The 72,089-nt window shown below is 35.6% G+C and overlaps 1 long non-coding RNA gene across 1 annotated transcript; it reads left to right on the top strand.

Annotated features, from left to right (window-relative positions):
• Positions 1 to 25,201: 25,201 nt before the first annotated feature.
• LOC122223683 lies at positions 25,202 to 27,516 on the top strand. The gene is made up of 2 exons (XR_006204392.1): positions 25,202 to 25,420; positions 27,188 to 27,516. It is a non-coding gene; the product is annotated as an uncharacterized LOC122223683 (long non-coding RNA).
• The last annotated feature ends 44,573 nt before the right edge of the window (positions 27,517 to 72,089 follow it).

Below are 72,089 nucleotides of genomic sequence, written 5' to 3' on the forward strand. Positions count from 1 at the left end.
AATATATTATATTATTCCCAGGTATTATTCCAAGATACCATTTGAAGATATTATTCTAAGATATTTTTCCAAATATGAATTTATAAGTTCCTAAACAAAAATTTAAAGAAGAAATTTAAAGGAATGGACATCTCTGATGAACTTCGTTATTACTATTCCTTAAAAATGTTCTCAGTGGGGCTCCTACGTGACGCAGCTGGTTAAGCGTCTTACTCCTGATTTGGGCTCAGGTCATGATCTCATGGTTCATGAGTTTGAGCCCAGACTTGGGCTCCACACTAACAGAGTGGAGACTGCTAGAGATTCTCTCTCCCTCTCTTCCTGCCCTTCCCATACCATGCATATTCTCTCTCTCTCTCTCTCTCTCTCTTCCACACACACAAAGTAAATAAACTTAAAAAAAATGTCCTCAGTAATGTCATTTTCACCTCCTATTTATTGCCATACTATCTTCCCTCCCTTTCTTCTTTTCTTCTCTTTACAAATATTAATTTAGTGATTAGTATAAGCTAAGAAGGGGCACCTGGGTAGCTAGGTCAGTTGAGCATCCGACTTCGGCTCAGGTCATGAGCTCATGGTTTATGAGTTCAAGCCCCACATTGGGCTCACTGCTTTCAGCTCAGAGCCTGCTTGGGATCCTCTGTTTTCCTCTCTCTGCCCCTTCCCGCTTGTGCTCTCCCCGAAATAAATATAAGCTAAATAGTGAATGGGCACCAGGAAAAGAAAATGTATAACCTGCAACTCTACCTATTTACTCCTTTCCTTTATTAGTTCTCTTTTGTATTTGTAATATATTGACTGTATTTTATTATGTTCTTACCCACTCTTCTAAAAACTTTATATGTACTCTTTCTATATTTACCAGAAGTTTCTTTTGTACTTGTTCAAAAATATGCTAAAAAACTATATTTCTCTAGTAATAAAGAGAGAAAATAACTTCTAATATTGCTCTATTAAAAGCTTACAGTGTTATATATCTTTGCTTATTCACCTATGTGCTTCTCCAAAATTAAAAGTGTGTTTTAGATACAGATACTTATTTCACTGGTTTTTTAAAAATGTTTATTTAGTATTTATTTTGAGAGAGAGAGCGTGTGTGCAAGCAGGGGAGGGGCAGAGAGAGGGGAAAGAGAGAATCCCAAGCAGACTCTGCTGCAAGCACAAACTGTGAGATTATGACCTGAACTGAAATCAAAGTGGGATGCTTAACCCACTGAGCCACCCAGGTACCCGTTCACTGTTTTATATATGTCTTCTTTCAGTAATAATTTTTGAGAACTGCAGCATTTTATCATCAGGTTAAAATAATTATCTAAACTCTCTTTCATAGAATCAGGACTCTGGTTCATTATTTTATGTGATGACTTTTTTTTTTTGTAATGTTTATTTTTGAGAGAGAGACAGAGCACGAGTGGAGGAGGGGCAGAGAGAGAGGGAAACACAGAATCTGAAGCAGGCTCCAGACTCCAGCTGTCAGCACAGAGCCCAACGTGGGGCTCAAACTCACCAACTGTGAGATCATGACCTGAGCTAATGTCGGACTCTCAGCCCGCTGAGCCACCAAGGTGCCCCCACGACTTTCTTTTAAATAATGAATTTAATGCTTGTACAAATGACACTTGCTCATTACAAAATGCTGGAGAAAATCACAACAAAGAACAGAACATATTGTAATTCTGTGTATGATTCTCCTAAATATTTTTTCTTTTTTAAGTCTTCAAGTATGACAATTCCATCTTTTCATACTTTTTAAAAAAGCTCTGTTAGCACCTCAACATGAAATACTTAGGTAAATCTAACAAAATATGAACAAGATCTGAAAAAAACTATGGAACTCTGACAAAAGAAATCAAAGACCTTGCTCAAAAATTTCTATACTGTTATTTTGATCCCTTAATTCGGCTGTATGATCCATTAAATTTTTTAATGATATTTTTAAATTATGGAGGTGTACTTCTTGACCTGAATAATATTTCTTGCATAGTTGCTTCTCCTTTGTCTTCTGCAAACAACTACCCTAAACTCACCTGAAATTTATGCCCATGCAGAAAAAGTTTTTTAATTTAAGGGCTTCTTTATAAAGTTTTGTTTTGTTATGCTTGTCATTCAGAAACATTCCAAAATAGTTCCAAATATTTTTCTTTGATTTTTTTCTTGAATGAGATGCAGCACCAGTTTGAATACACAGATTCTATTTAATTTCAAAAAATGTTAAATCATGTTACCTAGATTATATTTTTTATTTGTTTTCATTTCTCCTTAGAATATTTTGTCTTCTCCCTTTTCTCTATTTAATATGATCTCTCATCTGGTTTATCTTTTTGTCTTTTTCCTTTGCAATCTTGGAGAACTTCTCAAGTTTGACCAGTGGTCAGTGATTTGATTTCCCTTAATGTAAATTTCACTTTGTATTAATTCCATGAGGATTTAATTTTGTCTTTGCATTTTGTTGGTATTCTTACAGTCTTTCATAATGATGTCAAGTTACTGTTTCATTCTGAAAGCATCTTTTCATCTGGTTGACTTTTTCAACTCATCTTAAAGAATTTCCATTTCAATGTCTTCTGTCCTAAGAATTATTTTCTCCTATTTTATAGAGACCAACCCATTCTTAATTCTGTGGGCAATACAAATAAAAATGTTTCCAATGTTTTCTTATAAATTTTGCAGTACATTATTTTTATAACTGTGTTCTTCTTCCTTTTATTTTTCTTGGTAATTAATAGTTTCTTCCCCATTCATCCACTCACCTCATGGTGTTTTCTCAAAGGCATTTATTTTCTCTTTCTTTTCTTTCTTTCTTTCCCTTCCTTCTTCCTTTTTCTTTTTCTTTTTCTTTTGTCTTTTTTCTTTTTTTTTTTTTTTCATTTGTCCGTTCTCAGTGTTACCAGTAGAAAACATTTGTCTTCATTTCAGGCTTTTATTCAATTTCAGTTTTCTTGTACTCAGGAACTCTGACCCAATCAAGTATACAAGGACATGCTAAGAATTACATTTCTTAGAAACATTACAATCTGAGATTTTTCATCTCTCTTTCCTGCCTATAGTGTTTGAGTTTTGTATAAATCACTTTCTAGAATGTCTTCAACCACATATCAGCCAGGTTATGATTATTTATTTCCTGAGAATTGTTGTCCTTTCCTACATATTGAAGTAGATGTTTGAAATGAAGGAAATTGACATTTTGGTTTTCTTTTACTGATCTCAAAATAAAAAGATATTTGTACAAATTATGTTTTTACTAATACTGGTTCTGTGAGTCAAATGATTGACAGTAGAATATTTATGAAATAATTTCCAGTATGTAGTTGGGTGGTATTGATTTTGTAATAAAAATCCTGGGTGTTCTTTGGTGAAATACTTAGTCAAGTATTTATTATGGTCAAGATTTTCTTCCCAATAAAGAATAAAAGTCCTTCCAGAGAGTTGCTTTTGATTAGCAGATAGTATTTCATATTATGAGTTCTGTTGTTTTAAGTCTATCCAGATATTTATTAAGATGTTGAGAGTGACAGATGGTAGCCAGACTTATCATGGGGATTATTTTGTAACATACAAAAAAATGAATCACTATGATGTATACCTGAAACTAATAAGATATTATATATTAATTATACTTAAATAATGAAAAGATTAGATCAACTGTGTAGTGTGCATAATAAGGGGAAAAAGGCAGAATTCTAAAACATGACATAGCAGGGTATGCAACTAATGGAAAGAACTCTAAAGAAAATGAAAAGGAAAAATCAAAAAAAGAGAAACATGGGAAAATAGCATCTCTAAAGCCAATGGAAGAGAGATTTTTTCCAAGTGAATCAGTGTCCAAGAGTGCAACTGACACAGAAACAAAATGAAATAAAGGTAAAGCATCTACTGAGTTTGTCAATTAATGTGTAAACAACATTGTCAAGTGATGGCTATGAGAAGATATCAAGAATCAGTGGTATGTAAAGGTAATGAAACCTAGACGTTTGGTCCTTTCTCCTTTTTCCCTTCTTTGCCTCCTAATCCCCCTCCTCCTCTTCTCTTCCACCTTCCTTCCTCCTCCTTCTCCTAGTTTTGAACTGGGGTTAACTTGAATATGCCTTTAGGCTTTACAGATGATGAAACCACAGAGAGAAAAAAAGAGAGACTACTAACAGGAAATAAGGTCTCAAAGTAATGATGGGACATCAGATCCACAACATAAGCAGGGGTATTACCTGTGAACAGAAAACAGGATACCTCTTTTTCAAGAAATATAAGGATATAGGAACGGCTTCAGATTCTTTCTTAGAGCAGAGCACTTGAGGGTTTCAGTCAGGATTATTTATCTTCACCATTTTGAATGCATATTGAAAACCAGCATAGCATTAAGAGTTGACACTAAATTTAGCTAAGGACTGAAGAATAATGCCGGAGTTACACTCTTAATAGTTTATTGTATAGAGACTTTTATAATAAGCTGCATATATTTATTTAGTGCAATCATCCCATAATTCTTTGCCATCTAAGAAAATCTCCAGTAATAACCCAACTATATATTAGAGAGAAAAAGAAATAGAAAGACAGATAAATGTAATAGTGGTGGAGGAGGAAACAGGACCAGGTAGGTCATAAAGGGCTTTTAGAGACATTTGTTTCCAAAACAGCCACATCAACATCAATGACATAATTCTTTCATTATGAAGTTTATTTATTTTATTTTATTTTATTTTATTTTATTTTATTTTGAGAGAGAGAACACACGCGCACATGGGTAGGGGAGAGGTGTAGAGGGAGAGACAGGAAGACTCTTAAGCAGGCTCACCCTCATCACGGAGCCTGATGCGGGGCTTATGTCAAGACCCTGGGATCAAGATCTGAGCTGAAATCAAGGGTCACTCAACAGACTGAGCCACCCAGGCACCCTTGAAATTTATTTCCATATGAATTTGGGTATTAGTAGAGCTAATTTTATCTCCTCTCATCTAAACTACAGAATTAAAGCCTATAGTCACTGAGGAATTTTAATTTCTAATTGTATAGGAAAATTCCTTAGAGAGAGAAAGACAGAAAGAGGGAGGGAGGGAGAGAGGTGTGTCTCTGGTAGTTCTTTTCTGTAATATTCATATAAAATAAGCACATAGAAATATCTTACATAGAGTTTTTGAACCTGCAAAGAATCTAAGGGAAAAAACAATAAAATAGTAACACAATCAGGGAAATTAAACATTCTTGACTGAAATTGGAATTGCAATCAGACTGAAGCTTAAAATCCTGGGTTCACTTGCACCGTCACCTTCTAGAAAAATGGGAGGGTCCCTATCAATGTATTCACATGACCAAGTATTTTTGTAAAACTTGCAATAGTAAGATATTTTAATTGCTATTGGTTAAGAGCACTGTCTCTCTCCACTCTTTCTCTTTCACATCCATTGGCATTGAAGTGGCCAAAGACATCTTTTAGGCTCCTGTTGAGAATTGATAATATTCATTTTAACTGCCATTTATAACAACTATTCAGAAAGTTACAATACAATAATGAGAAATTGCGAACTCCTTATTTGGACATTTGTAAAAGATTTTTCTTTTGTCATTTTAAAAATGATTGTTAAAAACTAAAAAGGACCTATAGAAATAATCAAGTACAAAATAAAAATGATGAATCTGAACATGTAAATTGATGAAAAGCATTCTGATATAAAGGAACAAGCTGCTATAAAACAGTTTTAATATAACAGAGATGCAAAGGGGGATAAATGAAATGAACAATTAATAGAAAACATCAAACTGAAAACCATAATTTGCACGAGAAATAAGAGAAAAATCGATTTAAATTTTTTTTACATTTATTTATTTTTGAGAGACAGAGCAAGAGAGAAAAATCTATTTAATTTTTTTTTTGTTTTTACATTTATTTATATCTGAGAGAGAGAGAGACAGAGCACAAGTGGGGGAGGGGCAGGAAGAGAGGGAGACAAAGTATCCAAAGCAGGCTCCAGGCTCTGGGCTATCAGCACAGTGCCCAATGAGGGGTTTGAACTCACAAACCATGAGATCATGACCTAAGCCGAAGTTGGACGCCCAACTGACTGAGCCACCCAGGTCCCCCTAGGGAAAAATCTATTTAAATATTAAATAGTGGTAAATATGTAATGATAAAGTATATCATTTAGGGAAAGTAAAATACATGTAAAGAATAGAGTCTAAGAATCTATTTAAGTATGTTAGATATAACTTATACAGAAAACTGAGCATTTAAAATGATTACATACAAAGGCACAAATTAAGAACACTGACCAGAAAACTAAAATATAAATGGACGTATTGACAGATTTCCATACAGCTAGTAAAAACATACTTATACCCTGACATGCCCTGACGGAACATTTAACATAGAAAAGAAGTAAAGTTAGCGTATAGTCTAGCATATGGGGTGGAACAAGAGCCTAGAAAGAAATAGAAATCATCTGGATGTCAGAAACATACTCTATGACCCTAGGTTCTACAAGACAGAGGAGAAAAGGCATGCAAAGTTCAGGGCAAGCTTTTAAGTATAAGACTTAGGATGGCTGGTGGTGCAAGGTGCAAAAAGATGTTTCTCAAAGATGAATGAATATGAAAATCATTGAAACACTGGTTCTTAGTCTTTCCTCCAGAGAATCTGAATTCAGAGCTATGGAGTGGAGGCCATGAATTTGCATTTCTCCCAAGCTCCCAAACCATGCTCATGTTGCTAATCTGGTCTGTGAACTATATATTGAGTGGCACTGATTTAGAAGCTTAGATTGGTACTTCCAGCATAGATTGAACCCATAATTAGATTTACTTAGTCAATAGAAAAATAAAAATTTATGATACAGTGTATTTGCTTCTCTAATTGGCAACCAAAAAAAAGCTTAAAAGTGTTTGGTTTTAACATGAGTGTAAGAAATTTGGCATCCTTACACGATACCAGTGTTATTTCCTGAATTCTTAGTAGCCATTTGTAGTATTAGCCTTATATGTAAACCCATGCTTGGATCTAACAGTTCTACTTTTGTGCAAGTAGTCTTGGTAAATAATCAAATATGTGTTCTACAATATACATATAAGATTATTAATCCCAGGATATTACCTAAGAACTAAATATACAAAATTCACTGATCTAGATTCTGGGTAGTTAGTTTCTTTTCTGTCAAAAAATATTCCTTTGTGATTTCTTCTTTCTAGATGGAAGTTTATATTACTGACTTCAAATCTTCCTTCTTTTCTAATACATGTGTGAAATGCTATAAATTTCCCTCTAAACACTTTTTTTTTTTGCTGCGTCTCAGAAATTTTGAGAAGTTGTATTCTTTTTTCATTTAGTTCAAAATATTTTTAAGTTTCTCTTAAGATTTCTTTGACCCATGTGTTATTTAGAAGTGTGTTGTTTAATCTCTGAGCATTAGGGGTTTTCTAGCTAGCTTTTGGTTACTGATTTCTAGTTTAAGTCCATGGAGAGTGTAATTTCTTTGGCTTCTTTTTAATTTCTATTTTTTAAATTTTTTTCTATTTATTTCTATTTTTTAAAAAATTATCTTTACTCTTGTAAAATGTGTAAAGTCTTATGGCCCAGAATACAGCCTATTCTTGGTGAATGTTCTGCATGAGCTCGAGAAGATTGTATTCTGCTTTTGTGAGATCAAGTATTTAATAAATGTCAATTAGATCCACGTGATTGGTGGTACTGTTCCATTAAAATATATTCTTACCTATTTTCTGCCTGCTGCATATGTCAATTATTAATAGAGATCTCTTGAAGTCTCCAACCATAATAGTGGATTGATCCCTCACAATTCTATTGGTTTTTGCCTCATGTACTTTGACAATCTACCGTTTGCCATGCACCCATTTAAGGACTGGTATGTCTTCTTGAGAAATGACCCCTTTTTCATTGTGTAATGCCTTTCTTGGTCCCTTATAATTTTCCCACCTCATATTTTCTGTTTTTCTCTCCTTTTTGTCATATCAGCTTCACATTTTTTTCTTTTTTACTTTTTTAATTATCGTCCTTTAGTTCACCAAATACGTTTATATTAAACAAAGTCAACTTTCAAAACCCATTTTACCAGTGCACAAGTAGTACAAATACTTTATACCACAGTATCCTAAATTCCTCTCTTTCTGCCATAATAGCATTACTGTAATTCATTTCACTTATCCATAGGCTGAATTCACTGAATACGCTATCGCTATTATTATTTTAAGCAAACCATTTCTTGTTAAATCAATTAAGATGAAAAAATACATGATCTGATCTTATTTTTCCTTTTCCAGCACTCTCCTTCTTTAAAGAAATGTTCAATTTCATTCTCATCCTTTTTTCTCTGTTCCCCTCTCCCCCAATTTCTTTCACAACTTTCTCTTTGTGATTTTTTCTCTGGTGTGAATATGTCTGCCCAAGTGAAGACCTTTTAGTATTTATCTTGCTTGGTGTTTTCTCAGGTTCTGAGATCTGTGTTTTGGTGTCTGTCCTTAGTTTCAGAAAATTCGTTGCCATTGTTACTTTGAACATTTCCTTTGTTATTTTCTCCCCTTTATCTTCTGTAATTCTCGTTTTACATATGGTTTACATTTTATAAGTGTCCCACACCTCTTGGATACTCTGTTCCATCTTTTTCACCTTTTTTTTCCCTGTTCACATTTCTATTTTAGACATTTCTGTTGACATTTCCTTAATAGCTAAATTTGTTTTTCTTTTTTTTTAATTTTTTGTAACGTTTATTTATTTTTGAGACAGAGAGAGACAGAGCATGAACGAGGGAGGGTCACAGAGAGGGAGACACCGAATCTGAAACAGGCTCCAGGCTCTGAGCTGTCAGCACGGAGACGGACGCGGGGCTCGAACTCACGGACCGCGAGATCATGACCTGAGCCAAAGTCGGACGCTTAAACGACTGAGCCACCCAGGCGCCCCAATTTGTTTTTCAACGGTGTCAATTTGTTGATGAGCCTATCAAAGACATTCTTCATTTCTTGTACAGTATTTTTTATTTCCAACCTTTCCTTTTACTTTTGTTTATTAATTTTTATTGATGAGAGGGAGTATGCACATGTATGAGCGAAAGAGGGGCAGAGAGGCAGGGAGAGAGAGAGAATCCCAAGCAGGCTCTTCACTGTCAGCACAGAGCCTGACAGGGAGCTCGATTTCACAAACCATGAGATCATGACTTGAGCTGAAATTGAGTCGGAGGCTTAACTGGGCCATCCAGGCACCCCTCAAGTATTTCCTTTTGATTCCATCTCTCTGCTTATATTACCCATCTGCTTTGACATATCCTCCACTTTTTCTATTTTAGCCCTTAGCATATTTAATCATAGTTGTTTTAGATTCCTGTTCTGATAATTAATTAGAGGGCTAGTTCTGCTAGAAATTTCTGCCATATCTGCTGTATCTAGATCTTGTTCTGATGCTTGATCGATCTCTTCGGACTGTGTTTTTTATTTGTTATTTATTTTTCATTTTTTAAAATCTTTTTAAATGTTTATTTATTTTTGAGAGAGAGAGAGAGAGAGAGAGAGAGAGAGACAGAGTGCAAACAGGGGAGGGGCAGAGAGAAAGGGAGACACAGAATCCGAAGCAGGCTCCAGGCTCTGAGTTGTCAACACAGAGACTGATGTGGGGCACGAACCCACGAACTGTGAGATCATGACCTGAGCTGAAGTCAGATGCTCAACCGACTGAGCCACCCAGGCGCCCCCAAACTGTGTTTTTTAAATGCGGCTATTTTGTCTCTTGGCATTAATTGTGAATTTTTTGAAAGCGGGACATGATGAACTGGGTAAAAAGAACTGAAGTAAATAGGCCTTTAGTATGAGGTTTTATGTTTATCTGGCAAGGGGTTAGGCTGTGCATACTGTTGTCTGTAACAGTAGTGTCTGAAGGTAAAGTTTCCTCTTGTTTTTGTCTCTTTGGATTTCTCTAGAGATTCTTAAATAAGGTCTGAGATATGCAGTTCTTTCAGTTGTAATCCTCTGTAATTATACAGGAGCCCTATTGATGTGATGATAAGCTGTATGGGAAAGAAAAGTGTTCCATAGTCCATCAAGTCTGTCTTTTAATGAGCCTGTGCTGGTTAAGGCCTTGCTAAAAATACAATACTATGGATGCATTTCAAAACAGTTACTTTCCTATTCTGGAAGCATGAGAGAAATTTTGTTTTTATTTTTCTAGTAAGATACCTAGAGATAAAACTCATGAAAATGTAGGGACCTCCCCCCCCCCCCCCCCCCCCGCCCCTGCCTCCCACCCATGACTGGATTCCTTTGGAGTTTTTAACTCTCAGGTTCTCCACGCTGAGCTTCCAGCAATTTGTCAATTACGATTTAAGTTTTACTACCCCAGTACCGGGTCTAGCAGACGTTCATGCTCCTGGGCTTCTTTTTAGGTATCCACCTCTGTGCCTACAATTTTTGGAGCACCTGTTTGTCCTATGACCTCAATTCTCTGCTCAGGCAGTTGATTACTCTTTCTCCTTTCCACCTTTAGTATATTTACAGTAAATCTTATCAGAGCTTTCACATTTGATGTTCCCTGGAACACTTGTTCCCAGTTACTCCCATGGCACTCACCTTTCCATCATTTAGATCTTTGTTCAAATAATGGACTGATCATCCTTTATCATCATAGATTGAATGCCATGAAGAAATCTCTTGATGGATTTCTTTCCTGACTTCCCAATCCAAAACAGCCTTACCAATGCTAACCCATGCTGTAGCCATAGAACCTAGAAGAGTAGTTTTTCAGTAGATATTAATGAGTAAAGGAATATTTTCTTCTAGAGAAAGATATATATCGAGAAGTCTATTTCTATAGCTTTCTGTTAGCATCATCTCTATGTGTACTCAGTAAACAATGTTTAAAATTTAAAATCACCTTTCTAAGTAAACTTTTCTGTAAGGAAGACAAATGCATAAAGATTATATATTTTCAAGGTTCACTAATATATTTTGTTACTTAATATTTACATATTTAAGGGTTAAATGTATTTTCATTATTTTCTACAAATTAAAAGTACTTTTATTTCAGAAAAATCTTTTTTCCTATTTATGTGCTCTATACATTCTGTTCCATGTGCTAAGGATCTAGTAGTGAATACAGCCAACAAAAGCCTCGACTTGCTGGAGATCAGTAAGGTAGGAATAAAAATCGAAGATTGCCGTGGTCTGGAAGCCAAGTGCAGAAAATGTATCCAAGGGGAGTGATCAACTGTGTGAAATTCCCCTGAAAGGTTAATTAATATGAGCTCTGAGAATGGAAGATTGGATTTTGTTAATTGGAGGAATGTTTTCAAGTGGCTAGAATCCAGACTTTGAAGTGATAGAGACCTAGATTTGAAAATTTCATGTACCTCTATTCAAATTGTTTGTGCTCTCTGAACCTAGAATCCTGAAGACTATAAAATAAAAATCATAATGCCTACCTCATTGGTTTCTTCAAGGAATTAAAGGGAATAATGAATATAAAGAGCCTAATAAAGTAGCACATGATAGACCCCGCATAAATGTTATCTATTATGAGTTATTAAATTAGAAATGAGATGAATTAAAAAAAAAGAAGTTGGATGAATTTTAGAGTTAAGGATTTTTTGTTGTTTCTTTGCTTTATTTAATTAATTTATTTATTTATTTGTCGTTTCTGTGCTTTAAATTGTAGTGATGAAAATTTCAAGGCAGATCACTGACAGTGAATTTTATTTTGTTATACCTGCTGCTCCAGTTAAACAACTGGAAGTCTACGCCTTTGACAAAGGATTATGTTTTGAAATTCCCAAGAGAAATTGGGTCTGAGTATTTTAATGTTTGCATATTGAATTTATTTTAAACTTTTTATCCTGTAATGACTCTGTTTGGTGTTGATGCTTTATGCACCATTGCCTACCCCTTTGCATCATGTTTTCCTTAATAGTTTCTCAGAAAAAAGATCAAAAGATCATTTCCTAAGTAAGCATATCAGACACAATTCTCAATTTCTCATTGTATATTTTGCTCCTTCAAACTAGATTTAGTTCTTTTACATTTTGCACATTCAGTAAATATAGGATTGATCCTCAAAGCTTTCAAGTTTTTCAGCATAATTGTTGCAGCCAACCTAATATTTAGAGGCCATTTTTAAAGTTCATCTTCAGAAGAACTTATTTAATGCATAAATATATAGAGAGAGGTGAAGAAATATCTGAAAATTGAAAAAGAGTTACATACAAATTGAGCACAATTTGTCCTATGACTTTACAATGAACATTTTATTTGTTATTCTAAAAACAAAACAACATTTAATTCCATGTAACTCTTTTATTTCCGAAAGAATTAAATTCTCTAGTATTGTAAGACACATTGAGTCAGGCACAGATTCATCCTCCATTGAAAAGGGACTGCTTTGTAGAATTTTTTGTTATGAAGGGAGGTAGTCATAATAAAGATATTATTGAAACACCTGTTTCCTAGAATGAATTTTGATCCCACGCCACAAAGTCCTGAAACCAGATGAAAATAGAAACAAAGATACAACTTTCTCTGTAACCATGCTTTCTCTTCTTGAAGGGCAATGGCTCCTCCCAATGGAAAGAGAAGCAATTGAAAAACAAGATCAGCTTCCTTTTTATACCTGTCATAAAATAAACCAGCTATTGCTAATTTCAGCATAATGTTGATGATTGGGAATATTCCACTGAGGTCATTTGATTGTGTTACATATTAATCACCTAAATGAAGCAATGAATCCTCCTGGTGAACAATCTGAACACGTGCATTAAATTAAACAGAAAACAAGATAGTATTTTTTGCCAAATTTGAATGTAGCATGATGGAACTTTAAAAAAAAAATCCAGGTTCATTACAATTATCCACTGGATTTTGTCAGGGACAAAAAAAAAAAAAAAACACAAATCATGGGAAAATTAAAGCAAAAGCACTTCCGTTTTCAATTTGGCAGCATCTTGAATGTTGAGCAGTCTGTGAAGGATCATTTTAGTTGAGAAATAGATGAGAAGATGAGGCATGTGTGATTAAGAATCTTTTTCACACAAATAAGCAATTATTATGGACTCAGAAACTTTGTGTTTTTTGTTGTTGTTTGTTTGAGAAGCTTGTTAAGTCATAGTCATTTTTACTAACATCTGCTAGTTCCATTTATACTCCCCAAGGACATAGTTATAAGTAGAAATTTAAAGAATTCAGCAAGATGCTTAAAAAACCATTTTGAATGTGATTCATTTTCCTTGAGAGAAAACTAAATTTTCTGAGTTTTTAGAATGGGAATCACACATATTAAATATTATCCTGACTTTTCACTAGTAACTAATGTCAGCTTTGTTGTTACTCTTTTTTGGTGTCTTGGTTCATTTTCTTTTTCTGTATTTGCAGGACAATATTTTACTTCCTTTAAATTCTATCACATGCTATACATAGACTAGAATAGAAATTATTTTGATTTTTGATTGATCGCTAGAAACAATTGTCATATGAGAAGGTGTCAAATTAATTCTTTAAAAATATTTCTCTTAAGAGGCGCCTGAGTGGCTCAATCCGTTAAGCGTCTGCCCGACTTCAGCTCAGGTCATGATCTCGTGTCCCTGAGTTTGAGCTCCGTGTTCGGCCCTGTGCTGACAGCTCAGAGCCTGGAGCCTGCTTCGGATTCTGTGTCTCCCTCTCCCCTTGCCCCTCTGCTGCTCACACTCTGTCTCTCTCTTTCTCAAAAATAAATAAGCCTTAAAATTTTTTTCTCTTAAATCACCCCTATTTTTATATTGCAGCTGCCCTATTCCAACTTCCCCACCTATCATTTCAAATCTAGATCATTCAGTAGCCTCTTTATTGGTATAGTTGCCTGTAGTCTCTGTCATGAGAGCTATTTCAGAATTATATTATCAAGACTGACATAATATTTCTCTGTCATTATATTTACCTCTAAAGTTATCACTTGATATAACTAGGCTTAGTCCTTTATATTTACATTTTAAGTTCTAAATAAATTATACTCAGAGACCTTTAAATCCATGTTTCGAGATAAGGCCAGAGATTACATATTTAAATTAATTTGAATAGTAATATTCACGCTTGTGATACAATTTTGTGTCAAAGTAAGATTTAATTTATTCTCCCATTCAGCAAATATTATTAAAGGTACTACAGTGGATTTCGTCAGTATTGGGGGAAGGATATATTTCTGAAAATAAGATAAAATAGTAGAAGCAACTAAGAAATAGGCAGTTTACCCTCATAATTTGTGAATTTCATTATTATGAGTTTACCTAGTCATTAAAATTTATTTGTAACCCCACAATCAACACTGATGAGCTTCGAGATCCATTCCATTCTTGGACATACACATGCACACTGTAGAAAAATAAAACTGAGCTTCCCAACGCACACATTCACAGCTGAGGTCAAATAAAGCTTTGCTCTGACATCTTGTTTCCTTTCATAATGTAAAAAGTGCCCTTTTCATGCTCTATTTAGTGCCACAGTTGTCACGTTTGTGTACTTTTTCTTGGTGATTTCGCTGTTTAAAACGGCTCTCAAGCTTAGTGTTCAAGTGGTGTCTAGTGTTCTGAAGTTTGCGAAGGCTGTGATGTGCCATATGAGAACATAGGTGTGTTAGATAACTTTTATTCAGTCATGAGGTATAATGCCATTGTCCACGAGTTCAATGTTAACGAATCAGCAATACATATTAAGTAATACTTTTTGAAACAGAAACCCACATAAAACAAGATTATCCATTGATCAGTTAAGGAAAATGTTATGACCAGAGGCTCGGAGAAACCTCACTCTTTATTTTACTTTTATTTTACCAAGAAACGATTCAGTGTTTGCAGTGACTCTATAGACCATAACTACTGCTAATAGTGACAATTGGCTATAAATTTCTTAAAGTGAAGTACACGCTATAAGACTACTGTGATATTCAAAATAAGAAACAATTTAATTTCTGGGATAGGTTCATAAAGTATGTTGTTGAAGAAAATAAGTTTTGAGCCTGATCTTGGAACTGTTGAATAGGCAGAGTGAAGGCTACTGGGGGAGCGAAGAGCAGAGGAAGAAAACAAAGAAGTGAGATTGGCCAAGAGGTGCTGGATATTGTTGGGTGGCCTGTGTCAGGATTCCAGGGAAGTGGGTGGATAGGTGGAAGCTGTATGATCTAATGATGAAAGGCATTGAGTACTGAGCTGAGAAACTTGTGTTTACTTTAATAGACAAATGTTGTTATGAGATCTAGGGTGAGAGAAGACTTGTTTAGGATTCAGATATATGTAGATGTTCCTCTATACTATATAAAATGCTATCAATGGAATAATATGTCTATGGCATCCATAACAAATAAATTAGTTTAATATTTATTGCCATTATAGTTTTAGATCTAGATATAAATAGGTTTAATACCTACAACCTAAACTCTGAATTAACTTCCTTTTCTAATTGGTTAATATTTATTAATGAAGACTCTTGATAAACAATATATATTGCTTTCCCCACAGTACTCATCCAACAATATAAATAATTGAGTGAATATGAACTCTCCTCCTTTTTTTCTTTATTTATTAACAATGGTTCTAAAATGTCTTTCAAGTCTACACAAAATTGATATTTTAGAGGTCTTTTTGGTTGACTTTTATTGAGACGATTAAATATTTTTATTACATTGCAGGAGAGGCTAATCAACTAGCTGCAATTAGAAATTAACATTTGTTATATTTTCTTCTGTTTTATTCTATTTGCATGTCTTAAATTAATTAATTCGTTAAAGATTTATATTATTAATTTAGAAAATAAGATGTAGAGAAGCCATATCTTAGGACAAGCTGTGTTCCTCTGTGATTCATTACTAAAAGGACCATCTGGAGACATGAAAAGAAAAATCTATTCCCTACACTCCAATGAAAGCATGATTATCTACTCCATGTGAAGAGAGATTTGGGAAGCGTTTTCTAAAGGCACATTTCAAAGATTGAAGAATTGTCTATCCCACTGAAGAGCAGAAACAGCACCGAGGGCATGGCAAAGTTAAATGAATTCCAATTACTAAAAGCAAACATATAAACATCTGTAATTCTAATAGCCATAATAAATCTTAGCAGTTGAAAAAAGAGAAAAGTTCTAGTTGGCTTGATAATTGGATCAATTTTTCACTTATGGGCTGTCAATTACTTGACATTTTAATGCATGCCAAATACAGCTAAAAGTATTTTAATTAGAATAACGTTGCAAAAACTAACCCTACAGCCTTAATTGTAGTTTTGAAGCACAAAATGTGCATCTGAATACCTATTTACTGAGCGGAAGTTAATTAAAAGCATAGTTTTATATTGAACGTGCACTGGGCAGAGAGAGGGAAATAATTGGCAATTAGGAATATGTAAGAGTCCATTCTATAAAGCTAAGCACGCTTCCCACAAACTTTAAACAAGTTGAGAATTTCATTATTTTGAGTAGTATCAGAAGTTGTAACAATTCAATTTTTTTATATAATATACAATACATATGGCTGTTAGTTTCAAAGCTTCAATTTTGCTATGAAAACAAGTTATATTTACATGATAATTTATTATTTTCAAGTTAACCAGAACATAAATGATTTTGACTTTATGAAATGCTGACGTTTGTTTGGGGGGCCTCAGCAAATAACACCTCCCTTTTTTTCATTTAAGTTGTGAACCAATTGAGCACTAACTCCTCAAAGCATCTCCTATGTGGGAAAAGTATGGGAAAGAATGTGAAGCCCAAATGGGACGACTTACGCCCTGGGACTAGGTGTAGAACAACCAAATTATACACTGCTTGCTCACCCCACCTCTTCTAGAGTTTATAAAATTGGAAGAACTTACTTTCCCAGGACTTGGAAGGCAGAATCTTTAGCTTGTATATAGTGTGCTGGTGGTTCTTTTAGCAAAGGTTCAATAAAGAAGAAAGAAAAATAGTGAATCTCCAGAGACCATTTTGCCAAAACAGCAAATGCTTCAGCTGCCCCACTATGATCCAGAGGAGAGAAGAAAGGATAAGGCACCAAATACCTCCTATTTAGAACCATTTCTAGCTTATACTCCTTCAGTCAAGAATCTTGAATTAATGCCAATTATCCAGCTTTAAGAAAATTGATTCCACCGCTGAAAGAAATAAGGGCAGGGCAAGAGGCTAGGGATATTTAGGGGAAAATACTCCTTTTATGAGAACCCGAGCAATGGGAAAAGAGGCCTCTTCTAACGTAAACCATCTTGAAAGTTAGTCTTTGAGAGGTAAAGAATTTATGTTCTACAACATGGCAGAATTAAGATCAGAACTGAACTGCCGAATTACAAACCTAACACTTTTTCCACTATATATTGCTGCAGCTTTGTCTTAGGTCTGTGTGTTTTTGTTTTTGTTTTTGTTTTTTTTTTAATTGTTTCAGCTTTGGCCATTAGGAGCCCTTTCAGTTGGCTCCTGTGACCCTCTGATATATCCCCTTCCCATCATTGTGGATCTTTTTCTTTTTCTTTCTTTTCTTTTTTTATTATCATTTCTTTACTTTATGTACCTAATAGATAGATGGTCTAGGCTCTGTAATTTGACCAGGATTTTTCAGAAAAAGGACAGCCGTATTATAGTCAATATTAGCCATATTATAGTCAATAATGAATGAAGAATCTAAATTGCTTTTTAAACTAATTTGTATATGACCAAGGGTATTTTTGTACTTAGGTTACATATTAACATTTCTAATACTCTGATAATTAACTATTCATTATCAATTTTCTTCAGTTAATTTGTGATTGCCTACACTAATCCCTAAAAATGTTATCTGCGTAAGAACACATCAACACAAACATACGTTCAATTGATTATTCAAATCCTCAGGGTAGCCAAAGGACTTGAATAGACATTTTTCCAAAGAAGACATACAGATGGCTAAAAGGTTCATGAAAAGGTGCTCAACATCACTATCAGAGAAATAGGGAAAAGCAAATCAAAACCACAATAACATATTACCTGTTAAAATGGCTGTTAAAATGGCTATTGTCAAAAAAAAAAAAAAAAAACCAAAACAACTGTTGACTAGAATGTGGAAAAAAGGGAATCTTTTTGCACTGTTGGTAGGACTTTAAATTGCTACAGCCACTATGGAGAACAATATGGAATTTCCTCAAAAGTTAAAAATAGAACCACCATGTGATCCAGTCATCTCACTTCTGGGTATATATTGAAAGCAAATGAAATCACTATCGTGAAGAGATGTCTGCACCCACACATGCACTGCAGCATTATTCACAATAGCCAAGCCATGGGAACAACCTAAGTGTCAATGGAATAATGGATAAAGACAATGTGATGTATAGATAAATATAGATATAAAAAATGAAATATTATTCAGCTACATAAAAAAGAAGGAAATCCTGCCATTTGTAACAGCATGGATGAAACTTGAGGGCATTATGCTAAGTGAAATGTCAGCCAGAGAAAGAAAAATACTCTGTGATCTCACTTATCTGTGGAACGTAAAAAATCCAGACTTATAGAAACTGAGACTAGATTGGTGGTTGCCAGTGGCTGGAAGGTGAAGGATATGAGGAGGTGGTGATCAAAGGGTACAAACATATGGCTATAATATGTAAGTTCTGAGGATCTAATGTGCAGCATGGTGACTACCCTTAACAATACTGTATTGTATACCTGAAATGTGCTAAGAGAGAAAATCTGAAATGTTCTCACCACACACACACAAAGGTAGCTATGTGAGGTGATAGTTGTGTTAACTAACCTTATTGTGGCAATCATTTCATAATACATAAATATGTCAAATATAGAATGTCATGATTTGAAACAACTTACACAGTGCTTCTTATCAATTTTATCTCAGTAAAGATGGAAAAGATCCTCATGACATAAAGCATAAGACGTGATGGTGTTTGGGGTGGGGGGATGGGGAAGGAAGGAGGAAATCTATGTTCTAAGTGAAGGGGCCCAGGGAGCAATCCTGAGGATATATGGCATCTTGAATGGAAGCGTTCAGGTCCTTTTTCTCCAAGCTCCTTTCTTCAAATCTGAAGCCATTTGCCTGGAACTGGCTTTTATCAGAACTAATACTGACATTAGTCAGGTGAAAATTAAATTAGAACTCAACATTCTCACTTGTAGTGAAGTATGATGTTACAACTCTAGCTATGACTCCTGCGGTGGTGTCCAGCCAAGTCGGGTCATTGCCTCGTAAAATTCTGGTGCTAAGAACCTTGCCCTTACTCTCCATCTTAACAACAAGCTACGTGGGACAGTTCCCCTGACACTGGCATAGCAACTCGCTCGTATTATTGACAGTCTCCTAGCCTTCAACCAATACCTAGCAGTTTTAACCAGGGCTCTGATACCTGCTGAGGGAAATGTCACTGACTCTAAATTTCACTGCATCCTTTGTCCAATTCTCTCAATTAAGATTCTTCAAACTAGCTATCTGCCAATTCAGTGTCATTTACCCTGGAAAACGTATGTTGCTGAAAAATAAGCTACTCTCTTCTCCTTCCCCCAGATCACACTAAAGGTGTTGACTTATTAAACTTAAAGCAGATGTTTTAGCTTTAATAGGTGATTCCGAAATTCTGAAAAGTCTTCAAATAACATAGTGGGCGCATAGAGGTAGAATTTACTTCAGAATTCCCTTTTCAAATCACATTTCCTCTCCTTCCCTGCATTTCTGCAAACCTAACATTCTATTGTACATACGCCTATTTGCCACTCTCAATCCACATGATTTGGTAAAATAGAACCTCTCATGCCCAGAAGCTGACCTTGATTTATCTCTATGTGAATTAGTATATCTTATTTCTAGCCAGTGATTATATTTCAGAGACATGGATATTGAAAAATGAATAGGAGGTGATGAGATCTTTCCTGGAGAATTTCAGAAAAATGAAACACCAGCATTTTATTAGATGGTAGTAGATATAAGGCTTGTTTCTACAGCAAAAAATGTAGCCAACACAAAGGAGACAAAACCGCAAGAGTATGAGGAAGAAACTGGATGGCGAAGATATCTTTTGAGCACCCAAATCAAACTGCACTTGAAGTCAGCTCTACTCTTTGAACTTTCAAACACACGTGTGAATAAAATTCCTTTTTGCCAGTCTCTGGTACCTGGTAAAACGGGCAACACAGTGTGAAAGTTATAGGACTAGAATAAGGTAAACTTGGATCCAATTTTGCTGTTTTCTAGTTATACAAATTGAGTCAAATTGCTTAACATCTCTGCACATATAAAATAAATACCCAACCTACTCAAGATTTTACCTCATCTAGTCATTAGTATTCTTGGGCTGACATTGTTTAAGACAGTTTGGTTATTAGAGTGACGGTCTTTTAAGAGACAATTTCAAAATAAGTAATTGAGTAATTGATTTAGACTAGTGACTTTAAATTGAAGCCTTACTAAATTTTTAATTAGTGATATATTTAATCTATTGGACTTATCAGAGTGTTTTGTCTTCTATTATTGATTGTTTTATTTTTGTATCGAGGTATAATTCACATATTAGCTTTAGAACATTATAACAATATAATGATTTGATGTTTATATGTGTTAGAAAATGATCGCCACAGTAAGTCCAAATGTCATCTGTCACCACACGTAGTTACACAGTTTTCCCTTGTGATGAGAATTTTAAAGACCCATTCGTGTAGCGACTTTCAAATATGCACTGAAGTACTATTAACTCTAGCCATCATGCTGTAATTACATTCCCAATACTTAGGATATATTTTTTACCCAGAAAGCTTAAGTATTTTGAAAAGAAATCTGATATAATAAATTTAGAATTTCATTGTTTAAGGTTTAAGTTCAGAAACAGAAGCAAACATTACTTAAGCATCCTTAGAAATCATTATTAATATCCAATGAAGTTAGAAATAGAATTAAAAATTTGTAGAATAAATTTAAGGCACAAAGGAAATATATTTTTAATTTAAAAAATTTTAATATTTAGTTTGAAACAAAAATAGTTACTCTAGGTTGCTCTTTTATATATAAAAATCACCCTCAAGTGTATCAGAAAAGCTCACGTCAAAGTCACGCAATCATTTATCCATAACTATCACTTTGGTGACAGGATCATGACAAAAGTATGCCTGGTGCATCATCTTTCCTTTCGTCTATTTTATGTTAGTAGATAACACACTTAAGTGGTAAAAATAAAAAATAAGATTGATCTCAAGATACAATGGATGGGTGTCTGGGTGGTCGGTCGGTTAAATATTCACTTCGGCTCAGGTCATGATCTCGAGGTTCGTGGGTTCCAGCCCTGCGTTGGGCTCTATGCTGACAGTGCAGAGCCTGGAGCCTACTTTGGATTCTGTGTCTCCATCTCTCTCTGCCTCTCTCCCACCCACACTCTGTCTGTCTCAAAAATAAATAAAAATTTAAGCAAATTTTAAAAAACCCTTGTAAAAAGAAATATAATGGAAAATACACCCTGCTTTAACTGTTTATCCCCAAACACAGCTCCTTTTCCCAAAGATAGTGTGACTGGTTGTTCATTCTACATCCTCCATAGATATTCTGTACATACATATCTTTTGTTTATATGAATAGGACCACATTATACCTTTTTTTAAACCTCAAATTTTTTACTTAAATATATCTTAGAAATGTATATGGGTCACCTCATTTCAAAAACAGCCAGACAGGGGGGCCTGGGTGGGGTCCGACTCTGGCTCAGGGTATGATCAGTTGGTTGTTTCGAATCCCGCATTGGGCTGACAGCTCAGAGGCTGGAGCCTGATTTGGATTCTGTGTCTCCCTCTCTCTCTCTCTCTGCCCGCCCCCCTTAAAAATAAATAAACATTTTTTTTTAAATTAAAAATAATAAAAATGGTCTGGCATTATTTAATTGTCTAATTTATCACTATTTAGTTAACCGATTCCCTATTGGTAGCTAGTTAGGTTTATTTTTCCTTCTTTTCTATCACAAATAATATTTCAGTGACTATCTGGTACAAGGTATTTTCAAACACATTCATGTATATATGGAGAATAAATACTCAGAAGAAAAAATGTTAACAGATATGACAACTTTTAATTTTGAAAAACTATATAATTATCTTCCATAGAAATTATTCCAACTTACATCCCCTGCCAACTCCCACTAGTTATAAATAAGATAGTGGTTTTTTTTTAAGTTTTAAGTAAATTCCCTATAGTATGAACTGATTCTCACAAGTCTTTCTACTATATTAAGTTTATATAAAAGTGAGAAAATCAGTATTAAGAATAGTAATAACAGTTAAGGGGATACTACATGTAAGACACATTACAGGTTATATTTCTTTACTGTCACATTAATCCTTTACAATGAATAATAGTTTCACTTTTTATAGATAAAAAAAATTGAAGCAATGGAGAAGTTTCCACAGCTAGAAAGTGGTTAAGGCTGTAGCCAGTTCTTAAAATTTTTTTAATGTTTATTTATTTTTGAGAGAGAGAGAGAGACAAAGCATGAGTGATGAGGGGCAGAGAGAGAGGGAGACACAGAATCGGAAGCAGGCTTCATGCTCAGAGCTGCCAGCACAGAGCCCAACGCGGGGCTCGAACCCACAAACCATGAGATCATGACCTGAGCTGAAGTAAGACAACCCACTGAGCCACCCAGGCGCTCCTATACTTTCAAAAGTAAAAGTGTACCTGGTAAACAACTGAGAAAAATAGGTTCCCAATGTGTTTAAGTCTATATTAGCCTGAATAGTTGCAAATAGCAAATGGATAAAGAAATGAAGGGAGAGGATGTTAACAAGAATAAATATGTGGTTTTCAGAGACCATTCTAAGGTGTTAATGACTGTTATATAGAAAACTAAAATCAAAATTACAAGACTGAAGAAACTGTAAAAATGGAAGCTGTAATGGGGCACCTGGTTGGCTCAGTCAGTTGATCAGTTGAGCATCTGACTCTTGATTTCCGCTCAGGTCATGATCCCAGGGTTGTGGGATGGAGCCTCGCCTGGGGCTCTGTGCTGAGCCCGGAGCCTGCTTGGGATTTTCTTTCTCTCTCCTTCTGCCTCTCCCTACCTGCCCCCCTCCACTTGCATGAAAGCAGGTGCGATCTCTCAAAACAAACAAACAAAAAACCAACCAACCAAACAACCAACCAACAAAAACCCAAGAAATGGAAGGTGTAAAAATTACCTTGGTTACATTCTTAGTATGTTTTCAGGTGATGACTCTTTGTAGTGCTTATACTTAATCTGAAAGTGATTTTACATAGTGATGCCCAGAGAGATGGAGTGGCTTAAATCTACTAGAAGTTCACTTTAATCTTCATGAAATCAAATGCTCTGTTTTGCACTTGCAGAAACTTCAAAGTTAGCTGAGGTAGTTTTTAGGCAATATTTTATCTTTTATTGGAATAATAGAATAAAGCAGTAATTTTACCTAGGTACCCCCAGGATGAATGTTGGATATGTTTGCTCTTCAACACATATATGCTAATGCTAATATATGCTAATGCAAGTGGTTTTACATTTTGTTGATGTGTAATAATTTCAAGAGGATTTTAAATCTGCTAAAGTGAAATTGGCAACTTGTTTAATTTGATACTATTTTTATGCAAATATTGTTAGTAATATAATAAAAGAGAGGTGCAGAAAATGCAGTTTGGAAACAAAGCTGTTTCTAAGTGCAACATTTGTCAAACCTCTTTGGGATTGAGCAGTTCTGAAAATGATTAATTGTGCATGAATGACTGAGAAAACATAAATTCAAATAAATAATTGTTTCCAGAAATGATTAAGTAGGCAGAAACCAATTTTATCATTTATTTTGGCATTGCTAAGTGAAGAAGGGGATTACATGTTGATTTATATGAATAAACATTAACTATAAAGCATCTAGTTTGGTCCTAGTAAAGTGCAAATCTTAGAAAATAAAATTTGAATCAATATTCATCTAATAAATCATAATGTTTTATGGAAGTCAAAAAATATTTGTAGCAATTTTATACATGTGTTTTTGGCCTACATTTTTATTTATTCTTTAAATAAGTCCCAGAAACCATGGAATTACAGAATTAAGATACTGAACCTGAACTTAAGCTAGAATTCAAGAATATTAAAACACAAACAGAAAAGTTTAGGATGTGGGACTTTGAATCCTCCATAATGACAGTAGCCAGTAACTGGTTTTGTCTAAATATGGTTATATAGAAATGGAATGCTGTTTCTATGGAATTCAGACTGAAGAAATGAACAGAAAGATGTCAGCCACATCAGATCTGCACAGGAGGAAAGATCTTCAGAAATCTGACGTAAAAAGCCAAGCCTAGCCTCTTACTGACCAGCAATGTTCTATCAGGTTTTCTTTATGGATGTATGCTGAGAGACAGGATTTTATCCGCAGTTTATCCACATATAATACACAGCATATTCAAAGATGCTCCTCAAAAAACAGGTCATTGACTTGATAATATGTTGCTATAATCAGGAATGGCTGAAAAATATCCCAGTTTTGGTTAATGTTCTATATTTGTTGCTTAGGATATACCTTCAGATATAAAAATCATCTATTCTTTCTCATTTTGATGTTTGAATTCATATATATATATATATATATATATGTATATGTATACATATATATATACATAATTAATGCATTCTGAATTATAATGATGTGCATTATAATTTAATTACTAAATATCTCATGATGCTGATGATAGAAAAAAGAATAAGTAGAAACACATATTATGAACTCTAATAATTTTACAACAGTTTCATGAAGTCACTTTTCTTGTTATTCTTTTGGAACTACTTTTAAAAAGTTCAGTGTCATTTGATGGTGTTTTTTTTTTAAATGTCAAAATATCACACTTAAAGATTTTAAAAAACTAATGTGACATTTCAAAAGTAAAGATCTACTGTATAAAGAACCATGCCATTCCTCAAACTTCTAACACATATTTTAGCTAAATGTATCTTCATGCACAATTTGCTCTTCTCTGAAAATCCTTTCTGTCCTAATAACTCCATTGTCTGTCTCTGCCTTAGCTCAACAATTCAAAAATCACATATTAACTGCCTACTATAGAACAAGTCTGTGCTAAGTTAGAAAGATACAAATATTAATGAAAACAACAATCTTTAACCTAGACCTCTTGTATTTCAATTGAGTTAACAAATACATGACATATAATTTCAAATACGGTACTGTGAAAAGTGCTATTATGAGATCACAGAAGATGGTCACTTATTGTATTCAGAAGATTCAGGAAAGTATTCTTCATGGAATAAAATAATGCTTGAACTAAGATTTGAAGGATGCTTAATGTTAGATAAAAGGTGCCTGAAAATGCATTTCAGAGAAAGGAACTAGCAAAAACTCAAGTACAGAGGCATAGAATAGTATAAAATGTTCCATGATCATTTCAGGCAGACTGCTTTTACTAGACTATAAAGTAAATTCAGAACAAGATGGCATTGAGGCTGGAAAGGTATGTATGCGTTAATTTGTTAATATTTTTTAATCTCTTATTTTGGCTCACAAAATGAAAATTTTGTGGAAACATGAAGGTACCTGGAGGCATAGTGGATTTTTCCCTTTACAAATGTTCTTGCTGTAAATATTATAGGAAAGGCACAATGACATCAGCAAAATATGAATTATCATTATCTTCTTAACAATAATTTAGGAAAGGAGAGCCTGGGTGGCTCAGTCGGTTAAGTGTCCGACTTCAGCTCAGGTCATGACTTCACCATCCGTGAGTTCGAGCCCTGCGTCGGGCTTTGTGCTGACAGCTCAGAGCCCGGAGCCTGCTTCGTATTCTGTGTCTCCCTCTCTCTCTGCCCCTCCCCTGCTTATGCTCTGTCTCTCTGTGTCTCAAAAATAAGGAAAAAAAACATTAAAAATTTTTAAAAAATAATTTAGGATGATGAAATACTAGTAACGATGACATTATTGTCTGGAATGGCTTTGTCACTTTCTTCCCTCACTGTCTGGCTTTAACTTTAAAGAATCATACATACCCCCCACCTTTTCACATTTCTGGGCAAGGGTCTTCCACCAGAACAACACTCCTGGTTTCTCATCCACCTCCCATGTTCACTGACCTGAAGTGAGTGCAATGACTTATCTAATGGGCAAATGGGGTAATGAAGGGGCCATGTGTAGCTTGGCTCACTCTAGTTCCTCTTCAGTTCTGGCTGCCTGTGATAAAAGGTGTTGCCCCAGTGCGTGTGTGGATATGTGAAGCTTGGGGGTTGTCCAGCTGAGCCAGTGACTGGGTTAAGTTAGTAGGTAGAATTCTGGGGTCAAGGATTACAAAGCCACTTGGACAAAAACTTAAGCATAAAATATGGAGACCATTATGAGCGAAAAACTGATATTATAATTTTCTCCTGTCTTTCCATTTCTTGGTTTGTTCCAACCTCAAACAGAGAAGAGAGGAATGCTATGAACTGTCCTTCTAGAACTCTAACATATATGAAGTAATCATTTAATATGTATTCCTAATTAAAGCCGGCACGCAACAATGTACTTGTAATTGTTTCCCTCGTTAGTTCACTTCATCATACCTAGAATCCAGTTGCTCATGATGCCAAGTCGTCCTTGCAGGCCTCCTTTCCTCAGATGAAACTGTTCTTCTCTATTCTTCATGAGGATACACATGCGCATTTAATGATCTTGTCTGTGGTAACAAGATAATGAGCGGTCATGGGTTTTTGAGCTACCATCACTAAATAATACATATACAGTCTAGCATATGTTCTCTGAATGGCAAGTATCTTATTTTAAAATTTATTTATTTATTTTGAGAAAAAGAGTGAGAGAGAGAGAGGGAGAGGGAGAATCCCAAGCAGGCATCTCACTGTCAGTGCAGAGCCCTAAATGGGGCTCAATCTCACAAACCATGAGATCATGACCTGAGCCAAAATCAAGAGTCGGACGCTTAACTGACTGAGCCATCCAGGCAGCCCATGACAGCAAGTATCTTAATCCAAATATGGGATCCTAAAACTAGAAAATTCACATTTGATGATGAAGTTACTTTGGAAAGGATGGGTCTTTTGGTATGTTTAATAATATCAAATGGTAACTAAATATTTCATCTGAAAAATGTGAGTAAGCTTTGGCTGGAGCTCAGCAGAAGAGCCCTGGGTGACAACAGCGACTAAGACAATGATGGTGTGGGAAACATTGTAGGATATCTCATTCGACAATTTCTGACTTCTACTTCTTTGCCTGTCTCTTCTAAAAGCAGGATAATGAAATGCCAGCATTCATGTTTTAGAGAGGTCATGCAACAGTGCTAGCTGATGTCAACAGAAGTCCCTGATTATGACCTTCTTTCTCAAATAAAAGAATGTTAGAAGGAAGCTTTGATGCACCCTTATCTGCTACTTTGTGTGCAGAAAAAAAGAGAGATGCAGAAGTCATCTTGTAACAGTGAAGTCAGAAATCGCGTGCTGAAGATAATTCCTGGCTGACATCCTTGAGCAGTATGTGAAAACAAAAGCCCTATGTTTAAGCCCTTGTTAATTGGATATTCTGCTACTAATTGCCAGAAATAAAAAGTACGTTTCAATTTTCTATAGATCCTCATTCTTAGTTGTGGACACCTGAAACTAATCTAGCTGGCTTATTCATTAAATAATTGGTTAGTGGAAGTCATCTAACAGAATTGTTGGGATGGCCTTTAAGCCTGGGCACTACATTTCCAGAAGTATACGTAAGGATAACATATCCAGGAAACATGCCCAATCATACCATAAGGTCATTAGAAAGGAAAAACATTGCCATTGCCCCTACACAATAGGAACTAGGCACTCTGGCACAACTGCCCCAGGAGACCCACATGCAACAGCTGCCTCGTGTTTTTTATTTTCCTCATCCATGCTTCATGGGGGTTCACGTACATGACAGAGCCGAAGTCCCACACCTGCATTCTACCTGATAGGATGTTTGGAAAATGCGCCTTGTGAGTTGTCAGCCTCTATTGTTCAAGAAAGTAAGACTATGAAGCATGGAAATGAGTGGTGAGTGAGCTAATATAAAGTGTCTGCAACAAACTGTGCCAACCCTGATTGGTATTGGCTTCCTGGAGTGGTGCCCTGAAGATTGCCAAACATATGCAGGCTCAGCAAGAAAGAGTGACATGATTCATTAGTGATGTCTGCTGAGATACAGAGAGGGAGAGTTTGGATATGCCTGCCACTCACTGTTCCATCCCCAAGCAAAGACGCAAAGAAGCAGCAGCTGGGGAGTGGCAACTGAGGAGCTGAGACAGATAAATAATTATAGGAAAGGAAGATCTGGAGGATACTAAACTACTATAATAGTTGAGCTTGCTCAGAAGCTGGAGGAACAGAGATAACAAAGGGAGATGAGAATTAAAGTGGTACAATCCTGTAACAGAGATACTCAAACTAATTCTCTTCTCCTGCGTTGAGGGTATTTTGGCCTCTGTTCAGTCAATCCTTAGTTTCCAGGCAGAAAAATATCACAAATAAACTTGAATTACATTGTGGCTGTGCATCTCTATAAGATTAAATCTTACAAATCTTTATAAGATTTCCTGCCTCTGAAATCTTATGAAGGAATAACACATGAAAGGGCCCTTCACTTCAAGATCTGTGGAAAAGAATGGACCAACACACATTATATAAATATGAATTTCTAGAACCATAAACCTTATCTGACCATTTCATTTTATATGTGAAGAATCTCTGACCCAGAGATATGCTGTGACTTATTCAAAGATTTTAGCAGAGTACTATCTACTTCATCATCTTTCAGGCCTATGCCTTTTCTGTGTACTCACATGTTCATTCAATCATCTATATTAAGACAGCACTTTGCTGAATACTATAGATGATACAAGACATAAATAACCAAGAGTTCCGAGATCAAGCAGTTTATGAGTAAGTAGAGGAACAAAGACACACAAAGATTTTATTCTTTACAAAGTCCAAAAAAAGGGAAGTCACAATGAAATGATGTATACAATGGGAACATCTCAAGTTTTTGAACCAATGAACAGAAACTAGCTCTATCTGAAATGGAAGAAAGCGAGTTTATTAAAAGAATCATTGGAAAGACCAAAGAACCAAGCTGTAAATTAATTGCCAGGGATCACGCGCGCGCACGCACACACACACACACACACACACACACACACACAAAACCCACTGCAGAACCAGTATGTTAGAGAGCATTCCTTCGAGCACCAGACACTTCCATTTTCATAAATGTCACCTTTCATGATCAAACACTGCTCTCCCTAGCTGAGAAAGAGAACCTTGTTTACGAGCTATTGAGTCAGTGTTGGCTACGTGGGAGGTTGAGATAGTGAATAGCTAGCATTTTTAGTTTTTAGACAAGGAGGGCATTTTTTATCCTCTGCCAACATTCTTAAAGAATTCTCCAAACATAATCAGATGATCAAAGGCTAAGTGGCCATAAATCTTGAAAGGTGTACACCCACAAAACTACATGGTATAATGATTCTCCCAGTAGAAATGATCATACGAATAATTCAAGCCAAACTTATTTCTTTTCCACGCCGTATCTCTAGGAATGAGAATAATTGTTAGTTATTCCACAAACCATCACAGTAGTAGGAGAGTTATACAGGGATTTTATATTGATTTATATAAACACACATACACCTGAATGGCAAAGATTGTGTAAGTAAGTACATACATGAAGCAAGGCGAATATAATTTGGTCCCTTCTCTTAAAAAGAAAACTGTATTCTAAAATCAATCTCAACATCAACATCCATCATCTTGCCCCAAACCAAAGTTCCTGATTTGAGCTAATAGGTTTTAATTCTTTGTCTCCCAGGGTAAAAATCTTTCCAGTCAGTGCACCTTCTGGAAATGAAGGGGCAAGCATTTCCTCTCCTCTAAAGCTAAACCCAAGCTCTGTTAAAGAAATAAGTTTTGCATTTTAAGCACATTCTCTTGATACTACAGGTAACATAAAAGACATTTAGACAATCAAGTCATTTTCTCTTTCCTGCTAATAATGTTTGCTTATATTGAGTATATTCAGCCGGCACATTCGCTCTAATCATTAGATTTATATTTTACGATAACCAGTGCAGGTGTTACCTAATAACCCTTCACTGAAAAAGAAATTCACCTTATTGAAGGAAAACAGGGAGGATAAATCATACATGAAAACATGTAGATGAGATATTAACAATACCCCTGAAACTTGTTATCATCTCTAGACTGGTGGTTTAACCTTTAGAGAAAGTAAATAATTTGTTCTTTTCTCCTGTGTGTCTATATCATTTTAGCAGCTTTATAAAAAGCAGTTCTGTTTCCACTTTTTCATTAGCTTTTCAAGCACAGACATCTGTCACCAAACAACTTCCCAGAAGCTGTGGCCAAATTGGATGGAAACTATTTGCGAATGTGTATTTATAAATAAAGACCTGCCTGAGACTCAATAATACTTTGCTTTTATTCTTCTTGTGGAAATTTTATTCTGAAATCGATCGACTCTAAATACATTTTTCTTCTGATTATATTATGATACTGAAAGCTGAAGATGAATAACTTCATTTATAATGAAATCCATGGAACTTAAAGGTAAAATACTATTTCTTGCTTTTTCTCTTGCAAAAGTCAACATCTTTTTTCCCCTTTCAATGACTCGTTTGTATCTTTTCCTTTTTCTTTTTTTGAACCGCTTTATTGAGGCATAATTGACATACAAAAGCTGTACATATTTAATGTATTCAGCCTAATGAGTTTGGATGTAAGTGAACACCCATGAAACCATCACCACTATCTAAAGGGCTTTTGCTTTGAAGCCCTTTTCAACATGAAGTTCCATGGTTCTCTGATTCTCAGAGTGTTCAGACATAAACAGAGCATTGCATTAGTGCTCAGCATTGGGCAGTGACAGAATGTCCCATCTCTGCCCTCAGACAGCTTTATAGCCAAGAGGGTGAGCAATATTAAATGTTTAAAGTTACAGATTAAAAAGGTGGTCTTGCATGTAACAATGTGGAACAGGGGTGTGGCTGAAGTACCCAAAAGCTTACCATGGTAGAATGCCATCATTTGTGTGCCTACCCCAATAGACAGTACAAAGAGCACAAACCAAATGAAAAGGTGCTTCTTTTTAACTTCTATCATCCCTTCTCCTGATGTTTTCCTGAAGAAGTCAATGCGAGAAGAGGTGGTGTGAAAGGAAATCAAGAAAGGAGAGTGTAAATAGATAGATAGGTAGATAGATAGATAGATAGATAGATAAATAACAAGTAGGGGCAGCACTTGGGTGGCTCAGTCTTGAAGCATCCAACTTCCACTCAGGTCATGACCTCAGGGTTCATGAGTTCGAGCTCTGCATCAGGCTCTGTGCTGACAGCTCAGAGCCTGGAGCCTGCTTCAGATTCTGTGTCTCCTTCTCTCTCTCTCTGCCCCTCCCCTGCTTGTGCTCTCTCTCTCTCTCTCTCTCTCTCTCTCTCTCTCAAAATAAATAAACATTAAAACAATTTTAAAAAATAAATAACAAGGTAGGTAGGTAAGTGAGTGAATGAATGAATGACCCTGCATTTTCTCCTTTCTTGTTCCTGTTCCACTTAAAGTCTAAGCTGATCTTGGGGAAAGAACATTGAACTAGGTGAGGGAATAAGATTTTAACTTTGATTAGTTTATACTTTGAAATAAAATTTTAAGAACACCATACAACCAGAGAATTATAATATGCCAAAATTATCTCCAAGGAGTTGGGAAAAGAGATCCAGTGGGTATTTAGGCAGTGTTAGAAGACAAAAACAAGTTGTCTTCTACTTATGCCCTCCACATTGGGCATATTCAATAATTTATAAGCATCTTTCTCTGCCACTTAGTTATAATTTTTTTTAGGGGCAGGGAGAATTTAATATTCAATGATGGTTAACACAGAGTTTAGCATCTCATATGTTATCAGTCATTTCAACACTCGGAACAAGTAAATGAATACACTTTAGAATGGAAGATTGTTTTCTGTTCTCACTACTGTTTTTCTTACTCCAGCCTTTAAGCCTATGGATCTCAATATTCATGTAAGAGTCACATGTAAAAAAGAATTGATACCTAATATGCTTTAGAGACTTTTCAGATATGATTCATTGGAGTTGAAATCCTATACGTTTATTTTGTATAATATACCAAATTATAGTGCTTTGAGGCCTCCACTGCTTGGTTATCATTACATCAAATGCTCTCTTAAACATTCCCCAGAAAGTATTGAGTTCCCCAGACACTGAGCTCAACTGACCTTAAGAACGAAACCTTTTTGTTCTCCACTTTCTATTCTGCTTCCTCCTCTACTCATGACCCTCAGGAGCTCACCTCTCTTATTCAATTCTTTTTAACTCCTATTCTGACCTCCAGGTGAAGTACAAAGGTCTGGCTTTCCCTGAAATATAATTTCTCTAAACTGAGACAAATCTAAATTATAAAGAATATTTATTTTAAGTAAATAGACAAAAAATAAATAGACAAAATAAATAGACAAAAAAGCCCCTAGCATCCATAAAATAAAAGGTGTGGAAATTCTACTCAAGGGATGTAATCACACTTTCTATGTAAGCTGATGCAGATTCCATTTTTAAGAAGAAAAAATTCAAAAATTATAAAGTTTGTATTAATATCTTCCTTTCCTTATTTTATTTTTTGCCCTAATCTCAATTGGTATAGAATTTACCATGTAAATCTGTGTCAGCCTATGTATTGGCTTTGTTAGCCTACCTTTTGTACATACAAAAATGTTTAATACTTTTAAATATTCAAGTACTGCTGGTATCCTCCACTTTTGAAAGTTTATGTTATGCCACTCACTTTTTTGAAAGACCTGCATTACTCCCTGGTTTTGGTAACTGAAAGAAAGAATTCTGGAGAGGATTTTCGCTTTTATAAAAAAAGGCAAATAGCAAAAGGAGTGTTTAGCGTTTGTTTTGCAGGGAACTGCAAAGGTTACAGAGGCCACAGAGGCGGCGTGCACCTTGGGTAGCTGGAGTGGCGCCGCCAAGCCCCTTACCCTGGAACTACACTCAGCATCAAGCCACGGGAGCTTTGAACTGTGCGAACGACTGTGCTTTATCTATATTTATTTTATGCATCCATTAGCAATTTGTGACCTAAAGTATCAGGAAAGCCTAACGGAGGTCATTTGGGGGGCCTGGGAGCACGCAAAAAATTTTTTTCAATATAATTTAATAACTGTTTCTTCAATGTATGCCAGTTCAGAACACTCCACTTTCAGAGAGCGGGGGAAACGTGTATCAGCAACCAAATGATCACTAGATGGCAGCATAATTCAATTCTTATAAAATACATTTAAACTGGTGATGTTCTTCTTCACGACTGATATTTGTTTCACAACTTCAAAGACCAAAAAAATAGATTGAAGTAAGATATTAGTCATCTAAAATATTAGTTTTATCTCACTGCCAATGTATTTGTTATGCTCCGGGTAATAAGGCAACGATCTCTTTGATGGCTACCAGAGGGGGAGGGAGTGGGGAGATGGGTTAAACAGGCAATGGGGATTAAAGAGGGCACTTGTTGGGATGAGCAGCAGGTAATGTATGGAAGTGTTAAATCACCGTGTTGTACACCTGACACTAATATTACATTGTATGTTAACTAACCGGAATTTAAACAAAAAGTTAAAAAAAAAAAAAAAAGAAAGTAAAGTATGTAATGCTTAGATGTAACAAAGTACACGAGTTTTGGACTCTGACATGTCTGGGTTTATTTATTTATTTTTAATTCTTTAATGTTTATTTATTTGTGAGAGAGAGAGAGAGAGTGAGTGGGGAAGGGGCAGAGAGAGAAGCAGACACAGAATCCAAAGCAGGCTCCAGGCTCTGAGCTGTCAGCACAGAGCACAACACAGGGCTCAAACTCAGGAACTGCGGGATCATGACCCGAGCTGAAGTTGACCGCTTAACTGATTGAGCCACCCAGGCTCCCCTGACATGTCTGAATTTAAACCTGGCTCTCTTCTCTTTACCAGTCACAGAACTTAGAAAATATGCTGTGATTGTCCTTCTCTATATCTCAGTTCCTAAATAATCTCTGTAATTGGCATCTTTTGAAGCAGCCTTTTTGTGGACTGTAAGAGAATTTTTTTCCACGGAAGATAGTCATCTTTATTAATTCGTCCTACAATAATTAAACTTCCATAGTATTGACCTTTTATAGCATAAACACTGAAAGTTAAATTGTTTTATTATTTTATAAATGTATCATGCAAGTAAATATTATTCTTCCACTGCTTTTGTACATATACTGTCTTTAATCTGTGTCTCTCTCAATTCTCAGGGTTATAAAGACCATACAATAGATATTTGATCAATGCCTGTTATCATGATTTGAAAGAGATCATTCATGTGCTGGTGATTGATTTACCTCAAACATATTAAATCTTTCCTGCAAAAGGGAATATAGAGAGATGAACTGGATAAAGGATCAGAGACTCTAGTCTCTGATAATACACTTTTATAAGGTCACATAATCTGTTGAGGCAGATCCAAGATTAGAAACAAATTATCTTTCCAATATACCACATACTGACTCTTGTTTTGTTCGTGATCATCTACCATGACCCCAGCTAGAAACTTTAGACATAATTATTCCCTCCTACTCCCTGATCTACCAAATTTAATCACAGATTCATGCCAAATCTACCTTCGAAAGCATCTTGACTCCATCTCATTTTATCCATTCCCATTTCCAATCTTTTGTTAAAGCCTTTATTATCTCACTTGTATAATTATGATGGAAACTGAAAAGATCCTCTATTCCTAGTCAGGGATCACTTCCGTTCTACTTCTGCCACCTTTGTGATATCCCAGCTCACTTTGATTTAAATGTAAGCCTAAATCAGCTGGACCTCTCAAGACCGTGATGTTTTCAGTTCTGATCATTTTGCAGAAGTGACCCACGTGCTTACAATGGCAGGGATAAATTGCTGTGTGTTATATCCCACGTGTGAACATCCTAGAGCCTAAGTATATGCAGCTCTTCATCTCATTAGGGATGCTTTATATAACTAAAAATTAAAATGAAAGAAAGAAGAAAAGAAATTTGTTTTGTTGTTGTTGTTGTTGTTGTTCCTTTGCTATATAATTGAAGCTTTAGAGGAAGTTAGAGAGTTCCACACTGACTCAATACCTCTTTCTGCATCTGGTCAGATTATACCTTTCAGATGACAAGGAAGGCAAATGTAGAGTGCTAAATTTCATTCTGAGAATTGTGTAGGCCAAAAATAAAATGAAAAACAGCCTGGCAGCACTTGGCTTGCTGGGTTCTCATGGACTTCTCCTATGTATCTCCAATTTAGTTAGAGTGATACAGAGTGACAATCTCATGTGAGGTCAGCCTTTCTAAGTGGAAGTTTAGGTTAATTGAGCTATAACACATGTCAAAGCAAAAACTACACGAAAATTGATCAAACAAGCAAGATTGTATTGTAGATTATCATAATAGGAGAGACCTAAGCTCAATGCTAATGAAACAAAGGATAGAGTTTTTAAGCACTGAGGGGGTTGGGTTGGAGGATCATAATAAGCCTTCTGTGTTGGCTGATTGGCCTTATCCCAAGGAAGAGGAAACCTTCTGATATTTTCCTGACAGGAGGTACTTTTACAATTTGGAGCAGGGGATGTTAGGCTCCTATTGGCAATTTTGTTTTCATTATTATATTTCAAAGAGATGTTCACAGATCCTCAAAAAAGACATTCATGAACTTTAAAACTGGCAAGAGTTTATATCTCAAAGGGGCAAGAGGGCAGGAGCCAAGAGTCAAGAAGAAGTCTGGTCAAAGGTTAGTCAACCTGAGGGGTGCCTGGATGGCTCAGTCGGTCCAACTCTGGCTCAGGTCATGATCTCATGTATGTGAGTTCGAGCCTTGAGTCGTGTCTCTGAGGTCAGCACAGAGCCCACTTCAGATCGTCTGTCTGTCTGTCTCTCTCTCTGTCCCTCCCCTGCTCTCAGAATCTCTCACTGTCTCTCTCAAATAATCATTAAAAAAAAATTTTAGTCATTCTATGAGGAACATTAAAGAATTCTTATTCATTTGTGATTATCAATATGCTATCCAGCTGCAAATCTTAAACAGATATGAAACAAGCCTATGTGAGAAAACAAAACGAAGCAAAAAACTTGAACAAAGAACCATCTGAACAACCTGAATGACAGAATATGCAGAGTTTAGCTGAATCTCTGCCTCACTGGGGATATTAAAAACAAATACACAACTAAAAACTGTTAAAACACAGGCCTGTGAAGAATTATTTCAAGGCAAATGAAGGAAATACCACCTTGGAGACTTGGAGCAAATGTAAGCTATAGAAATGATTTACTGTAAGAAAGTAAATAAATTTTATCAAACAACTACATTATTATAGTGTAAGATACAGTCCCTATAAAGTAGGACTCAAAATTCATAAAGGATAATAGACAAATATAAATCTGAAATGTGAAAAACAATTGGATGCTAAGAATAAGGATAGTAAAGATATTAAAATATATAAAATAACCTAAAATAGAAATTTAAAAAATATGGAAAGATATTAATATTCCCTAATCAATGTAAACTAGTAGGATAAATAAAAACCTTTAAAATGATGAATGATAAAGCTTATTGAATTTTTTTTTTAATGTTTTTTATTCATTTTTGAGACAGAGAGAGACAGAGCATGAGCAGAGCATGAGCACAGCAGGCTCCAGGCTCTGAGCTGTCAGCACAGAGCCCGACGCGGGGCTCGAGCTCACAGACTGTGAGATCATGACCTGAGCTGAAGCCGGACACTTAACCGACTGAGCCACCCAGGCGCCCCATTATTGAATTATTTTGAATTCTATTGAAATCTTTGGATTTTTTAAATCTCTGTCTAAAAGTTAGAAATATTGAAATATATATCATATATGTATACACACACACACACACACACACACATATATATATCTTAAGAAAAAATAAGCATAAATCAGCATTCCCCCTGCCCACGCTCATACATTCCCATGTTTTTTAAATTCCTTTGAGTTTCTTTTCTTTCATATAGATGTGTTTTCACTGCTTCCTATCTTTATCAATGCTTACTATTTTTAAAACTTTTACTTCTTCTCAATTTAATGGGTATTGTCAAAGATAAACAAAGCTGGACACTAGTTTGAGTGTAATCTGTAATGTACTATGGGTATTGAGTTTAATCCGTAATGTACTATCGCAACAGGGGAAAGACTCCGACCAGTTTGAATTGCATTCAGCTTCGATTTTTGCAGAGGTGAGTGGGCATTATAAAAGAAGAATGAAGGAATAGAGAAGAGGGTGAGGAGGGACTCAGTAGAGTCAGGGAAGTGAAGACTTATGGAAAGCTGGAGGTACAGGTTGGTCCATGTGAAATTTATCTGCTGACTACTGTACTCCTCTAAGTTAGGCTCCTTCCCTCCAACAGAGACTGGGATACAGAGGCCCATCTTCATGTTGGCTGGAACCAACAGTAAATTCTTTTGTCAGATTAGGGTTTTCTCAGGCAGGCACTTTATGAGGGGTGGGGGGACATCTAGGGATATGGCCTTTACCTATTAGGAACTGTGGTAGAATAATGAATGCTTCTTTTGGAGTGAGAAAATGCAATTCCAGATTTTTGTTTCTCTCCTATGTGACCTTGGACAATTCATATGAACTCTCTGAGCTTCGTATTTGTTATCTATAGAACTGGAATTTCAGATGCCCTTCCCACGTCACAGAGTTGCTGCAAAAATCAAATGAGATAGTGTGAACAAAAAGAAATTGTGAACACATAAATATTTCCAGCAATAATAGATCGCTGGTTTTTGTAACTGCAAATATACAATTATGAAATAAAGAGTTGAAGAAGAACAAGGAAAAAAAAGTGCTAATTTTGACAGATAAAGCCTTCTTTAGATGGTGATACAGTTGTGATTGACTTAATTTTGTAATTATTTTTCTACTCTCTCACTTTCAGTCCACAGTTTACATATTTAAATTGCATAAGATTTCTATTTCTGTCAGATTCCCAGCTGGATGAGATTCCAGACCCATGTAAATATAAATGACATTCTTTGGCATTTACAACTAGAAGCTTCAACCTAACTTCATTATCATATGGCTTAATGTTTTCTTCCCAGCAGTCTGTGGGCCTCAGAATTGCAGCATATAAGATTTCACGTTTGAGTCTCCCCACAACAGCTGAGACACCAGCTAACTTTTACTTTGAATCCACCTGATAGACTTTAAGGTCAATATTGCATGTGTATCTATCTCTTACTAGAAAGCAAACTTCTGAAGCAGGCTAACACTATGCAGGATGTTTGTATCACAAGAAGACTTTTGTCTTAAATGATTTTTATTTTGACCAGGGAGGCTAGGAATCCATATGCCTACCTCTCCTATCACTTATCAGTTGGTAGCAAAAGAAAGAGAAAATGTTACGCAATCCCTCATTCCATTCATAGTAATTAAATCATTTACTAAGCACAACTTTGCCAAGCACTGAACCAAGAGCTTTACATGTTTTACTCCTTTTAATCCTAAAAGTGGTCCTCTGACTACTACAAAGTCTGATAAAGGTCACATAGATAGTAAATGGTAGAGACAAATTTTAAATGAAGATCTAAATGAATCCCAAATCCATTTTCTTCTACACTCCTCTTTAGGATCTTTTTTATTTCGCAGCCCTAGGAAATTTTTTGGAAAAAGTAATTTCAGTGGCTGCCTGGCACTCTCTTCCTGAAGCTCTCCAAATTTCCCAGCTGAGACCGCTTAATTCCCACCTGCAAACTCTGTCCCCTCCCAGCAGCTGGGAGCCTCTCTTAATTTTTTTTTTAATGTTTATTTTTTGAGAGAAAGAGAAAGAGAGTGTGATCAGGGGAGAGGCAGAGAGAGAGAGGGAGACACAGAATCCGAAGCAGGCTCCAGGCTCCGAGCTGTCAGCACAGAGTCCGATGTGGGGCTCAAACCCACAAACCGTGAGATCATGACCTGAGCCGAAATCTGATGCTTAACAGACTGAGCCACCCAGGCGCCCCTGGAACCCTCTCTTTAAGAAGCTCTAGGCCAATGATTGTTCAAAATGTCATCTTGTTAATTCTGTGGATTTCTGTACCTCAGGAAACTTAATTACCAAATTGACTATGTCCTGTTAATTGGTGCCTGAAGCCTAATACTACTCTGTTCTCAGCAATACATCCGAGGCCTAGAGTCCTTTCTGTTTTTAAACTTTTCGTCACCTTTTGATGCCTGTTAATTTCCTCAAGATTTATATAATACTGAATCCCCATAGCTATGTTTTGTCATTTGTCTGGAAACTCATCATTTATCTCGTGCTAGACTTCCCAGCATGACCCTTCTGCACTTCTGGATCATTGCTTGTCATATCCTCTGAATCCCATGCTTAACCAGAGAAACTGAACTGTCACCACTGTCTTCTGCCAACTTAATCTTAAAGACTTTGTTTCCATCCCAATGTCTATCACTTTTATCTTTGGCCCACTTTATCAGAGACCACATACCCATTCTGATAATTCACATTTTTACTCAGCATCCTTCCGTTTGTCTTTTTGGTGACAATGTCTACCTTAAGGCCAACATCCAGTTGTCCAGTAATTTAATTCTGTCTGTTAAATGAGCTTTTTCTCCACCTTCTATTTACTTAATGTGGTTCTTGGGTGGATATTTAGAAAGCTCGAATAGTGAATTCACATCAAGTTATAAACAAAGTTTAAACACACACACACACACACACACACACACACACACACAGTCCTTTGGAGGGGTTTATATTTTAATTTTGTATTTTAAGATAATTTTAAACTTTTAGAAAAGTTGTAAGAATAATATGCATAACTCACATATACCTTTGCCCAAATCCACCAATTCTTAATATTTTGATACACTTACTTTATTTTGCTCTCTAGTTGTATACATACATATTTTTTTGAATCATTTTTTAGTATGTTGTGGTTATCTTGCCCCTTGACCCCACAACACTTCAATGTGTAAATCCCAAGAACAAGGATAATTAATCTCTTGCACAAATACATTACAGTTATCAAATTCAGGAATTTTAACATTGATATATATAATATTTTTACCTAATTTGCAATCCATATTCCACTTTCAACAATCTTTCCAATAATATCCTTTATAGCATTTTTTTCCAATATAGAAACTATGTCAGGGGTTCTCAGGATCACCCTCAGGCTTGATGATTCTAGAAATACTCACAGGATGCATAAAAGCTTTTATATTCATGGTTATATTTTATTATACTGAAAGGTTACTGATTAAAATTAGCAAAGGGAAAAGACACATAGGACAAACTCCAGGAGAAACAAAATGCAAGCCTCTCAGTGTCTCCTCCCACTGGAGTCATGTAGGGACACACTTAATTCTCCCACCAACCCACCAATGATATATGATAACATGTGAGAAGTGTTACCAACCAGGGATGTTTACCTAAGTTTTGGTGCTCAGGGTTTACTGGGGGTCAGTCACAAAGGAATGTACCACCTGCTTGATTGACCTCAGCTATTCAGACTCCACTCTTCCTACCCAGTGCCCCAACACAGCAGCAAAAAAAGGTATCCACCATAAATCACATTATCAGAATAAACTTATCTGACAGATTGATAGAGTATGGCCAAAGCCCTCAGGCACATAAAAACATTCATATCAAGAAGAATATTCCAATATCTCTGAGATTATTTCCCAGAAGCCAACCAACCACTAGTCCTGAAGATGGAACTGTCTTTGGAATGTGCAGTATGTGAGCAAACAGAGCTTCTGAGTTAACCCTTTCCTGTCCAGGAACCAATCAGTAACATAATATTACATTTAGTTGTCATTTATCTGTTAATCTTTTTAATCTAGAACAGTTTTTCAGACTTTCTTTTGTATTTCATGGTAATGTCTTTTTAAAAACTAGTTAATTTATAGAACTTTCCTCAAATTGTGTTTGTCTGAGGTTTCCTTATGATTATATTCTAAGGATGTATTTTTGGCTGGAATACTGTAAAAGCAATCTGTGTGTGTGTGTGTGTGTGTGTGTGTGTGTGTGTGTGTGTGTGATATAGGCTATAGGGATGAATCTCTATAAGAGTTCAGGCTTCAGTGTCATGGCGGTTCATCAGGAGAGGACCATATCCTGGATCTCTTCAGATGACAAAACTTGGCCTCTTACTAAATCAGTCAGTATTTTAGATCAACTCTGTCCATTAACTTAATGTACAATTCCTAAACCAAATTTCACCGGAAGGGCTTTTGTGTAGGTAGTACCCATTACCTAGGTTGACCATATAATTAATTATCTAAACTGGGGAACCTTTGAAGTAGGTAGCAGGAGAAATATTAATGATGCTGGGACAAGTACGTATCAAATGAGAGGTATGATTACTCCATCCGTATCAAGGCCATGGCTGAACATGAGTAGTAGTAGTTGAGATTAAATTACTTGAGATAAAGGTTAGCTTCTTGGTGGCAACAACCAAGTCACATTTATCTTTATTTCTTCATGTTGAAAAAACATTTCACATTTTCTTGGACTCAACATGTGATCAGTTTATTTTTCCACTGGGCATATAGGCAGATTGTGAAGACAGAATGATATGAAGCTTTCTGAAAAAGCAAGGAAAATATTGTGAAAATACAGAAAGGGTTGATATAAAGGTTCTTTACAGATAGTTAATCATAACACTGCTGGTGTGTACTTTATAATTTACATAAGGTAAATTCAATGATCAGTCACAATTTACTACACATACATGGGATGAGAATACAATTGCCTGTAACAAACAGGAAAAACAAGCTTAGCAACAATCATAACCTTAAAGGTAACATTTAATTCCACCCAAATAACTACTGTAAAGAAGTTACAGAACTTCTGTAAAGAACTACTGTAAAGACATTTTGTAAAGAAGACTGTACAGAATTTTTAATAATTTTCAGCAAGTAAAAAATAGCAAAACTACCCTTTACATTATGGCTTACACTGGGCAGGTTCTCTTCTAAGTACTTTACCAGCATCAATCCTCAGAGATAGGTATTTTTTATTCCAATTTTATCTCTGCTTTATAAGTGAGGGAACTGAGGCACAAAGAAATACATCAACTTGCTTCAAAATCATGAAACTAGGTCGAGGTAGGATTCTGCCCGATTCATCTGGCTCCAGTGGTCATGTGTTATTAACCTCTGTGCGTCCTACCTTTCTATTTATAGCATGCCAAGAGCTCAATTTTACTTTACACTTATGAGACACAAAATCCACAAAATTCAATTTACAAATTTTTTTTAATGTTTATTTATTTTTGAGAGAGAGAGCAAGCAGGGGAGGGACAGAGAGAGGGAGACACAGAATATGAAGCAGGCTCCAGGCTCTGATCTGTCGTCACAGAGCCTCATCTGAGGCTCAAACTCATGAACCACAAGATCCTGACCTGAGTCAAAGTCAGATGCTTAACCAACTCAGTCACCCAGGCATCCCTTAAATTATCTTAATTATCACTACTAAGAGGGTAAGTGAAAACGGTTGTTTTGTTTTGGCGTTTGAATTTGGATCAAGTGTGCTTCTGAAAATTTTATTTCAATTTAAATTTAATTAAAACTTAGCCATTGGCAGAGTAGAAAACAAGATAAAGATAATGGCAAAAAATCATATATCAAAGGTAAATTTCAAAAAGATAATAGAAAGGAAATATATTTTAAGCATAAATAATATTTTCTGAGTATACCATATTCAGATGACTATGTTCAGATCATTTAAAAAAAATCATTGTAGGGGCGCCTGGGTGGCTCAGTCAGTTAAGCGCCCGACTTCGACTCAGGTCATGATCTCATGATCTGTGAGTTAGAGCCCCGCGTCAGCTCTGTGCTGACAGCTTGGAGCCTAGAGCCTGCTTCGGATTCTGTGTCTCCCTCTCTCTGACCTTGTCCCGTTCATACTCTGTCTCTCTCTGTCTGAAAAATAAATAAACGTTAAAAAATTCAAAAAAAAAAAAATAAAAAAATCATTGTATTGATTTTGACTAACTACAACAATTTTAATTTATGGAGGTCCAATTGGATGGTTCACATCCAGGTTTTTCAAGCAAATAAAGGGCATTCTAAAATGATCTAAGCAGGTATTTTATTCACTTTGGCCCTCCCCCAATAAATGATAGTGCTCTTTTCTCAAACTTGGCTGCACATTTCAGTCAAGTGGAGAGCTTAAAAAATACTTTAACTTGGATCCCATTCCCACTTTGCCTAAGGTTCAGCCTGGATAACAGGATTAATTTTAATCATCCCAGGGTATTCTGATGTACTACCAAAGTTGGGAATAGTTAGCCTGTGAGGACTTCTAAGAGGACAAAATAAGGTGGACATTTTGATTGACAGGTGATTTTCACGTGCATGTCAGATTGCTTTCTTCCAGTTTGTGACTTCAGCCTGCACCAGTATGGTGATGATTCTCAAATACATACCTCAGCCTCAAACATTCTTCTAAACCTTAAACAATAGTTACAAACTTATACAATCAAACCTCTTCCATCCCTCTCTTCCACATCTCAGTAACTGGAACTGTTGTTCTACTGAGATCCCCAAGCCAGAATCCAAGAATCTCTTTTTAATACATTTCTTTGTTCCTCCAACCCTTCATAAGTCAGGTCTTAAGTTATTTGAATTCTACTTCTCTAACATGTCTTAAATATATTTACTTGGTGTTTCTGTTCTTTATTGCTGTGAAACCACATCAAAATCCTGTAGCTTGGAGAAACTATCATTTGCTCACGATTCTGCAACCTGGGCAGGGATATTCAGGAGGACCCATCATTGTTCCATGTGGTATCCGCTGAGGTCTTTCACATAACTGCATTCAACTGTGAGCTCGGCTGAGGTGGAATGTCCAAGATGGCTTCGCACCCATATCTGACACCTCAGCTGAGATAACAGGGAAGGCTGGGCATCACTCTCTTTCTATAGGGTAGCTGGACCACTTTACATGGTTCCAAAAACACCAAAGGAGCTACCAGGTCTCTCAATGCCTGGAACTTAAACTGGGACAGGATCACTTGTGCCACATGCTGCCGATCGAAACAAGTCACAAGGCTTCCTCAGATTTTTTTTTTTTTTTTAGCATTTATTTATTTTTTGAGAGGCAGAGAAAGACAGCATGAGCAGGGAAAGGACAGAGAGAGGGAGATACAGAATCCGAAGCACGCTGCAGGCTCTGAGCTGTCAGCACAGAGCCCGACCTGGGGCTCCAACTTACAGTGAGATCATGACTTGAACCCAAGTCGGAGGCTTAGGAGGCTTAATGGACTGAGCCACCCAGGCGCCCCTAGGCTTTCTCAGAATAAAGGGAGGGGAAACTGATACCACCTGTTGGTGGGAAGTGATGCATGTGCATACAAAGAAAATTTTATCTATCTATCCACTGGGGGCCACTGTTTTGTTTAAGCACTTGTGTTTCTACAAAGCAATTTCCATCTTGAAAACAAGTTGTATTAAAATGTTACCTTTAAAAAAGTCATGATTTGGACCTTCCTTAGTTCTCCACGTTCATCTCTTGACCTTCTCCCTTTCTATTTTCTCCAATAACATTAGGTCACCTTTTAATTTCTCACATCTTTTCTTTTGAACTCTTGCCTATTTTACAGGCCCTTCTCTCTGGCTAAAATACCATCGCAACTTTACTTACTATGCCATTTTTCCATGAAGGATTTAGCTTTGCTCCATTAAAAATATTCCCTGACTACCATCAGTATGGTATATTTGCCTCTCAAACTATGTTATACCATCCCAGAGAAATCCTCATACTTCAACAATAATGCTTATACCACTACCAAAACAAAAAAAATCATCTGGTTTTTTTTTCCAACTCTCGATTCCTGTGCTTGCTTGAATCACTTAAGATTTTTGAATGCCAACCTACCACTATATTCCTATATAGTCTGTTCTGCCTTAAAAATCTGTACTTGTGGGAATGCAAATTGGTGCAGCCGCTCTGGAAAGCAGTGTGGAGGTTCCTCAGAAAATTAAAAATAGGCCTACCCTATGACCCAGCAATAGCACTGCTAGGAATTTACCCAAGGGATACAGGAGTAGTGATGCATAGGGGCACTTGTACCCCAATGTTTATAGCAGCACTCTCAACAATAGCCAAATTATGGAAAGAGCCTAAATGTCCATCAGCTGATGAATGGATAAAGAAATTGTGGTTTATATACACAATGGAAAACTACGTGGCAATGAGAAAGAATGAAATATGGCCTTTTGTAGCAATGTGGATGGAACTGGAGAGTGTGATGCTAAGTGAAATAAGCCATACAGAGAAAGACAGATACCATATGGTTTCAGTCTTATGTGGATCCTGAGAAACTTAACAGAAACCCATGGGGGAGGGGAAGAAAAAAAAAAAAAGAGGTTAGAGTGGGAGAGAGCCAAAGCATAAGAGACTGTTAAAAGCTGAGAACAAACTGAGGGCTGATGGGGGGTGGGAGGGAGTGGAGGGTGGGTGATGGACATTGAGGAGGGCACCTTTTGGGATGAGCACTGGGTGTTGTATGGAAACCAATTTGACAATAAACTTGATATATTGAAAAAAAAAAATCTGTACTTGGCCCTTAAACTGAAGTGTCATCCATTTCGATTAAAGGAAACTATAAACCATTATAAGTCTCCTTCAAGTCACTTTGCTTTTCAGTTATTCATTTCTTTGTATTTTTTCCTCTGTATTCTAAAAACTGTATCTTTTACCCAGCCAAGTTTTCAGCAGGCACCATTCTTTTTCAATTTTAAATCATAAGATTCAAAAATCGTTTCTAGCTGCATACTATATGTTTGTTGCTTCAATTTTGTTTTATAGATATCTACATTTTTCTTCATTTATCTAGTCACCACATTTTTTTTTATTTGTCATATTAGGTTTCCCCCTCTAGTTGGTAAATTCATTTAAATAGAATTAACCTACTATATGGATTCATTAACAAATGTGCTGGTGTGATTTCTGGGGTCTCGTTTGCAATTTTAATCTGGCAGTCAGGAGAAAAAACAGTCATCTTTGTTAAATGGACCAATATGTAATGATTAACAAAATGGGAGCTTCGCTCCCTTTGACATCAAATGCAGGGATTAATAATCTAAAACCTTTCCCAGTATAACTAAGAGGCCAGTTACAAATGACATCAGACTTCTACAACTGCAGGACCAGATGCAGTTCAAGCCAGGAATGCATTTATAATGCCAAGGTTCCCCTCCAGGTACCAGGAGAATCCTGTGGACCTCCCAGAAGATACTACACAGCAGGTTGGGAAGTGGACCCTCCACCACTTGCTCTTCAGGTGTCAAAACCATTCACCAGCCATGGCTGCTATGGTAGCTGCAAAAACTGCTGCCGTTACTTTAGACTCTCTTCCTTTTGTCTGGACAACAAAGCTCCTCTGCTATCTTCTCCAAAGAAATTACAACTCCCAGTGTACATGTTACATGAACAAATTGATTTCGTTTATGGAATCCTTCCAGCAAAGTTGAGAATTACAAGGATCTGGCATATCCTTCAGGACTCCACCTTCGCAGGATGACCCTAGGCACAGCGTAAGCCATAGGTGTACAATGAGTGAACAATATTTGCACAACTCAGGTAATCTGAGGTATCTTAATAAATATGTAAGTGTATATGGGGAAGAGTATTTTTTCTTGATTTATCATTTTCAAAACATACTTAACTGTTAATCCTAGGTCTTTTTAATTAGGAGTTTATACCAGTATACTAATAAGTAATACAATTAAATATTTCCTGTAATATTGATAAAATTCATTCTATTGTGTGTCAGTAATCATGAGACAATTCTCTGCTACACTTTTATATTTTAGTTATAGACAAAATGAATTGGATGCACAGTAGCATATAAAAAAATGCAATTATCTGGGTCTTTTTTGAAATGTAAATTCTTTGCAAATAAAAGCAGTGAAAACTGTCCTTTCAATGATACTGTACAATAAAGCTCTCAACTTCTATAAAAGACACAAGGGAAAAATGTATGTGCACTTTTATTTTCTTTTGATACAAGATGGTAGTGAAGCAACCGAAAGAATAAAGTAGGCTTTAAATAATTTCAGGCTAATACCAATATTTAACTTGGAAAATAACTTTAGCAACTATCCAGCATTTATTTGCCATGAAAAATGAGGCAACCAAGTGTGACATTTAAGAGCACAATCTTTGAAGCACCCTGTTTTCACTGTTTGAATCCTACTCACATTCATTCGCTATATGACGTCAGGGACTCCCTTAAACTGTCTGATCTTCAGCTTCAGTTTCCTCATCTCTCAAATATGGAAGATGAGGGGCTGCCTGGGTGGCTCAGTCTGTTAAACATCTGACTCTTGATCTCGGCTCAGGTCTTGATCTCAAGGTTGTGAGTTCAAGCCCCTTATTGAGGTCCACACTAAGCATGAAGCCTACTTAAAAATAATAAAATAATAAAATAAAATAAAATAAATAAAATAAAATAGTATCTATTTTATGTTATGAGGAATAAATGGCTTAATATGTGGAAAACATTTAGAATGGTGCCTGGCACATAGCAAACACTGAATAAGAGTCCATTTTTCCTCCAGTGTCACATCCTCCGTAATGTCCAGGATCTGTGACTGATATTTCCCACGTGTCTAGGAGAGTTAATCAATAGTGTTAGCTAAATGAATGAATATGCTAAGTAATTCTTATTCTTAATATATATGAAAAGATGATAATGACACTTTTTCTACATGAAATATATCATCATGGAAACTCATTATTCATAACTATACAGGGATTTGGCCCTATCATAACAGAAACAATTTCTAATACATTAATCTCCACTGTAAAATAATTTATTGTGGACGATTTTAAGTAAACTCCCCCTGTAGTAATGTTATTCCATTTCTATTGTGACTAAATTACTAACTTCGTGTTTCAGTATCTATATCCATTTTAAATCCTCTATTATAGATTGCAAATATTTTTATTAACATATTATTGAGAAAACCACATTGAAAAATAATTATGTATGTATATTTACAAATCCATCTTGTATTAAAAATTGCAACTATATTATTATTTATTACATTAAAATAATAATTTTCTACATGTTTCATGACATTTCAGTTATTCATTAAAATATCATTTTAAGTTTAATTATACATTTAAAATGTATCTATTTTAAATATTTATAATTTTCTAAAACTGTATATATTTTTATTGCAAATCATGATAAAATACGAAATGCTAAAGAAGAAAATTAAAAATAAAAATCTTACAGTTAGAATAGAGATCTATAGAATAGAGTTTATAGAACTGAGATCATCCTCTATCTTCAGCTTTAAAGATAACAAAAAAAGAAACCCTTAAAACAATTAGAAAAGTACAAATGTACAATCATCAAAAAGGAAAACACATTTTATTTAGAACTCAAAACCATAGAAATTTTTGTAGATTTTGGGCTTTTTTGCTCTTTTAAAACATTAATCAACATGTTAACTATTATTTTGACCTGTATGTATATAAGCAGAAGTATTTAAAGAAAGATAGATTGTATTTGAGATTTATCACAGTTTTATGCATTTATTGATATAGTAAAAAAGTTTCTTTCTTTGATTAGTTAATATATTTAATATTAATGAACAAATGACTATTTCATCATTTAAAAAAAGAATGCACCATAAATTTATAAACCTAATAGGTTTGTATGTCATCTTAAACAACCAAAACAAATTTTAAAAAATGTAATACACTTTTTCAGTAATGTGACAAATCATATACACAGTCTGTGTAGAATATGTTTATGTTATTAAATAAAAAACAAAAGACCATCAACTGCTGATTCCCTAAAAGACTATAAGAAAGGAAGAAAGGAAGGAAGGAAGGAAGGAAGGAAGGAAAGAAGGAAGGAAAGGAAAGGAAAGGAAAGGAAAGGAGGAAAGGAAAGGAAAGGAAAGGAAAGGAAAGGAAAGGAAAGGAAAAGTTTACAACACCTGTCCATCAAGCAAGATTTAGTTTCTTACTGCAGTAAGGGAGAATACCTCTTTGAATCTTAGGAGTGTCTCAGAAGACTTCTAAGGTCTGAGTTGCAATGGCCTAAAGTGGATCTTTCAATGCAGGAATCTGCTTCCTATCGGGTTAAGTTCTTGATATAATACTTTAGGATTGGTGGAAATATCAGGTTGGGGATGTTTGAGCCACTTTAGGTCAGTAAAGCATTATTTGATAAGGGAGCAGTTTCGCCCAGTTGTCCTGAAAAGAAAGTGACTGAATCAGATCATCAAGTTATTAGGCTGAGAAGGGGCCTAGCTGAGCAATCTATTGTTTGGATAAATGGATTTGGGGGAAGTTCCTGAAGCTAGGGATAACCTTATTTACTGGTTTGCAGTCTTATTTTAGTAAGCAAGAATTTTCTGGAGCATACAGTATAACAGTTTTGTAGAAGACTTTGAAGGGCCCAAGGCCAGGCTGCCCCAAAATATGCCACTTTGGCATATTGATTATATGCATATGTATATTGATTATATACAGCAGTGCAAGGACACCCAGTCCCTTCTCTCTTCAACTAAAAGCAGCAAACAAATCTCTCTTATGGCCAATACCCTCACTATCCTTATTACCAGAGATAGAACTTTAAAGCCGAGAAAGCTGTGGAAATAAACCTTTTTTTTCCCTAATCTATTACCTCAGCCGGAATTCTGCTTTAAATTCCTTACTGAAAGCTCCCAAATGCCCATTTTCTTTATCCTGTCAATTCCTCACATATTTATTGTCTCTTTGTATAAAATGTATAAATACTGTCAGCTTTGGTCATTTCTTTAGGTCTCAATTCAATACTGGGCCTCCATATGCACATAATAAAACTTCGGTTTTCTCTCCTGTTAACCTGTCTTATGTAAATTTAATTTTTAGTACAGCTGGAAGACCTTGAAGTGTAGAGGGAGAATTTTTCTTCCTCCACTTTTGTTTGTGGTCCTGGCAATTAAGTGATGGAGGACAGCAATTTCAGTTCTGAGGATGAGAATTCCAATTATTGTACTTCACTAGCAAAAGAGGAAAAAGCATCTTTATCATCAGTAAATTTTGATGATTATAATGATTTCAGCACTACTCAGCTAAATATGAGTTCTAAGGTAATTTTTACTTTTATTTTGAATTCAGCTATTTAATTATGTGTATTTTTCTAGGATTGTCAAGTAAGTGTCAATGACTATTACCAATAAAATTAAACAAGAAGACTTGGTGAAAAGTCTGTGAACATATTGAGGGTCTGTATTGGTTGAGAAGGGTGGATATAATGTGTGTAGTTTTTAAACTAAAAGAGTTTCTTGTAATTAGCTAGTGGATATATAGGAGCCATATCCATTAAATTTCACATATGGTTGACCACTTATATTAATAGTTGAAAATGCATTATATTTTAAGATATAAGCTAGTAAAACATCAAAACCGCTCGTGCTTAGAATTTAATGCAATTAATTCTACTAGCAACCTAATATGATTTTGATAGATTGGGATGTGATGAACAAATCAAGGAAATTTCAATGGAAACAATACTGTAAATAATACAACTGTCATGAGTATGCTATGAAGGCACACACAAGTTGTGTCTTTGTACAGAGTCAGCTTTATTCAGTCATAAAGCAAGATTAACATCATTATAAAGCAGGTTCAGGATTCCAAACTCAGTGATGTTTCACCACATGATTACCTTGGCTTCTTACATGACACACAACGCAGAACACAAGACAAGTCACACAACAAACAAGATCACACAGCGGGTGGGACATTAACAAACCAAAGGGAAAGTCAGTCTGTGGATGCGCAGTTGAGATAAGGCCTTGATCCAGTCCCCTCAGCTCTCAGCACTTACTGCTTGTTATGTTCCAGCAGTGAAGGTGCTCAGTTGTGTTCGGAGAGCAATCAGACAGAACTTTCCGTGGCAGCTGCCTTTTTTAAGTGTTCATCCCTGGTTCCAGGGATATCTGGTGTAGTTGCAGTACCCTTAACTGCTTGTGTCATTACTTGACACAGGCTGTGGCTTGGCATGAGTGACTCCATCTTGCTTTCTACAGCTTTATTGTCCCACGCATATCTCACTTTCCATATTTTAGGAGAAAAGTATTCAAAAGCTGATTACCACAGACAGCTTAACCATATTTGTAATCAAATTTCCAAGGACATATGGATCAGCTTCAAAGGCAAAACAAAAATCACCATTTTTTCCCTTTTGATTGCTGTACCAAAATGTGTGATCAGAGTCATAACTAAATTGAGAATTTTGCTTCTATTCCTGTTATAACATAGATTTTTTTCTAATTTGCAAAGAGTTTGATTATCTAATTGCCATAAAATTTAACTCAGTTTAATCAAATGTGAGGCATTAAAATTAACATTTCCTTCCTTAAATAGACAGAAATCAGTAGCTAGAAGGGGACTTTGAAGTTATCTAGCCCAGTGTTTCCCAAAATTTGCTCATTGCAATTGCTAGGGATGTGTGGTACTTTCTCCCAGACCTTTTCTATTGTAGATTCTGCTTCAGCAGACGTGGGACATGGCACAAAAATCAAATTTGTTCCAAGGGGTTTCAGGTGATTTGATAATAAGCCACATTTGGAAAACACAGATTTGGTCCAATAGCACAGGAGAAAAGTATTAGATTTAGAATCAAATATCCTGTGTGTGTTGTGGGTTTTCAAGTAATTAAGACTTGGTCCACATATTAAATGTCCTTCTTTCTTTCTTTTTCTTTCTTTCTTTCTTTCTTTCTTTCTTTCTTTCTTTCTTTCTTTTGAAGATTTCATGAGATCATGACCACTTGTAAATTTCAAGGTTCTAATTTTATTTCTGAAAAAGAACCGTTAGTCACTTATACAACACCACCAAGTGTCTTGACCAAATTGGGATCATGTAAAATAATTATTTGCTCAAAAAAATACTTGCTTTATGAAGAATATTCAAAAAAGCTATTTTAAATATTAACTTGCCTTCGTTTATTCAGTTATTTTTTTAAATCTAATATTTATTTATTTTTGAGAGAGACAGAGACAGAGCGTGAGTGAGGGGAGGGGCAGAGAGAGAGAGGGAGACAGAATCTGAAGCAGGTTCCAGGCTCTGAGCTGTCAGCACAGAGCCCCCCATTCAGGGCTCAAGCTCACAAACCGTGAGATCATAACCTGAGCCGAAGTCTAACCCTTAACCGACTGAGCCTCCCAGACGCCCCAGTAATTTTTGAAACTTAAATTTAGATACAGATTTTTCTATAAATTCATTTTTATAAAAAAAGTATCACATTTATCTATTTGACAAATATTAGCTTTTGTTTTCTAATCACAAATTTTGTTTCAGTCACTGAACTGAGTATTGCATTTATTCTTGAAGCTATTAGGAAAGTATTATTATTCCCATATTCCAGTAGCAAAGCTACAATTTAAATGCATGTCTGTGAAAATAAAAAGCTGAAACAGTATTGAGTGACAAAGTGATGCTATTCAATTATAAATTTGGACTGCACAGGTCCAGGCTGGGGGTGTTCACAGGCATTTTGATCTTTTTCTATTGAAAAAAAGACTAGGTCCAGAAGAAAGAAGAAAGGGAAAATAGAGAAAAAGCTGAAGTCTTGAGGAGTACAAAGGAGAATATTAGGCAAATTGACAGGACATGAGAACTTGACATGCCTTAATACGTTTTTAAGATGGTTTGCCAAAGACTGTGTTAAAAACACAGGTCACCAACCTATCCCCCGTCCCTTTATTTCTGCTTTTTCTTGAGACTTCAGTAAGTACTTATGTTATTTTCTAATTGGCAGAGGCAGTAACATCATATATTTCTTCGGAATATGATACTCCATAAAGTTGTGCTTTAAAAGAGTGAAGGGAGGTTCAGGAAAGGTTTTCCCCAGAATTGTGCCACTTTGGCATGTGAATTATTTGTGCTGAAGGCAATCAAGACCCTGCAGGCTTAAGAGAAACTTTTGACCCTGGCTTAACAAGAAGAATCTAAATTGGGGGTATTTCTAGGAAAAGGGTTATTAGGGAAGATAAATTTTATCTGAGTGACCCATCTCTATGGCAGGGCAAACATCTAATTACCAAACATCTGCTCATCTTATCACCCTGTGAAGTACATTCCTTTCCTCTGAAGTCCTAGACCCCTAGTCCCTACTTCTTGGTTCAAATGACATATGTACCTCATTTTGCCTGACTGTCTTTGGAATTTCCATGTCCGTGTGGATTTCTCGTACGTATGCTATTAAATTTTATTTTCTCCTGTTAATCTGTCTCATGTCAATTTGAATCTCAGTCAGCTGAAAGGACCTTTGAGAGGACAGGAATTCTTGCTCCTGACAATAGTGACCCCCAAAGCAAGATTTATCTTTTTTTTTTTAACAAATGCCAATTATCTTTAAATTCTATGAACCCCTCAGCTTTTCTACGTCTATTTGATGTCAAATAATTTACATTGGTCGGAGTTAAAACTTGGTGGGAATTTTGATCAACTATTCAAATATTACCTTTCCATCATTTCAAACATATGTAGTAGTTTTGAAAGATTTTGTGAATTTTTTTCCATGTGCCATCCAAGTGTTCAACATTATTTAAACACCCTCTTCTTCCTCTATAAAGTAGATATTCCAATCATTTAATGGTTGAATATGTATCTATGAAACAAGTTTTTCAGAGATAGCTCCAATGTACATACAACCAGAAGACTGGCTGTGACCATTCCTAGTAGTGGTTAGTTCATGCTTTCAGGTTTTACTCACAAAGACAGATTTTCAGGTCCTAAAACAGGTCTGTGCTCCTGTGTTAGGCCACAGGTACTCTAAAGGCTCTGGGAAGCAAAGCACTGGATGCAGAGGTTTATTATTAGGTGGCAATTAAAATGGAAATGTTGTTTTATCAATCTGCTCTATGAATTTCTGCTTGTCTCTATATGAATCAATTTCCATAAATCTATTTGAATCAATAACTCTTTACAACCATAAAGAAAGAGAAAACTGCCATAAATTTCAAGACATGTTTTTAGATTGTTCATGCTTTTGCATTTTGTTAACACTATTAAAATATATACTCAGCAATTTAGTGAGTGATATAAAATTTTATTGCAGATAAGTTTTAAATATAGAGACTGGAGACACACAGTCAACTCCTTACTCTTCTAAATTCCCAGAGACATAATCAAAGAAGGAAAACAGGCTTGAAAATGCCTGTAAAAATAAGCAAGAATATAATGAACAAATCTAATATGTTTAGAAAGTCCTTCAAGTGCAGGAAAGATGAGACTATCTCATCTGCAGAGTAATTCTAAATTCAGTTGGGAAATAAATGGGTAGAATTGCAGGAGAACTTCTAAACCCCAAGTCTGAAGCAGCAGCAAGGACTGAGGAAGAAGATGGGGCTTATGTGAGTCAACTGGAGAAAACTCTGAATTCTGCAAGAGACTTCTGGAAATACAGTGAAAACCAGCACTAGGAGATGATCCACTCTGTCCTAACTAGGTGGAAGTCTATAAAATGTGAGAGAATCTTATTGCAGAGATGTTCAAAGTCTCCTGCCCCAAAACTGCCATCCCAGTTTATGCTCCCTCTGTCTTATTGTGTTGTGTCTACTCCTAGAGTCTCTTCTAGGATTCTAGAAGATTCTAGAAGCAATGATGTAAGTCAATATAGATATAAAAAAGAAAAAGCTGAGAAAGAAGAAAAGCTAGTGGAAAAGTAAGAGAATGTTTTATGGTTCTAGCACAAAAGGATCAAGATTGGGGGATGTGAAAGGGTTAGAGAAAAGTGAAAAGGGGCTTTAAGAAATGTTACTGTTATGACTTGCACTCCTTTTAATGTATTTTGCAGTATGGGAACAAAAATTACAGTATCTTTTTAAAAATTAAATTCTAGGCATTAAATTCTCAATCTCAAATTAGATAGTGTTCACAAATTGAATTATGTGGGTAAAAACCTCTTTTTTGAGTGCTAACCCAAGCTTTTGTGCTTAATGGACATTCCATATAAAAACCATTGATTTAGAAGTTATTCCAAGCCACATGTAACATCTGGATTGCTAACATTGGAAGGAGACAGGAATCCTTTAAATAAGAGGCATAGTGGGCATAGTATGTACTCAAAAGCTGCCAAAGATACAAAAAAAAAAAAAAAAAATCCCTGAAGACTTGCTGACTGCAGAGATGAAAATAATAGAATGATCTCCGTGGATATGGATGTGTCATCTAAGAATGAAACCTACACAGTTCTAATGTAAATTTGTTTCAGATGTTCGTTTTGACTATTCTGTTGGACTATTTAATAACCACTCATGTCAGTTTTCAATTCAAACTCAAGCTACAGCATGCCGTTCAACAGTTAGCAAAATGAGACGTTTGGGCTCAAAAAACATGAACTAAATTCAAAAGAATCAGAAATATGCAATGTTAGACATCACTTCTATACTCAGGAGCCATGTGATCTTAATTCTAGCTGGTGATTAAATAAATTAAGCCTGAGGGGGGGGAAAATAATATATATATATATATATATATATATATATATATATATATATATATGTATGTGGACCAAATGGCCAATATGGAGCAGGACTGACCTTAGAAATTTACAAACTAAGACTCTAGAGCAAACGTAAGATGTAAGAAGAAGTTGAGATATCACTTCACTCAACAATAACCAAGGATCCAATGAGTAGGAAAAAAGTGGGAAATACACAAAATATACAAAAAAGGTAAAATGGCACAAAAGTAGGAAGCCCAAAAAACAAAAATAAAATGGACTTAAATGTAAATATATCAGTGATGAAAATAAATCTAAAAGGGTAATAAATCTATGGAAAAGAAATAGAGCTAAAATATACCCTAAAACATAATAAACATGAGAAGTGAACTTATCTATAAACGTTCAACTTACATTAACATGACTTTAGTGTTCTATATTCTTCATTAACATACCTTTATTAAAACCAGGAAAGTTTTCCTTAGTAAGAAGAACTTGCAAATAACTTTAAATTTGTTTCAGGAACTTAGTGAAAATTCATTTATCCAAACAATATACTACTCAACTATCTACATTTGCTAGAATCCATAGGCAATTTGAAAATTGCACTTGAGGGGCACCTGGGCGGTTCAGTTGGTTAAGCATCTGACTTCAGTTCAGGTCATGCTCTCAAGGTTAGTGGGTTTGAGCCCCGCATTGGCTCTGTGCTGACACCTCAGAGCCTTGAGCCTCCTTCAGATTCTGTGTCTCTGTCTCTCTCTAACCCTCCTCTGCTCATTCTCTGTCTCTGTCTCTCAAAAATGAATAAACATTAAAAAAATATTTTCTTATAAGAAAGTTGCACTTGAAAAATGAGATATCAATACATTTCTTTAATATTTACTAGATCCAGTGACATGCAGCATAGTTGAACTACACAAATAAAAATCTTGATTTATTTTAAATGCAAAGAATATTGCCACAAGTATTTACCATCTCACGTGGACCTTTCACAAAAATTGATTATATTCCAGTTCTAAAGCAAGTCTCAACAAATTTTTAAAAATCAGTAATATTCAGACCAAGGTCTTTTACTTAACTTATTGTGATTAAATTCAAGACCATGAAATCCAGCAGTAACACCTGCACCAGATGCATAGAGCAGCTACTTGAGGACTCTGCAAAGTCAATAACAAGCAGATTGGGGAATAAACCAGAATTTGTGGTGCCACCAAACTAGTGTGAGTTTAGCTTTTTTTCTTATATCTTCACACTACTTAGGCCTGAATACAGCCATAGTCACAGGCAGTGCACAGCAGAAAAAATAAGCAGAGCCCCCAATTTCCAGCAGGAAGAACAAAAGGGGGAGCCACAAGGAAGTGGAAAATATCAGTGAGACTGAAAAGATGGAGAACTTGGGAAAATTAGCCTTGAAAGTAGCGTACAAATCCCTGGGTTTACCTCTGCCCTTAACATGCATAGATGTGATTGATTTTAAGTATCTTCAGAAAGACTTTGAGAACTGAGTTAATAAATAGACGACTACCCAGATCCCAGATTAGTCACAGGGTGGCCCCACAGGAAGGACAGATTCAAATAGACTACAAATGTCTTGAGCACAGAAAGTTCTCACATCGATAAGCTAAATTCCAATGTCATGCAGCAAAATAAATCCAAAGCAAGCAGAAGGAAAAAATAAAAATAAGACCAAAAATCAATGAAACAGAAAACAATGCAGACCACCAAAGAAACCAAAAGCTGAAAAAATCAAGAAAATTGATAAACCACTAGTAAAATTGACAAAGGAAAGGGGAGAGGGCACACACATTACTAACATGAGTGGAACCCTATAAAAACGATTATTATTTTGAAGAAAAGACAGACCACTCAATGAAAAAAATTGACAAAAGATTGAAACAGAATCTTCACAAAAGGAGATTCCAAAGAGCCAATAAATGTATGGAGTCACATTTAATCTCATGAACAGTCAGGAAAAATCACTTTAAAATTATAAATGAATACTACTGAACACCTAGATAAAGATGAGGAAAAACTGTGAAGTCTGACAAAGACTAGGAAAAACTGAAGTTTGACACCCAGGGTAGGAAGATTGTTTAATAATAAGCATTATTAGTGCAATTGCACTATAAATTTATATAACCATTTTTGAAAAGTTGGGGATTATCTAGTAAAGCTAAAAAAAGTTACATACCTTAGCAACCAATAATTTCATTTCTAGGTATATATATCTTAGAGAAATTACTCTATATGCACACAGAGTAAAATCAAAGAATATGCAAAACATCACTGTATGAGAGAAAACAAGATAGAAACAACACAAATATTAATCATGACTGCACTTGAAAAATGTATAGTGCTGTGTTTGCTTACTGGAATAATGCAGCATTGAAATAAATGAACTCAGGCTACATAAAACAACATGGATTCATCTCACAAAAAATGTTGAGAAAGAAGCAATTTCAGACAAATTCACACACTCTAATTCTATTTATATAATATTAAAAATCAAAAAGGATTGGTTCTCAAAGTTCACTGCATGAAAATGACTCAGGATCCTTCTTTAAAAACATGATGCACACCATGTTTTAAAAAACACATTGCTGGGGCGCCTGGGTGGCGCAGTCTGTTAAGCGTCCGACTTCACCCAGGTCACGATCTCGCGGTCCGTGAGTTCGAGCCCCGCGTCAGGCTCTGGGCTGATGGCTCGGAGCCTGGAGCCTGTTTCCGATTCTGTGTCTCCCTCTCTCTCTGCCCCTCCCCCGTTCATGCTCTGTCTCTCTCTCTGTCCCAAAAATAAATTTAAAAAAAAAAACACACAAAAAAAAACCACATTGCTGTTTTCAGATGCAAAAACCCAATCGCCAAAATAATGTATATAGGGATATAGAAAAGGCATGTACATGCATGCATTCACACATACACACTCACACCTCATATCCACACACATACATCAAATTCAACACAAACTAAGTCTGTAAATTCGGAGTATTTCAAAACTTAGAGGAAAAGGGTAAAGGCATGGACATATTAATTACAGATAAATAAATTAAGTGATATATTAAAATATGTATTTATACATATATGCCATTTTTACATATGTCATGTTATTATACATATGCAATATCAGAAAATAATAATACATCAGAAAATAATAATACATCAATCAGTAAAGAAGCAATAACCAATACATAAAGTTTTTTTATCAAAAGGAGTCAGTGATCAGACAAAAATATAACCCTCTCTAGACGTACTTTGGTGATCAGGTTTTTCAACAGTAAAAGGAATTGATTCTAGGCTGGCATCAAACTTTTCTGCGTGCAATGTTGATAGTGGGGAAGACTGGGCATGGTGGGAGCAGGGGAGGACTCTCTGTGCTTTCTGTTTTACTTTGCTGTGAATCTAAAACTGCTCTAAAAAATAAGTCTATTCAACAAACAACAGGAAATTAGGAAAAACAACTTTCCTGTGGCCTCAAGTAATAGCTATGGAATGTTAATGGAAAAAAATATAAACCTCATATCTATGATCATGTACATACTATAAGTTCAATGGCCTCAGGACATATTCTCAGCTATAAGAAATTAGGCTTCATTTTATCCTTTAAACCTACAAATTGTAAGAAAATTATTCATAAGAAATATCACTAATCTGGTTCCTCTTCTAAATAATATTATTTAAATAGTTAACACTTACTTGGGAAAGAAGTTTAGATTTACTTGCAGGAAAGGCAGACGGTAACTGCTAGTTACGTTGCTTCAGCTGGCATTTGCCAATAATAAAACAAAATGTCTGTAATTAATAACTGGATTTAGCCTCCTTAGAATGCTGTATAGCAACCATCTGTAACTGATTGCCTAATACCTTACCCCAAGAGTCTTCCTGTCCAGTGTATAAAACATTTTCCTTCAGTGAAGTCCTAGTAAATAATTTTTCACTTTCGTCTTTACATATTCATGAATATTTTACTGCTCCTTGGAATTAGTGTTCCCAGGAAACTGCCCACCTGTTCTATGCTTCAATCCAGCAATATATATAGCTTATAAACACTACAAAACTCATCACCAGATTGTACAAAACAGTATACTACCTAAATGTTTAGGTTATAGAGAAGGCTTTCCTATACTTTAGAAGTTGTGTTTTGTTTTGTTTTTAGAAAACAATTTTGCATTGATATTAGAAGAAAATATATGTGGACATTAAGCTTCCTACAATGTAAACTCCAGATGAGTAAGGCACATATTTACAGTAGTGATTGTTATAGATGAACTTGAAAAACATTTCCCAGTAGTTTCCATGGTATCTGACATTATGTAGAAAAGAAGTATGTTGTAATTAGCAAACCAGAATCTGTTTCCAGTTTTTATAGTCTATTCTAGTAAAGTTATATAATTGAACTTATTTTATCAGCTGGCTATGTTTAAGATTGTTTCCTGATAGACAAGATTAGATGATACATTATTTTGACCTAATCAATGTTCGTATCTGATATTTCAGTTCTTGACTCTAATACTCCTTTAGTTGACTAAGATAGTGAATTTGTTTAAATTCTCATTTAGCGCCAAGAATATTTGCTGATGGAATCATTTAATCAAAAGCACATTTAAAACTAAATTACCTAAATTATAAGAATAATTAAGCACACTGGAGAATGTAGCCTAGATTAAGCTGACTTGAAAACCCACTTCTGTGCACATTCATAAATTTATGTTTTTCATATTGGAAAAAATGAAAACTGGTGATCTTTATTTTTTTTTTTTAATTTTTTTTTTTATTTTTTAATATATGAAATTTACTGTCAAATTGGTTTCCATACAACACCCAGTGCTCATCCCAAAAGGTTCCCTCCTCAATACCCATCACCCACCCTGCCCTCCCTCCCACCCCCCATCAACCCTCAGTTTGTTCTCAGTTTTTAACAGTCTCTTATGCTTTGGCTCTCTCCCACTCTAACCTCTTTTTTTTTTTTTTTTTTTTTTTCCCTTCCCCTCCCCCATGGGTTTCTGTTATGTTTCTCAGGATCCACATAAGAGTGAAACCATATGGTATCTGTCTTTCTCTGTATGGCTTATTTCACTTAGCATCACACTCTCCAGTTCCATCCATGTTGAAAACTGGTGATCTTTAATCAAGACATTATGTCAACTCTGGATGTGTCTCTTTTTGCTTGAGTATATAGTTTAAGTGAAGTTTAAAAATCAGAAAATGGACCTATTGAACACAATGAAATAAAATGTTATTATACTTTAAAGACAAGCAAAGGAGCGATCCTGGCTTGAGAACTCCAGCTACAGAGAAAAAAGAATGAGGCTAGATAATAGATATAGAAAAAGAGAAAACATTTAACCAAGATATCCAACCAGGAATTTCCCTATAGGAAAATAAAATAGAGCAGCTTATAAACCGTATATTAAGAACAACACCCCTTCATTCATTTTTGTTGTTGTCAATAAAATATAAGATATTAAGAACCCACTACAGGCAAGACATATTATCTATAATTGTTTCATTGCTGCAAAGAAACCAATGGAAAATGTTGGAAGGAAAATGAAAGACATTGGAATAAGTTTAAAAGTTAAAGCTAAGAAAAAAATGAGGAATAAAAAGGAATGTGTTTTTGAAAACTGGTAGCCAAGAGCTAAGCTGTAATGGTATAACTGAGCATTTAAAAAATTTACAAATTGCCAACAATAACAAGATAACATTCCATGTGTGTAGTAGAAACAAAGAACACATGACCACTTGGAATCATGTCTGAACATAAAACAAAGACAAGGACTCCACATCAGAAAAACAACCAAATGTATCCCTTTCCAGGTCTATGTGAGTGAAGACTAGTCCTTTACCAATGACAACTCATCCTCCATTTTCCTCCTGTCTCCTAAGAAAAGCAAAGATACCTTATCATTAAATCTCCCCTGCGTCCTAACTGAACCAAGCAGAGCTCCGGCAGCTGAAAAGTCTGACTATCTTGTAATAAATGCCAAATCTACAGCAAGTTATTACAAGCTGGCACTGAGAGTTTGGGACACTGACCCCTGAATTCAGTGGCTGGTGGCACCTTGAAGTTTCACTGTCCTTTTGCAGTCCTGCCATTCCCAAGGAACTGGGCTTTTAAGGAGGTACGAGGATACTGGACTGGACTACCTGACAAACCAATGTGGGCAACTGCACCATGCCCCCTGGCTAAGCCCTTAATGCTGGAACTGTACAAAGCACATTACTTGTTCATCCCATTCTTTGGGTCAACCATACTAGCTAGGTGTTAATATATCCCCACACAAAAGACAAATCTGGGTCTTAGGTTAAGTACTTTCCCAAAGCCAGGAAGTCAATTCATGGTGTAGCCTCAGTAAACAGAGATGAATGTAATTATCTCTGTAGAGTTTCTGCAAAGAAGGTGGGCCACAGAGAATAACTGAAGTTGAAATTGCAAAACAAACACATAGCTCACTTAGTCCAAACTCTTAATTTCAAAAATGAAAAAAACAGAGACATAAGAAATTTGTTTCCTAGGGATGCTCAGTTGGTTAAGCGTCTGACTTTGGCTCAAGTCATGATCTCATGGTTCGTAGGTTCGAGCCCCACGTGGGGCTCTGTGCTGACAGCTCAGAGCCTGAAACCTGCTTTGGATTCTGTGTTTCCCTCTGCTCCTGCCCCACCCACCCTCATACTCTGTCTCTCACTCTATCTCTCAAAAATGAATAAACATAAAAAAATTAAAACAAAAAAAAGCAATATGTTTCCCAGCATCTGAGAAAAGCAGATAATGAGCACCCTGTCATAAGAATGTCAGCTGTATAGTTTTTATTTGATAAAATTTTTAGAGGCAAATGATCATTTTAAGAGAGATTCAGGTATTAGATAATTAAATTGGAGGACAGTTCACTACATGACAGCATTTCACCCAGAACAACTTGCAAAGGCATGATCTCTGTTGTATTTCTGAAGCTTAGCAAGTGCTAATAAATGATCAGTAAATGTGCTTAATGAATGAACAAACAAAATACATGATTATGATAGCTCATCATTAGAGTTATGTCGTAAATGACACCAGAATGTTACAATACACTATCTTCTGGTACTAATATCTTTCTCTTTTTATTACAAACATTGTTTTTTTTTAATTTTTAAATGTTTATTTATTTTTGAGAGAGAGAGAGAGATGGAGCATGAGCAGGGGAAGGGTAAGGCAGGGGCACAGAATCTGAAACAGGCTCCAGGCTTTGAGCTGTCAGCACACAGCCCGATGTGGGCTGGAACTCACAAACCATGGGAGCATGACCTGAGCCGAAGTTGGACGCTTAACCCACTAAGCCACCCAGGTGCCCCTATTACAAATATTCTAATGTCATATATTAATTGATTTTCTTCATAGAATAAGTAATAAGATTCACACATTGCTTCTGCAACCAAACTGAAGACATTATTTTCACTTTGTTTTTAAATCCTGACAGAGCATCAACTGGTGACAACTGTAGAAATGAGAAAAAGTGGCCTCCATTGAAAATAGACAAGAGTACATGGGGCATCTGGGTGGCTCAGTCATTTAAGCATCCAACTTTTGGTTTAGGCTCAGCTCATGACCTCACAGTTCATGAGTCTGAGCTCCACATAGGGCTCCCTGCTGACAGTGCAGAGCTTGCTTGGGATTCTCTCTCTCTCCCTCTCTCTCTGCCTCTGCCCTGCTCATGTTCTCTCTGTCTCTCAAAATAAATAAGTAAACTTTAAAAAATAAAATAAAATGGACAAGAGTATATATGGAAAGGAGCTACAGAAAGACATGAGAGTTCATATCCAGTCTATTCAAATTTCACCAGTAACTCAAATATCACATTATTACAGCTTATAAAATATTAAAATAGGCCACCCAATTAAAATTACTGATACGAGAGTGTTATACTTCCACACTTCTCTGCAAATACTCATAAGAAAAGTAACTTTTTTTTTCAAGATATCAGGGAGATTACTGACTCTGACAGCTATTCTGAATGCAATGTTATGAAATCTGGAAAACTACTTCAAGACTGTAAAACTATCCATAGCATGTTAAGCAACAAAGAATTATCTTTTCTGTATTGTCTTTTATTCAGAATAAGTAACACACAGAAACCTATGGAAGAATTGCCATATTATATAAGACAGCATAAAAATTAAAACATGCAATTAGCATTTCATCCAGATACCAAGATATCATCCTGGTAGAAATAGTCATTGCATTATGCTAGGATTATTCTAATTACTATATTTTATTAAATCTTTTCATTATAGTTTATCAAATTTCATACCAAAACTAGAATTGAGGGGCACCTGGGAAGCTCAGTCGGTTGAGCATACAACTCAACTTCCACTCAGGTCATGATTTCATGTGGTCAGTTCGAGCACCACATCAGGCTCTGTGCTGATGGCATGGAGCCTGCTTGGGATTCTCTCTCTCTCTCTCTCTCTCTCTCTCTCTCTCTCTCTCTCTCTCTCCCCATCTCTTTGCCCCTTCCCCATTCACTCTCTGTCTCTCTCTCAATATAAATAAAAAAAACTTTAAAAAAAGAAACTAGAATTGAGCTGTGGAAGTGTCAGAATGTGTTGACTCTGTAAACTATGTCAGATAAAAGATGGTTGAAGGAACAATTGGAACATTCATGGGCAAGAAAATACTGATGAGAACATGCCTTAAGTCTGAACTTGTTCTAGCTGTAAGAAGAAATAGATTTATTTCTCTGTAACTCCAAAAAACAAAACTGATTCCAGTAGAATATAATCATCAAGACATGTAGCTTTGTTTCAACCATGAAAAAAAAATGTCTTGTTTGAAATTAAGCAGTATGGTTTAGAATGGCTTTACAGATAACTAGTATTTCAACTTCTGGTAGTTTCAACCAAAGGTGAACGCTTAATTGGAAAGGGATTCTTGCACTGATGGGGAGAGTTTGGATTAAGTTTCTCTAAGGTCACTACAAAGTCTGAGGGCATACAAATCAGTGAAAAAATTTATGTAACGTAAGTGAGGAAGTAGCTAAAATTGGTCACATTTGCTCATAAAGTATACATGCTCATTTGAAAATAGCATTTTTGGAATTTTTAATTATTTTTAAAGCATGTATTTATATTTTTAGCACACTTTTTCAATCAGGAGATTTGAGAAATCATTGTGGGATGATACTACAGAAAATCCAGAAAGAGTATTGGATAATGCCAAATCTGCCTATACACTTTTTTTTGATAGACACCATTAAATTAGTAGATAAATACAAGTATCTATCCTGTTATTCATTCAAACAAAGTCAATTCAAATTATTTCAATCTTAATTACTCAGTAAAGGAATCTATTTGTGGATACTTTAACATGAGACTTGTTTATTTCAGAAATGAGAAAAACTCATAAGACAAGCACAGGGCCTTGGGAGACGCCCAAATTTAACTCCATACACTAAACTGCTGAGAAGAAAGGAAATGCATTTTTTGGACAGTTGGATGAGAGCCAACAACTTGTTACAATGAAGCAGATTCTATTCTTTGGGATATTAAAGGATGCACGTATTCTTTGGGGGATCATAAAAGTAAAGGTGATTTATTTCAGTGTTATTAGTTGATCATTTACGTGGGCTTCACTTTAATTATTTTGTATAAAAATAATACAACAGAAACAATTCTTTCTGGAAAAACAAAGGTTATATACATATTGAGAAATGTCTTTTGGATTCAGGCATAGAATAAAGACTTCCAGAGGATCAACGAATGAGTGCAAGCAATAAATGAAAAAAAAAATTGAAGCTGTACACCAAAAGAACACAATCAATTTATGAAATCCCAAAATACCAATTTTGGAATTGAGAACCTGTTGGAGGAAACAATACATACTCAATTTAACTGCAAAAATTTTTTTTCTTAAAGCATTTGTTAGATTGATCATCAAAATTATTTAGGGGCATCTGGGTGGCTCAGTGGGTTAAGCATCCAACTCTTGATTTCAGTGCAGGTCATGATCTCACAGTTCGAGGGTTCAAGCCCCATGCTGGGGTCTGTACTGATGGCACAGAACTTGCTTGGGATTCTCTTCCCTGTCTCTCTGCCCCTCCCCTGCTTGCATGTACTCTTTCTCTCTTAAAATACATAAATAAACTTAAAATTATTTAAACAATTTAACTGAGAAATTATTCTGATGCTTGGTCTGAAGAAAGAAAAAACCTACCTTTTATTCTTTTCAAAAATTTTTAAAAAATGTTCATTTATTTTTGGGAGAGAGAACAGGGGAGGAGCAGAGAGAGAGAGAGAGGGGCAGAGGATCTGAAGCAGGCTCTTGCTGTCAGTGAAGAACCCAATGAGGGGCTTGAACCCACGTACTGTGAGTTCACGACTTGAGCCAAAGTCTAGGAAGCTCAACTGAGCCACCCAGGCACTCCCTACCTTTCCAAACTAGATATTCTATCAGTATTGATTACTATATCAAACATGAAGTCATCCTTTACATATTGGAATGAATATTCAGACATAAATAAAAAAACAATATTGATCTTAAATTATTTGGAATTGAAAAGCTGTACTAGAGTTTGACCAAAGCTTTGAAGAACAAATATGCTAATCTAACTATTGGACCCAGTCTAGGACTTGCCAGTGTTTCTTAAGGATCTATTTGACAGATACTACTTGAGTCAGCATAAACGAGGGAGGGAATGTGTTTTAAAGAGTTTGGGTTATTTTTCTGAGCTCCATTGCAGGAAGTGCAGCTGGGATGTCAAGGGTCACCTGGAATTGGACAGCCATCAGGAGCTAGAATAAAAGCTCTTTTAATTGATTTCCAATTTACAAACCCACTGCCTTAGCCAATAATTCCCATCCTGCTCTAAAACATACTGATTAATTCTCTCTCGTGGCATTTGAAACACTTCTGTTTAATAACCTCTTGTGCTCCAACAGTTCTGCCATTTAGGTTTATAGGTTTGCTTAAAGTGCTTTGTGTTGTTTCTGGCCTTTTTATGCTGGTTGTACTTAACTTTTGTAAGTACATAATGCAATTATTATGTAAATTGATGAAGTAAAATAGCATATAGTCAGAAAGGCTTTTTCTATGGAATTTAATTTGAATGCTTTGGAAATACTTGACAAAGATGCATTACAACCTTACAGTTAAATAAGAGTGTGAAACTACAAAGGACGGAGAAAAAATTTTTTTTAAAAAGTAGAAAAAGTCTTCACTCAGTATGCCTCAAGAAGGTATTTAAGTTCTTGCTCCATTCAAAAAAATTAAAACAGAAATTACAAATGATAACTTATGTATTTAATGTAAATACATAATGTAATTTTATGTATTCTATAAAAATATCACAAAAACTCCAATTAGCAGATGTATACTTAAAGAAAAGGCTGTGGAGCTCCATGAGAAGATATGGGTATAAACGTGTATTTACATTAAAAAAAAAGCTAGAATTTTTAGAATAAGTATTTACTCCTTTTTAGTGATTTCTTGCTTTAACCAAAGTTTCAATTGCTCATCTTTATTTCATAAAATAAAAGGACTTCCTTCTACCATCCCAATCTCTATATCTCTCTGGGATCACTTGGTCACTTACTCCTACTTTTCTCGTGTGCATTATCTCACTGTAACCTGCACTTAAAATGAGCTGAATTCATTGTGGTGAAAGTAAAAATTTAGCAACAGACAAACAAGACATCTTTTCTCTTTGACAAGGTGTAGACTCTATCTTATCCTCTTGATGAAGTCTCAGGAAAGCCACACAGATTTTTTTTTTCTCATTCTTAGATCATAAAAAGTTCTTTAGGCACTTTTACTACCAAGAAAAATCTCATTTCAGTAATAAATGCCCAATCCCATATCATAATTATATAAATCCATACTCTCACCTAATTCAAAATTTCTTTCCTATCCAACTCAGAACTGCATTCTCCCACTAATTTCCTTCCTTTATTGTTAGCTACTTACAGAAAGAGCTGAAAATTATTCATCCTTAATTCTCTGTAACTGAACATGTAGCAAGTGTTCATCACGTATGTGTGGAACTAAAATGATTTCCCAGAAAAGAGCATCTCCCTCGGAGATGTAGAGACTTTTACCCATAAGTGAGGATGGCAAGTGTCACATTCATTCCACAACATAATTCCCATTTGCCTTCCCTCCTTTCTTCTCCTTTCAGCCATACCGCAACCATGGCTGATCACCACCACCAGACCACAACCACGAAGAGCAAAAAACTCTATTTATACAAAAATTGTTTGGTCAAATGATTTCTATCAGATCTGATTACTTTACAGGTAATAGCCTGGCAAAAATAATTTTTCTTTATATAATGCCAGAAGTCAAAGAAAAAGACTAATTCATTTGACTGAGCCCGATAAAGTCATAGCTGCTCAGTCTCTGGTTATTGGATCTTTAAATTGAGAAATTTAAATTCATAAGTTTGCCTAAAGTAATTCTCTCTCCATGATTAAACTAACACCTACTACCTCTGCCTTCTCATTCAGAACAATTATGTGAATGCATGAGTATTAATGATTACATCATCACTGGGAGATTTGTTTGACTTAAGAGGTAGGTTTTGAGCAGAGCTGTTACTAAGGAAGGCAGTTCAGGAGATCAAATTAAAGATGAGCGGATTCATAGAACATTCATTCAATCATTTAATCAAAAAGTATGGAGTCAATAAGGTTTTATTATATGCTAGATACTGTTCTAAGTGCCAGAGGTACTATGGTGAAAAAAGCAGGTTATATTTCTTCCCTCATAAAGATTCACTTGAGTTAGCTTAGTTAGGAAGGGGAAGGGATAAAAGGCAATAAACAAAGTAATTTTAGGGTGATGCATGCCAGGAAGTATTAGCTCTAATGACGATTGACTGGGGAAAAATTCACTTTCAATAGGGTATCAAGGGAGACCTCACTGAGTAGCTAAGAGCTGAAGGACCTGATTACTCCATCTACTCCATGGGCAAAGGGCCTGATTAGGTAAGTGTTTGGCATAAATTTTTGAAAAAAGAAAAAGAAAGTAAAGATTTGGGTTCAGAATTTCTTACTCTTATGCTGACTGGTTCTCAAGATAGCCATGAGATTTACAATAAGAGAGAGAGAGAGAGCACACTCATCTTAGGTCTTTAGTCCAAGAAATGTCTAATACTTTGGAGTACTGAATATTCTTAAGGGATATGTTCTTGAATTCTTACAGTCAGATGGAGAACTTTTCTTTGCCTATCTAGAGATATTTCTTTTGAAAGAATAAGAACAATCCCTTTCATGGCCATAGCTGGTGAAATATTTACAGACTTTTACTTTCAACTTTGATATTTTATGTCACCATGTGGGTCAGGCAAGTCATTACACAATTATGACAGAGTTTTCCTTTGCATTAATTATAGTTAACTCCTCTGTAATTATATATTATGCATTAGTTCCTTGATTGAAAATGCAGTAAGGAATTTTCTGTTCACCAACGCTCTGAGTGAATATCCTATTGCTGCAGATGACTAAACTCATTCATTTATTCATAAGCATTTATCAAGGACTCACTATGTGTCAGATGTAAGATAGGAGCTGAACATACACGGGTAAATAAGCCTGGAAGTTTTCCTCATTTCATGGACCTTGTATTTTTGTTTATATATGTGAATTTTGTTTTTATTTAAGAAAAAAAGTGTTTTTTTTTTAATTTACTTCATCTCCAGGCCTATAAACGTGTTTCTGTGGTTCATAACTGAGAAGTGACATGTCATTCTAGGTATAAATATAGTTCTAAAGTTGTAACTCTGCAAATCATTTACTCAAATTTCTCATTAGAGGTCTCTGCAACAGGATCCTGCTGTGAAAGTTCTTTTAAGAGATCCTAACTAAGCATTTTGTTTTGTTTTGTATTTTTCAGAATGATGAAAATGGACAGCAAGGATGATCAAAATGAATTTTATCACAGCAGTCACAAAACGTGATGGGTTATTTTCTCATTTCAAAAAAACAAAACACTGACTTTATGTGCATTTTGGGAGAAAACACAATGGAAATCCCCAGAGTATATTTAAATTCATCACAATTAACATGAAGCAGCAATGTTTCCTCCTCCCAAGCATCACTATGGGTTAGAAAGAGGCACAGGCTGCTGTGTGTCCACTGCTTACAATAATAGTTTTAATATTTACAGTAGCTCACAGTAAAGCTAATAAGGTAAGAGAATTTAAGGAAACTCAGAGTGCCTATGTTTAGTCTGAAAAATTGACAGACATTTTGAGACCTCAGCGATAATCCTATGACGATTCCCACCTTAGAGAGATCTTGGTGAAGTGTAACAAACTACTTGACTGATCACTTCTCTTACATGTAAACATCAAATGAAACCATCCCTGGAATCAGTTGCATCCCTAAGTAGAACTTCTTTACACGTGATTTGTGGCTGGGAGCAAAGGCAAATGAGCCAGGCACCATGGCTCTGGGTCTCTGAAAGAATAAGAAAGGAACAAGCCTGGGCTCTGAAGATAAGCTTAATTTCCTCACAAGTTTTTCTGTCCAGTCCTACTCTATTTACTAGAGAACAATTAGGCATAAGCTCATGGTCAAAGAAGACAATCACCTATAGTTTTATGTTTCATCAGTGAGAGAAAAGGACAATGGTTGCTACCTGGAAGAATTTGACCTACCAAAAGGGACCAAGAACTTTCAGCACCTTACCTAAATGTTATGGCCTCTTGCATTTTTCTTTCTTAGCTTATTTTCATGAAAAAGTGTTCTCCTCCTCATTGGTACATTGTGTCATATGGATTCTGTAAGCTTATAAGGAAGCTTGGTAACCATCTTGTTTAGTATTTGGTATCTCAGTATTAGAAAGATTATACTTGACAGAGATTTTAGCTAAAAGCAGGGAACAAGAAGACAGTTTTATAAAAGAAGGTTTTGAAATAAAAATATATTTAATTGTCATGAATGGGAGATTAATGGAAGTGTTTTCTTTTTTTTTTAATGTTTATTTATTTTTGATAGAGAGAGATAGAGAGACAGATTGTGAGCGGAGAGGGGGCAGAGAGAGGGAGACACAAAATCTGAAACAGGCTCCAAGCTCTGAGACTGACATGGGGCTTGAACTTACGGACCATGAGATCATGACCTGAGCCGAAGTCGGATGCTTAACTGACTGAGCCACCCAGGCACCCTGTAATGATTTCTATTCCTAAATTCCAGCTATAAGTAAAACTCTTCAAAGCATTTCTTTTATCTTTTCTACCCAACCAAAAAAGAACAAATTACATAACAGGTTCTTTTCTTTTTTTTCCTTCTGTCTACTTGATTTACCAATATGGTAATTAATTGGAAGTCTTTCTACTTTTTGTTTCCTCTAACCAAGTCTTTAGCTAAAGAGTGGCATAAATCCTAATGTTGAGAAATGAAATTCTAAAATAAGAATCCAAATATTTATTCAGCTATAATTTCCTCTATACTCACAAATGGTAATTAAATATTATGGCAGTCAAGTGTCCTAATTATTTGTGATTTCTTAATGAAATGCAAATTTATTCAGATTTTCTAGCAGAATGAAGTATATAATTCTGTATTGTTAGGTGTTATTCACTCATCCACCTATTCAGTATTGTTAGATGTTAATCGGATCAGATACTAAAAATTTTCTTTTTCTATCTTTAATCAAAGGATAAACAACTATGTACTAACTAAACACTGAATGTTCAGCATTCCAGTTAATTATCATGTAAAAGGGGTGTGCAGATAGTGGTCTCTGAGTCCAGGAGTTTAAAAGAAAAGTTGAAAATCCAGGATTACCAGACCACTTCCACTGAATGTGGAGAGACCTTTATTGCTAGCAAAGAAGAGTCATCAGAATTTAAGGGCTCATTGTACTCACTGCCATTAGGGTCTTTCCTCCTATAGATCCCATTCTTTCTCACTCAATACCCTCATTTTTAGCCAACAGCAGGAGGAGGTCCTGTGTTTGATTTTCAACATTGTCAGCCCTATGGCTAGGAGAGTTAAGGCTCTCCTTCGGGGCACACATACAAGACCTGAGGTCATTTACGAGGTCCCTGAACTGGGAATTTGAATCCCTGAGTTCATCCTTTTCTTTCAACACTTTGTTCAGTGATAGGAGCAACCAACCAATATCAGTATATTCCTAGTTTTCCAAAAATGTTCCGAAGTCTTACATGCAGAGTCACATAGCTCCTTGTTTCTTGTAAGTGGTTGACCAGGGGTAATCAGTGCAGATATTTTTGCATATCTCTATAAACAGTTCACACTATGAACTGTCAGTGCATAGAATCATTTGCATCTTTAAATCTAATCAGATAAGAGAACCAATTCCAGAACCCCCAGAACCAATTTGGAAAATTCATCCAAAAAATTCTGTTCTTTTAGAACTGCTGTGAATGCCAAATTCTGCATTAGCCAGGGTTCTCCAGAGAAGCAGAACGAGTAGAATATATATGGATATGTATATAAAAGGAGATTTATTACAGGATTTTTTTCATGCTATTATGGAGGCCAAGATCCTATGATCTGCTATCTCCAAGCTGGAGAATCAGGAAAGCTGGTGGTATATTCAGTGAGACCAAAGGTATGGGAATCAGGATTTTTAAGGCAGAAGACAGATGTCTGAGCTCAAACAAAAGAGAACAAATTTGCTCCTCACCTTTTTGT

Source organism: Panthera leo, chromosome B4, assembly GCF_018350215.1.
Source record: "Panthera leo isolate Ple1 chromosome B4, P.leo_Ple1_pat1.1, whole genome shotgun sequence".
Classification (NCBI taxonomy): Eukaryota; Metazoa; Chordata; class Mammalia; order Carnivora; family Felidae; genus Panthera; species Panthera leo.